Source organism: Equus caballus, chromosome 1 (assembly GCF_041296265.1).
Source record: "Equus caballus isolate H_3958 breed thoroughbred chromosome 1, TB-T2T, whole genome shotgun sequence".
Lineage (NCBI taxonomy): Eukaryota > Metazoa > Chordata > Mammalia > Perissodactyla > Equidae > Equus > Equus caballus.
Window position 1 is genome coordinate 938,724 of NC_091684.1, and position 63,919 is coordinate 1,002,642.

At 44.1% G+C, this 63,919-nt stretch overlaps 1 protein-coding gene and 2 pseudogenes across 1 annotated transcript; all 3 read right to left on the reverse strand.

The window, feature by feature from the left end:
- OR13A29P (olfactory receptor family 13 subfamily A member 29, pseudogene) lies at nt 8,643–9,608 on the reverse strand (annotated as a pseudogene).
- OR13A31 (olfactory receptor family 13 subfamily A member 31) lies at nt 20,664–21,611 on the reverse strand. The gene is given in 1 exon segment (XM_014732969.1): nt 20,664–21,611. A coding segment is annotated over 1 exon segment (948 nt).
- Nucleotides 21,612–37,084: 15,473 nt separating this feature from the next.
- LOC138919108 (olfactory receptor 13A1-like) lies at nt 37,085–39,832 on the reverse strand (annotated as a pseudogene).
- Nucleotides 39,833–63,919: the final 24,087 nt, after the last annotated feature.

The window sequence follows — 63,919 nt, forward strand, 5'->3', positions numbered from 1 at the left end:
AAGGTGTGTAGTAGTCTATACGATCTAAGTTTGTGCAAATATACTCTATGAAATTTGCACAACGATGAAATCACCTAACGATGCATTTCTCGGAACGTATCCTGCCGGTGAGCGATGCAGGACTGTACACGGTCTTTGTGTGGATATATTTTTAGTTCTCTTATGTAATACATAGGAGTGAAGTGGTTAGATCACTTGCTAAGTATATCTTTAACAGTCCATTTTTTTCCAAATTGGTTGTGCCATTTTACATCCCACTGGAAACGTATGGGCGTTCCAGCTGCTCCACATTGTTGCCAACACTTGGCATTGCCAGTCTCTTTAATTTTAGCCTTTCTGGTGGGTGTCTAGTGATATCTCCCTGTGCTTATAATTTGCCTTTCCTTGATGGCTGAGAATGTTGAGCATCTTTTCATGTGCTTGTTGGCCATGCGTATAGACTCTTTTGTGCAGTGCCTACATGTGTTAATTGACCTTTTCTTTTGACACAATTGGAGTTTTTGTCTTCCTGTTACTGAGTTTTAAGAGCTATTTCTACATGATGGGCACATCTTTTGTCAGATATATATGTTACAAATATTTTATCCCAGTTTATGGTTTGCCCTTTCATTTTCTTAACCATTTTTCTAAAAAGGAGAAGTTTTAAATTTTGATGAAGCCTATTTTATAAAGTTTTTTCCTTCTTTCTTCTTTTCAAGGATTGGCACCTGAGCTAACAAGTGTTGCCAATCTTCTTTTTTTTTTCCCTTCTTTTTCTCCCCAAATCCCCGCTCAGTATATAGTTGTCTATTTTAGTTGTGGGTCCTTCTAGTTGTGGCATGTGGGATGCCGCCTCAGCATGGCCTGATGAGCAGTGCCATGTCCACGCCCAGGATCCGAACCAGTGAAACCTGGAGCTGCCAAAGTGGAATGGGTGAACTTAACCACTTGGCCACCGGGCTGGCCTCTAAGTTTTTTCTTTGATGGTTTTCCTTTTTTGATAGTTTGTGCTACCTAAGAAATCTTTGCCCACCCCAAAATTGCAAATATTTTTTCCTTTTTTTCTAGCAGTCTTTAGTTTAGCTTTACTGTTTTGGTCTATGATCCATTCAATGTTTGTGATTTTTGAGGTGGGGTCGAAGGTCATTCTTTAACATACAACATGACCTGTTGTTTCAGCTACATTTTTGAAAAGACTGTCCTTACCCCCACTTAGCAGACTTGGCTCTTTTGTTAAAGAGCAATTGGACATTGATGTGTGGGTTTGTTTATTTCTGGACTCTACACTGAAATCCAGTGATTTAAGCCTTCCAACTCTGTTCTTTTTCAAAATTGTGTGCATATTCTATGATGTTTACATTTCCATATAAATTTTAAAGTCAAATATCAATTTCGACTTAAAAGAGGTTGCATTGAATCTATTGATCAATTTGGGAAGAATTGATATGTTGCCAATATGAATTTCTAATCAATGATCATGGTGTATATCTCTGTTTATTTATGTCTTCCTTACATGATCTCAACACTATTTTGTACTTTTTAGTATATAGGATTTGGATGTATTTTGCTAAATTTATTCCTAAGTATTTCATGTTTTTTGATACTATTATAAACGGTGTTGTTTATTTAACTTCAGTTTCCAATTCTCATTATCAGTATATACAAACACAATTTATTTTCATATATTTTATGGTTTCTTGTGACCTTGCTACAATCACTTCTTAATTTAAGCAGCATTTTCTACAGACATCTGATTATGTTACATTATATGACACAGTTGACCTCAAATAGGGAGATTTCCCTGGTGGGTCTTAGCTAATCACACAAGCTCCTTTAAAAAGCACAGTTCTCTCCTGCTGGGGGTGGAAGAGGAAGTCAGAGAGCTTGGAAGTGCAAGGATTGGACAGCCATTGCTGCTTTGATGATGGCAGGAGGGGGCTGTGTCTGAGGACCGGAGATCCCACGGTGTCAGCCAGCAAGGAAGTGGGGACCTCAGTCCCTCACTGCAGGGAGCTAAGTCCGGCTCCACCTGAATGATCCTGGATGTGGATTCTCCCTAGGGCCACTGGGGACCAGCTGGCTGACATCGTGTCTCCCTGAGCAGAGAGCCGGGTTGAGCCGGCTCTGACTCCCGACCTGCGGAATTGAGAGAGAAACAGGCGCTGCTCCAAGGCACGGAGTTTGCGGTTATTTGTTATGCAGTGGTAGAAAGTTCTTACAGATTAGCGTGATTTCTCCCTTAAATATTTAATAGAATTCACCAGTGAGGCCATCTAGGCCTGTAGTTTTTTTGGGGGGAGATTTCAATCAATTAAATATATTTAATAGATACAGGGTCATACAGATGTTCATGCTTACATTTGTAATCGAAAAACCATAAAAAAGTACAATTCAAGCAGCTCTAACCCTCATGGAACTTTAAAAAGGTGGAGGAGTGTGTACCGGAAATAATTAGTTCAAGATGGAGGCCCGTACTCAGAGGGGACGGTCACGCACTGGCGCCTCAGCGACGGTCAGTCAAGCTCGGCAACCAGGGTGCAGCTGGTGGTCCAGAATTCTGCTTTATTCTTAAGAACCAAAATAGCATTAATACTGATTGATATTTTAAAACTCTGAGATCTGTATTAGCTTTACATGCAAACACATCCAGGCAGCTCCATGCTCTGCTGGCACAAGGAGTTGCAAAGCTGCCCCTTCAAGGAAGCACCTCCCAGTCCTCCAGCTCCCAAAGAGCGGGAGAAAGCCAACCAAGAGCAGCCCTTGTTCTAGTCCAGGGACGCTCTGAGGGGCGGGACTCCGCCATGAAGAAAGGAGATCTAGACAGTGACTACGCACGAAAATTGTACCTATACGTGAAGAAATTAAGGACAACAAGATATGGTTTCTTTTAAACCCAAAGCCAAAACCTACTATCAATAAAAAAAACTGAGCCCTGGCCAAAAGCTAACGTATTTCTTCAAAGTTATCAAATAAGAGACGAGGTGGACAATTTGAGGATGGGGGTGTCAGGGCCGCATGTGGGGACGTGTGTACACCTGCTCACAGGGCTCACCTGACAGAAGGGGGGCCTGCAGAGGGTTTCTTCCGCCAGTGAAAGAGCTTGCACGAAAATATAATCACAACTCAACAAAAATGCCTTTAAAATAGAAATTTCTTTATGTTGGCCTTCTAATAATTTAATAAACAGCTGCTAATATTATTTCATTTTCATGATTAACTAGTCTTCATTTTATGTCTCCTTACTTTTTGAACGATACTTCGTTTATGCGTTTTATATACTAATGATTTGAATTAGAGTGACAAAATATAGCTGAGTTGTATCTTTATAAATCAACATTGGATTTGATGTTATATATTATATTTATAGTTCTTCTGTTTGAGTTGTATTCAGTATTCAGTTTCATTGATTTTTTTAAAATTTTTGTGAAATCAGAACTTAAAATATAACAGTATTAATACTGTCACTTTGATATTACTCAAAATAAATGCCAAGTGCTGGTGTTGTTATCTTGTCTGGGAATTACATTCTTTACAAGAAACAGAGCCCATTAAGGCAGACTTTCAAAAATTAATTCAGATCATAAAATCTCCAGATTTCATATGCACTGATGCTTTTAATCTTCCGAACCAGACAGTGAGAGCCCAGGCCACCAACACACTGGTAGAGAGAACATTGTGCCCCCTTGCCCACATGTGTCCCCAGGCTCAGGGAGCCTTCAGCAGTTTCTCTGGGAGGTTTTGATTGGCTGCAAGGTGAGCAATAAAACCAAGAGCTACTAGCTCTGCTGTCTGTCCAGAGCTGCAAAGAGGAAGGGTTCCCAGGGGACCTTCCAGTTTGTGGTGACAGAAGGGACCATGTGAAGACGAGAGAGAGGGATGTGGCAGGGTCTGGCCTACAGGGGGTGTGCCTAGGCCCACTGAGCTCTGTGTGGGGGACGAGATCCCTCGACCTTCATCCTCCGCCTGGGAGGGGAGTCTTTGGGAAAATAGGGGAAAGAGGCAGTGATTGGTGAGCATAACGGTCAATACCAGTGCAGCAGCTCCAGTACCTTGTTCTGAATCCAGGCAATCGTCTCCCCCACCATTGCACCTTGTTTCTGTATTGGACCCGTCTCACCTGCCTTAGTTTCATCTTGGTCACGTCTGCTTTCCTCCCTCCCTGGGGGTTTCTGCAGCATCATGTGTGGGTCCCAGGTGTGAGCATCATTTCCCTGTTGGCCTTTGCAAGTCTGGTTCAGCTGATGCTTACAGGGGAATCCCCTCAACGTGGCCACGAGGCCTCTCAGGCCCTGCAATCTTCGGTTACTTTTCACCCCCTTCTTAGAAAATGCCAAGTTTTTCTGCTGCTCGTTCTAAACCCGTGGAAAGCCATGCCACAGTCGCCCGTACTGTCGGGCAGAGTGGGTTCCAGGTGGGCTGACTGCGTGGGCTGCCCTCTCTGGGGTAAACCATGGACCTCCCCAACCTCGGGTCCCCAGATGACATGCAGCAAGTGGGGCAGAGGCGCTGCTAAGGGTCCCCCACCTCCCCGTTGGCTCTGTACCCCCTTCTCCAGGGCCAAGGATTCCCTCTTCCCTGGGGCCGAGTCCTCCTGTCTGGGCCCAGCCTCACCTCTGGTTCCCTTGGGCACTTGCCTTTGGCCTCACAAACCTTGAGGCTTTTTGCTGATTTAGTATCAGAACTTTATTTTAAACTCAAAGCTGCATACCAAATCTTTCATATTTTGTTTGTTTGCTTCTTTTGTGATAACTGACCACTGTAGGACTTCCTTACTGTTATCCAAATGGGATTAGGGTCAGAATGACAGTAACTGGGAATGAAAGGTTAGTCTTGCCAGGCTCTTAGAAGGAAGTTTCACTTGCTTGAACATGTTTATCTAAAGGCGAAGGACCCGAAGCTCTTTTCTGTCCCCACCACGGGGGAACAGCACATAAAGCCTGTTGATTGAGACATCAAACCCAGAATGGGGATGGGGATGGGGCTGGAGACCCAGGCATGGGGGACGTGTGTACTGGGAACCAAGCTGCCATCCCCTGATTTTGCATCCACCTGTGTCTGAGTGAGACTTTTCCTGAATAATGTGCTGACTGCCTTCCTGCCCTTGGACGAGGGAGAGATCAAACAGACAGCTGCATTTCGCAAGAGCAAAGTTACGGAGCACCTGCAGGACGCTGGGAGAGCCCTCTGCTCTCCGGGCTGTGGCTACAGATACAATGACATGTCTGTGTGGCTGGCGCCCCCAGCTCCTCAGGGAAGTTCCCATCTCCTCGCTGGGTGGGTCACCATTGGATCCAGAGCTCTGTGAAGGCGGGATCGTGGTCGTCCTCCTCTCTGTGCTCCCGGAGCCCTCAATGGCACCTGTCTCATCCCGGGTCTGAACATTCTAAAATTGTTGAGCGAACAATTAAATGGAGAACCCCCTGTCCGTCAGCAGGCAGCCACATAAACCGGCCGCTAGGTGGGGTCACACCTGTCTGTGGGGACTCAGGTGAGGAGGATGCGGCTCCACCTCCTGACCTCACCTGGCAGGCACCAGCCTGCACCTGACGTCTCTCAGTTGTGGGATTGAACCTGGTCCAGCACTCTTGCCTCTGACCATAACCGGGCACCCACTTGTCAACCTGCCTGCCGCCATTGCCCCACAGCCTGGTGTCCCGCGAAGGGCCCTGGTGCCCCCAGAGCCCTGTGGCATCTCCCACCCTCTGAGAACCCGTGGCCCCCTGGCTAAAGCCTTGTCCGGTCTGGGAGGGGAGCAGGGCTGGTTTCCTCCTGCCTTCCGTCTGATGGGACCTGACTCCAGTTTTGGTATTTGACGACTTTAAGCTCCACCCCTCCCCCTTCCCTCTGCCCCACACCTGAGGAAGCCCAGAAGAAACCCAGGGTCTGCTACTGGGCACCAGCAGGAGACACAAGCCCACAAGCCCACAAGCCCCTGCCTGTGTGCGGGGACCCTCGCAGGCCCACGTCCTGACACAGTGACCCCAGCCAGGCTCCTGCCCCAGCTCCGTCAGGCCTGCTTGGGGGACTGCCCTTCCCCCCAGAGATCGGGACTGTGTGAAGGGTGAACGCTGTCTCAGCTGCTCAGTGTGTGTGGTGTCGTTAGCCTCGACGTCTACTGTGGCCTGAAGTGTGTGTCCTCTACAATTCCTATGCTGAAATCCAAACCCCCACAGTGATGGTGTTAGGAGGTGGGACCTTTGGGATCAGGTCATGAAGGTGGAGCCCTCATGAATGGGATTAGTGTCCTTATAAAGGAGACCCCAGAGAGCTCCCTTGTCCCTTTCACCATGTGAGGACACAGTGAGAAGATGGCCAGAAGTGAGCCCTCAGCAGGCACTGAGTCCACGGCACCTTGATCTTGGCCCTCCAGCCTCGAGAACTGTGAGAAACACGCCGGTCGTGAGTCAGCCGCCAGCCTGTGGTATTCAGTCCCATATGGACCAAGATACTGTCTGAACCAAGTGTGAAGTGGGGTCCTCCTGCCTTTGCAGGGGGGCCGGCACACTCTGAGATCATTCTGAGCTGAACATGTATTTCAGAATGTGGGCTACAGCCAAGATCCAACCCTGACGAGGCCTCAAAGGAGGCGGGAACTACTTTGCTTGCTCAGCTCCAGGTTGCGTGTGATGCTGGCATGAGAGACAGAGCAAAGCATGATTAATGGGCTGAAACAACTCCCACGGCTCACAAGTGTGAGGGGCTGCCAACAGGCTGTTGTAGCAATGTCCATGGGCCGTCTGCCTCCCCTCAGGCCTACCCAGATGCCCTTCCTCCCACAGAGGCTGCAGTGAGCTCCATCTGAGAGGCAGCTGCCAGTGGGAACCATTAGGGGGGTTCCAAGAGAGCTCGGAAGGACCCAGAACAGGCCCCTACCCTGCGCTCCTTCCTTCTGTCTGGATCCCAGGCACACAGATTAGGGCTCACCCTACTCCAGCAAGACCTCGCCATAGCTGACCACATCTGCAGTGACACTATCTCCAAAGAAGGCCACATCCCAAAGCTCCTGGGGTAAGACTTTGACATATCTTTTTGTGGACACAATTCAACCCACAACTGTGGGTAAAGAGCATTTTAAATGGTTCATGAAGAAAGAGGCACACCTGAAACCAAGGACTGTGTTTGTGAGTAATGGAGGGCAAATTCAAACATGGGCTTGGGGGCATTTATGGGGCCTGGAGGAGAGCTGAGCGCTTGGACCATGAGGGGACAGCGGGCATGTTCCCAGACAAGTAAGAAGGCGGACGGCCATTTTAGGACAAGGAACCATGGGTGGAACAGGGCAGGTATGTCCCACATGAGGGGTCTCCCAGCTCACGTTGGGTGAGGGTCCCAAGACACGGAGTTTCGTGCTGACGGTGAGACTGGACAGTGAGTCACCCCTGGCGTGTGAACCTAGGGACGGGGATGCATGAAGGGGAAAAGCCACACTGGGCATGAAAGCACAGGCAGCTCTATGACCGTGGGACCTGAACCAGTCCTCACTCTGGTCTCACGCAGGCACTTAGAAGTGAGACCCCAAGACACCGCCTCCACCCCGGGGACCAGAGGCATTGAGGACACAGCAGATGAGGCCTGTGAGACACTCGCCACTCATGGGGTATGACCCTTGACACAGCGATAATGCCCCACATGCTCCCCAGTATGCTTGTGAGAGGCAAGGGGCAGTAACGGGGATGCATTATTCATTGTGAGCCCAGCGTGAGACAGGGACAGCAAGAACATGACAGGGAGTCAAAGAGTGGATAAAGAGACAAGTCGTTACGTGGATTTGCTGTTCAAAGTAGCACAGGGACAGGTGGTGTGAGGTCCCAGTAGAACAGGGACAGGCCGTGTGAGGTCCAGGTAGAACGGGGATAGGCTTTGTGAGGACCAGGAAGAACAGGGAACAGGCTGTGTGAGGTCCGGGTAGAATGGGGACAGGCTTTGTGAGGACCAGGAAGAATGGGGACTGGCCATGTGAGGTCTCAGTAGCACAAAGACAGGCCATGTGAGGTCCATGAAAAACAGGGACAGCCCATGTGATTTCCAGGTAGCACAGGGGACAGCTGGGTGAAGTCCAGGAGGGATGTGGACAGCCACGTGAGATCAAGATAGAACAGGGACAGGCCATGTGAGGTCCAGGTGGCACAGGGGACCTGTATTGTGAGGTCTAGATAGAATGAGGGACAGGCTGTCTGAGGTGGAGGTGACCACCTGCAGGAGGCAGAGTGAGGGGCTATTTTTGGCTAGAAGATGAAGGAAGGCTTTGTGGGAGGTGGCATGTGAAGAATAGGGTCGACCGTGTACTGAATGAGGAGGCTGTGGGCACAGACCATAGTGGGTGAGTGTGGCTGGGGGACAGGGAGAGGCAGATACAGCTGGTGGCTGATTCAGCGGGAGCAAGGTGGGCATGGAAGGTCATGATAACTGAGGAAGAGCTGCTCTGAGAAAGGCCTTGGGGCAGTTTTCAGGTCAGATTCACAAGGATCACCGCACGTGATGACTTCTTTACTGGGATGCAGGAAGAGCACCTGCTGGGACCCGGGGTGTGGCTCTGCAGCTGAGGCCGCATCCACACCCCAGGGTAGTTGCAGAAAAAGTGTGAGAGCCAGGTCTTGCTCCAAGCCCGGTCTCAGGATGCAGGGGCAGGGAGCCCAGGCTGGAAGAGGGCTTGCACGTCACCATTAATGTCGGGAAAGGGGCACAAGTCTCCTCAGGGCGTGCTTGACCTCCCTGTTCCTCAGAGAGTAGATGATGGGGTTCAGAGAGGGGCTCAGCGTCGTGTACAGCACTCCAGACACTTTGCTTCTCTCGGGGCCGTAGCTGGAGGCCGGGCTGATGTAGGCACAGAAGACGGCCGAGTAGTACACGGAGACCACCAGGAGGTGCGAGGAGCAGGTGGAGAAGGCCCGCCGCCTGCCCGCAGCCGAGCGGATGCGCAGGATGCTGGCGATGATGCAGCCGTAGGACGCCAGGGTGAGCAGGAAGTTGACCACGCCAAAGAAGGCATCAGCCAGGACAGTCATGACGCTGTTCATGAGTGTGGAGCTGCAGGAGAGCAGCAGGAGTGGGGGGATCTCGCAGAAGAAGTGTGTGATGATGTTGGGGCCGCAGAAGGACAGCTGCACCATCAGACCGGTGTGCACTGAAGCATTGAGGGCACAGACAGCCCACACTCCTGTGACCAGTGCCCTGCACAGAAGTGGGCTCATCCTGGAGCTGTAGTGCAGTGGGTGACAGATGGCCACGTAGCGGTCATAGGCCATGACCGTGAGCAGCAGCAGCTCAGAAGACACGGACCAGAGAAGGAAGAAGAGCTGAGCCATGCATCCTGGGAAGGAGATGGTGTTTTCCTCAAAGACCAGGCCCACCAGCACCTTGGGCAGCACAGACGAGGTGCAGACAATGTCCATGGTGGCCAGGTTGCACAGGAAAAAGTACATGGGGCTGCGGAGGTTAACGCTGCAGCTGACCACAGCAATGATCACAGCGTTGCCCCCGAGTGCCACGGCGTAGAGGGAGAGGAAGCAGCTGAAAAGGGGCAGCCGCAGCCTGGGGTGCTCGGAGAAGCCCTGCAGCTTGAACTCTGCCACCAGCGTGTGGTTGGACCTTGTCCCCTGGCCGGAAGGGGTCCCTACGCCCCGCTCCATGTGAGTGCAGTTCTCTGACAAGAGATCACAGGACACTCACATCAGACTCCTTCCCACAGGTGACCATCCTGGAACCCAGCCTGCTCTCGGAAGGGGAGGAGTGACCTTGACTTCTTCACAGGAGCCCGTTTATTCCTGAACCTCCACCCAACGCTCTTCTGAAAGCCACACAGCCTTTATTTACCTTTCCTTTTATTTTCTACCTTGAAAAACTTTGTCCTTTAGATCTTGTTCCTTGGAACACGGGCCTCATCCTAATCTTTCCCACAGGCGAGTCAAGTGCAGCGTCCCTTGCCAGGGAGCTGCTCGTTCTCTCTCCTCACCACCAATGGCTGAGCTCTGCTCCAGTCACCATGGCGACACGACTGCGCTGCTCCTCCACCCACGTGCCCCCTCCTCAGGCTCCATCTCTCTGGTGGACACACTTTGAGATGGCCTCTCAGCTCCTCAGTCACTGGACTCCTTTTCAGTGATCTGGGGGGCTCTCCCTCTCCCCTTCAGTGTGTGTGATTCCTCATGGCCGGTCTTTAGGCATCCTTTCCGGCCCTGTGCTCGCTGCACTGTGTCAATACTCCTGTGGTTGGTTGTGTGTATGAGTGTGCATATGTGCGCGCACGCGTGTGTCAGACTCCAGGGGAACCAACGGAAAGCAACAGCGGAGAAACAGAGAGAAGCAAGCAGAGACTTCAGCTGTAGCTCACCGTAGGGAAGAATGAGTGTGGGTTTCACTGCAGCCGAGTTAGGTATCTGGTAGGATAAAAATCAACATTCCTCAGAGGCAGATATCAGAACCCATAATCTCTACAATTTATCACCCACAGCATCTAGACTACTTTGAAAAACTACTACATACTCAAAGAAAATGTGGCCCATACACAAGTGAAAAGCAATCAGTGTAAACTGACTTCATGATTTTGGAATTATCTGACAAGAACTTTAAAATAGTTTTTATAAATATGTACAACGACTAAACAAAAATCTACCTATGATGAGTAAACAGATAGGTTAACTAAGATGCCAATTTTCTTCCAAGTGATCCATAGGTTTAACACAATCTCAATCATAATCTTGGCAGACTTTCTTTTTGAACAGGAATTGACAAGCTGATTCTAAAATTTATGTGGAATTGCAAAGGGCCTGGAATAACCAAAATCATCTTGCAAAGAACAAATTTGGAGGAGACTTACGCATTCTAACCTCGGGACTTAACAACCTGTTCTAACAAAATGGTTTCATTTTTACAGAAGAATAGACAAATCAATAAACTAAATCTGGAATATATATCCCAAAATAGACCCATACGTATATAGTCAAGTGATGTTTTTCATGAGGGTGCTAAAGAAGCAATGGCAAAAGTCTTTTCAAAATATTACGTTGGAACAATTGGAATTGCAAATGAAAAAAAAAACCTCACCCCTCTCTTACACTACACGTACGAACTAATTGAAAATTAATCATAGACCTAAAAGAAAAAGATAACATTATAAAATTTCTATAAGTAAATCTAAGATAATATTTTGCCCCCTGGGACTAGGCAACACAAAACACTAATAATAAACACAAACACAAAAAACACTAATAATAAACAATTCATTGATAAATTGGACTTCATCAAACACAAAACGCTAATAATAAACACAGCAGCCCCACAGGCACGAGTGGGAAAGTGGTCTCGGCGGGGCTGACTCCCACAGCCGTGAGAGCCGAGACCCAGCCAGAACGTGGCTGCCACATGGCGCCACAGACTGAGACGCTGCAGCAGCCCTGGGCCCCAACATGGAAGCTCAGTGCACGCTGAGCGTATTCTTGGAGGCGCCACCTACAGCCACAGCCTCTTATCACGTGTCCTTGCCCCTCTGTACTTGCTCTCTTGACTTCTGGTCCAACTGGCTTTAAGGTCAAATGGCAATGACACTTTATTTAGGTGATTTCCAATCATCCAAGTGCTGACGCTGCTGAGACGGGGCCTGGCCAGCATGGATACGACTGTCAATATTTTCCCTTAACTGGGAGCTGTCGGTCCCTTTCTTCTCCCGAATGCTGGCCTGTTGAGGCAGAGTTACGGGCTGCGGTCTGTGACGGGTTCTCAGGATTCTCTCTGGAGGCTGTGGCTGAAGGAGAGGACCCTCAAGTCTTGTCTAGTCATGGATTTGGATCTTAGATTCTTCAAAGTTTGTTTATTTCAAAAGTAGTATTATTGGCAAGGTAAGTGAGTGAGAAAACCAGGTTTTCAATAAAGAGTAAAAATAACAGATATGAAAAACTAACTGGTCGTGAAAAAAAGTATATATACTTTTTATATAATAGAACATAAAACCAAAACTTTTCTACCATATCCTTATCTTTGATCAATCACTTCCAAGAAAACTTGAAGAAGTGTTCGTTTACTTAGAATATGGTCCCTTAACTCCACATGGAATTCCAAGACCGGAAACTCTTGTTCTCCTAGCGGCTCAGCGGGCAGAACAGCCATTCTTCACTCACCTCTGTCTGCCCACAGCCGCCTCAGGGCATGTTCTGGAAGGCAGCTCCAGCCGAAGTAGGCACTGCGGTGACCACTGAGGCTCTGCGTCCTGCATGAAGCCAGTCTCCGATGTCCTCCTGACCAGATCTCTGGGCTGAGGTGCAACTGGCCTTCAAGTCAACCTCTGCGTTTCCAGGGCCAGGGGCAGATGTTTGTCCCGGGGACTCTGGGGAGGCAAACTGGAAGAGAACCTTCTGAGGGACAATTAAGTGTGGCTCGAGGGGTTGCGACCAAAGTTTCCTGCCAATTAGGCGTTGAGGAGAGAGTTGGGCAAGTCGAGCCTCCCTGGCTGGGGCAACCCCAGCCTTTCTCTGGAGGCCTCTCACTGTCACCTCCTCCCCTCGCTCGCCCGCTGCGTTGCCATTACAACTTCACTGTCCCTGTGTGGAAGGTTTCCTACGTTCAAACCAGTTCTACTGAGGCTCTTCGGTCTTCATTTTGCATACCAACAATCCATCACGTTAAACTCACACGCGGTAATATGCATATCTCCCTGGAGAATTTTTGTACCCTTTTCTGTGTCTTATTATTTTCCTACATTTAAGCAATTCAATAAACCGTTTAGATTTCCTGTGAAATGCTCCTTTAGCACTTCCACTTTATCTTCTAGTTTCACACTCCATAGACAAAATTTGCAGAGTTTGTCCTTGCTGGATTTTACCCCAAATTCCCTAGTTGATTTCAATATACATGTGTTTTGACCAAATTTGCATATTATTCAGTGTTCTCTTCTGTTTAGTGAGGATTTTAAAATCCCTTTATTGAGGTATAATTAACACCAAAGTTCACAGGTTATAATTGTGATGATTCTATGCACTTGGAACCAGCAGCTCGATCTCGAGAGAGGAGCTCCATCATTCCAGGGTTTGCTTGCCTCCCTGGCACTCGGTCTGACCCCAGGCCCCTGTTCCTGCCCCAGCGCCACTGCATTTGTCCCTAAATTCTTCTAGCAGTTTTGCCTCTTCTGGGATTTCATATAAATGGAATCATGAAGTGTACACTCTTTTATGTCCAGTTTTTAAAAAATAAAACATCTGTGAGATTTATCCATGTTTCTGTAAGTATTAGCAATGTGCTCATTTTTCTTGAAAGTAGCATTTCATTGTATAGACACACCATGATTTTCAAAAAATCCTTTTACCTGTTGGCAGACATTTGGCCTGCTTCCAGTTTTAAACCTTGCACGAATAAAGTTGCTATGAATGTTTTTAGACAGTCTTTTTACTGGTGTTGATATATGTTTTTATTTCGCTTTGATGAATATGGAACGGCTGGGTCATAAGGTAGTGAGCTGTGAGACCTTTTTCCAAACTTATGGTCCCCTTCTAGCATCCTTTGCCTTTCTCTGATGAATGATGAGCACTTTCTTTGCACTTTTAAGTATATATTTTTTTCTATGAAGTGTCTGTTCAAATAATGTTTTCCCATGAGGGCCATTTGCCATATTATCAAGATGTAGAAGGCCTTTATGGATTCAGGAAGGAAGTCCTCTCTAAACTATGGATCGCAAGAACGTGCGATACACTTATGGATACACAACTTGCTTCTCCAAATCTATGCCTTGCCTTTTCATTTCTTAAAAGCTTCTTTTGAAGAGCAGACATTTTTGTATTTGATGAAGTCTAATTTATGTTTTGTCTTTTTTCCTTTTTAATTAGTGCTTTTTGTGCCTTAACAAATCTATGCATACTCAAGGTTGTGAAGATTTTCTCCTAACTTTACTTCCAGAAGTTTTATAAATTTAGAATTTTAGTCCTTGTTTAAGGTCCAAGATCTCTTTTTGAAACAGCATATTGAGGCATAATTCACATCAAATAAATTGTGCATATTCAAGGTGTCAAATTTGATAAGCTTTGACATAAATATTTCTGCATGAAACCGTAGCCCACACAGTGAACATCTCCGTCACCCCAAAGTTTCCTCATGCTCTCTGTGGCTCTGCCTTCTATCCCCCACCACCGAACACCCCTCCCCTCCAGGCAGCCACTGGGCTGCTTTCTATCACTGCAGGTTAGTTTGCTTTCCTATAATTTTATAAAAACGGAATCATACAGCATATACTCTTTTTTGGTCCGACTGTTTCACTCAACATAATTATTTTGGGATTCATGTGTATTTCAGCGTGTATTAGTAGCTCAGTCCTTCTTAATGACAGAAGCGTTACATTGTATGGCGGCAACACAATTTCTTTGTGTGTGCCTCTGTTGGGGAGAGTGGACTAGCTCCACTCTGGGGATCTTACAAACAAAGCTCGCATGAACGTTTGTGCACAAGTCCTTCTCTGGAGATGTGTTTTCATGTCTCTTGTGTAAATACCTGGGGATGGGAAGGTGACATCATACAGTAGTGTATCTGTAACTTTGTAAGAAGCTGCCGAACTATTTCCAAAGTGTTTCTACCATTTGGCATTATGACCAGCAGTGCAGAGAGTTCCCTTTATCTGCATCCTCACTAACACTTGCCGTTGCCAGTGTTTTAAATTTTAGACATTCCAGTAGGTTTAATTTGCAATTTCCTAGTGACTAACGATGTTGCCATTCCATTTAAGTGCTTACTTGCCATCTGAAATTCATCTTTGGCTAAGGGTCCTTTGCTATTTTAAAAATTGGGGAGTTTTATTGTTGAATTTTAAGAATTCTTTATATATTCTGGACACAAGTCTTTTATCAGAAATGCATTTTGCAAATATTTTCTCCCTGTCAAGTTTTCCAGTTCTCTAACCTAGTATATCTCTTCTTTTTTTAAGCTTGTCTTTGATTTCTCTCACCAAAGTTTTAGTTTTCAGCATACAAATTTTGCATATATTTTGTTATACTTATAACTAAGTATTTCCTGCTATTTGGTGCTATTCCAAATGGTACCTTAAAAAATTTTAATTTCTAATGGTTTCATTGTTTGTGTAAAGAGATGCAATTGATTTTTGTATAGTGAACTTATATTTGGTGACCTTGTTAAACTCATTAATAAATTTAGTGGCTTTTTGTGATTCTTTGATTTTTTTTCCTACATAGACAATCATGTTTTTGTGGAGTGAAACTGTTTATTTCTTCCTCACATATCTCTATGCCTATGAAAATAACTCTCTTTGCCTTATCTCAATGGCTAGTATTTCCAATTTGATATTGAATAAGAGCGATGAGAGTGAATATTTTGGCCTTGTTTATGATCTGAGAGGGAAAGAATTCAAGTTTTTACTGTTAAATACAGTGTGAGCTATTTGTTTTTTGTAGATACTCCCTTATCAGTTTGAGGCAGTTTTTCTAAATTCCTGTTTTGCCTAGAATATTTATTATTGATGCACATTAAATTTTTTCAAATATTTTTCCTACATATCATGAGATAATTGTATTTTTTTTAGTCTATTGATGATGTTAAACTATATTGATTGATTTTAAAATACTGAACCAGGCTTGCACTCCTAGGCTAAGCTTCAATTGACGTCATGTTTATCCTTCATATATTATTGGATTCAATTTGCTAATATTTTGTTGAGGGTTTTAATATGTCATTTTCTTTCTTTATAATATCTTTGTTGTCTCTTTTGAGAATCAGGGTAATGCTAGCCTTTTCAAATGTCAGGAATGTGCCAGTCTTTTCTTTCTCCTGGAAGATGTTTTGTAGAATTGGTGTTGCTGCTTCCTTAAACATTTGATAGAAAACACACACACACGCGAGTCACTTTCTTCTGAATCATTTAAGGCTTTGTTGTATACCCTATAGCCCTTTACTTGCCCCAGATGCTTCTGTGCATATGTCCTAAGAATAGGGACCCTCTCTTACATGACCGCAGTGCAGCTGGATATAGGACTCCAGGTTGACATTTTTTCTTTCAGCATTTTAAAGATATCATTTCAATGCCTTCTGGCTTATGTAAGTCTGTCAAGAAAATGCTATAATTTTTATCTTAGTTCCTTTACGTGTAAATATTTCCCCACCTTCAACTTCTGTTATGATTCATTGTCAAAAATTTCATTATGATGAATCTTGTTGTGGTTTTTATGTGTGTTTATGGTGCTTGGAGTGGTTGAGACTCGTGTATCTAGAAAATTTATGAATTTTTTAATCAAATTTTTTTTGTTTCTACCCCTCCCTTTCTGAGAAACCAATTACATGTATGTTAGATTGCTTAATAGTCTCTCAGAGTTCACCCTAGATGTTCATTTTTCAGTCTAATACTTTAGCCTAATTTTAGATAGAGTCTATTGCTAAGTTCTTCAAATTCACTAATCTTTTCTTCCACAGCTTCCAATCTGTTGTTACTCCCATCAGTGAACTTTCCATTTCAGATATAATATTTTTCATCTCTAGAAGTTCTATTTATTTGTTTATTAAATCTTTAATTTTTATCTTCAATTATGTTCATGTTTTTCTTTAGCATATGGAACATATTTACAACAGCTTTTTAAATGTCATTGTTCACTAATTCCATCATCTGGATCATTTCTGAGTCTGTTTCTGTTGACTGATTTTCTCCTGGCTATGTTAAACTTTTTCCCGCTTCCTTCACTTGTCCAATAAATCTTGAATGGATGCTAGACACCCATTTTGATTTTATGGTGATTTTATGTTTGTCATTGCATGCTTTTGTATTATTTCTTTAAGTGTGTTAGACTTTTGTTGGAAGGAAATTAACAGATTTGCTGATTTGTTCATTGCTTTTAAGGTTATTTTAAGTGATTTCAGCATTGTATAGAGTAGCCTTTGTTTTCCAACTAACTCTGTCACACATCTCACATATAGCCGTTCAGGTCTCCCCTGAATATATAGTCTCTGTAAATCATAAAGATGGACAGACATATGTCATAGAAGACGAATGATGGATGAATTCCTAAAAAGAGAGCAAAATTCACTAACATTCAGGGAAGTGTAATTTACATCAACAATGAAATAAAAATGTCACTTTTAGATTGGAAATTTTCGCGAAGGCATGGGGAAATCAATACATTTCTACATTGCTTGCATTTTGTTTTTATGGAGGGACTTGACAGCTTTTATAAATATCCTTTCACCATCAATCCCACTTCCTGGACTGTTTTTCTGCATAAATACCCAGAGTGCGTACATATTTATAAGAATATTCAGTGTAGCATTTTTATAACAGAAAAATGAAATAATCTAAATCTCCATCGATAAATACCTAGGTAAATAAAATTACATTACAAATAAAAAATTGTCACAATCTATAAATGTTGCTACAAGCAGATATCCAATATTTATTTGAGAATGCAGAAAAAAATCTTTTGAAAGAATATAAAAAGGAAACAATTAAGAGGGATTAATCTGGGGATAGAAATGAGGTATGTGTATGAGGGGAGGAGGGCAGATCCAAGGAGGAAGAAGGATCTGGTTGAATTGTTTTTACTCTCTTTATGTGACATTTTGCAATGATAACAAATACATACACACTCTTACATAAAGGAATAATTGGAAAAAATAATTGAGGGCTAATAGTAATCACATTCTTTACTTGCTTGTCCTAAACCATTCAGGTGACACATTCAATTAGATATCTTCATAACTTTATGTGGAAAATTAATTATAATTTGGAAATATTACCAAGAACATGCAAAATTGAGAGATGAATTCTAAGCGGCCAAAGTGGCCCGGGGGACCAATCTACTGAAACCATCTCGATGCTGCTGACTCACAAACTACTGATGCCACGTGACCTATTTTAGCCTGTTCAAATCCTTTTTGGAGTCAGGCAAGGCAAGAATGATAGAATCTCAGACAGCTGGCTGGATAGAGGGAAACATACCTGTGATTAATATTTTGATAGCGTTTAGAAGAAATCTTTCCCCAGCAATATTGTTTTCAGCTTTCAAGGATTGCGTTACATCTGAAGCAGGCTGTGGTTCTCTACAACCTTCCCACAGCTTAAGCATATTTTCAATGATGAGTTCAGGACCCTATCCCAGGGGGACACACGTGCTGTGTGATGTCACTCCCACAGTAGTGAGAAGATAACTTTCATGGAGCCAATGGAAACTGTCCACATCTAAACCACACAGTGGTGAGATGACCCATGGGTGTGAGAAATGCACTCTGCCTACAGACCACTGAGAGTAAATGGGGTGATTTGGGGGAACACAATGTGGCCTGCTTCCCTAAGCAGCTTAGCTACCTACTGAAAAGTGTACCTCTAAAAACTCAGATCATGATGCTGACTTTTCTAAACAGGATCTGCACATTCTATTCTGTTGAGCAAAAATCCAAAACTATCTGCTAAAGAGAGGAATTTAGTTGCGGGAACCTACAGCTTTCTCTGACTTGAAGGAGAACTCAGGCCAGACCCCTGAGGGGGTGTGCAGTGGGAGAGGAGGAAAGTCTTCCTTTTACTCCGGATCAGGGTTCTCAAGCTTCAGTTTACACAAGACTCACCCAGGGAGCCTGTTAAAATGCAGACTCTGATTCATTTGGTGTTGGCGAGCATTCCAGGTGATTCCTTGTTTATTTTTAGCAGTTTTTAATCATGTGAAACTTCAAACATATGCATGTAACTAGCTACTGACATCTTGCCGTTATTTGCTGTATATCTCTGTGTAAGAAATAATACTGTACAGATACAACTCAATTCCACTTTTAATTTCTTTTCCCTCCCCGAATCCACAGAGAAACCACCACTCTGAAGACTGTGTGCATCATTCTCACATGTGTTTGCTTCCATTTATTACAATAAACAATATGACATTATTTCAGTGTTTGTGTAAGAATGACAATGCTCATCACCTAAGCACATCCATTTTCAACTTACTTTTCTTACACGACATTATGGTTTTGTTGTCTGTGCACACTGACATGTGCAAATCCAACATGGTAATCCACGTGTGATGAATCTATGGCTTACTTATTCATTTTCCTACCGACGAGCAGTTAGGTAGTTTCCACTTTTTCTACTGCGCCAAGAGATGCAACAAAAAACTTTGAACCTTGTGGACCTATGCAAGAACACCTAGCAATGAAATTGTTGACTAGTAGAGGATATGTATCTTCATCTTGAACAGATATGAGAAGTGGTATGATACTGTGGATTGTTTTTCATTTATTCATCACCTATTATGTTCTGGGTCCTGTTCTGTCGCTGAGGATACAATGGTAATCAAAATCTACAGCTGCTCCCATCATGAACCCCAGCATGGGAGATGTTGCTCAAATAATCAACTGTGATTAGCTCTGAGGCAAATAAGAAGGCACTAGGAGAGCAGATAACAGAGGGACTCAATTCAGTCTGGTGAACGAAGAATTACTTAGGATTTAACACGCAGCTGGCACGTATAATAAGTGTGAGTTAACCAGGTAAAGAGCGTTCCATGCAGAAGGAATAATGTGTACACAGACTCGAAGAGGGGTCTTGTCTCGGGTCATGAGGTTCCCATCACACCCCTGGATCAGGGATTCCAAGGCAGTCGTTGGATGAGAAGAGAGATGTCTTAGGAATCTCCAGAGAAACAGAAACAATGGGAGATACACACACAGATGTCCTTGTGACAGTTAATATATATACATATATATGATATAATGTACACATGTATACATATATGCATATGTGTCATTACATATATATATACATATATGTATAAAATTACACAATATGATATGCATATATATATGCATATGGAGATTTATTACTAGAACAAGCTGACGCAGTTATGGAGGCTGAAAAGTCCCATAATCTGCCATCTGCAAACTGGAAAATGAAGAGACCTGGTGGTGTAATTCAGTCCAAGTCCCCAAACCTGTGATCTGTGCGTGACAGTTTGAGTATTAGCCTGAGTCTGAAAGCCAAAGTGTAACTTTGCCCTTCCTCCACCTTTTTGTTCTATTCAGGCTCTCAGTGAATTAGATGATGTCCACCCACTCTGGTAAGGTTGACCTTCTTACTTTCAACTGAGAGTAAAGACCCCCGTTGATGAAGGTGGACTTCTTTACCTCAGTGGATTAGATGACGCCCACCTCCATTGGAAAGGTTGGTCTTCTTTACCCTGCTCACCCATTCAGTTGTTAATCTCTTCTAGAGACACCTTCACAGACACATCAAGAAATTATGTTTTACCAGATATCTGGGCATCCATTACCCCAGGCAAGTTGACACATAAAGTTAGCCACCTCAGGAGAGACTTCCTCTGCAATTTGGGGCCAAGATCCATTTGGTCTAAGCAGAAATTTGCACTGCTTTAGAGGAACGCTTTGGATGGAATTGAACTGGCTCTCACTGCATGTTAACAGGATGTAGGTAGAGACTCTGTTCTGATGTGCAGTCCAAGGGATCTGAGAGGTTAAACAATGCACTTGTTTTTTGTGACTACGTCTTATATTCCAGGAACCCCAAACTTTTAGTAAAAGGAGGCTAAAACCATGTCTTATCAAGATTCTATGGGAAATCAGTGGAGGAATGTTTTCTCAACAAAGCTGTATTGAGAGTGTCAGTGGTAGCCTCCATGGGAAGAGGATATTTAAAACAATTGCGACACATCTCAGAAGAGTCAGGGGTCAGGGAGCAACAAAGAACACAAACTTTAGGGACTGTCAATTTACAATTTTTCCACTATGAGCATCAAGACTTTCTTGAGGGCCCCTTTGACATCCTTGTTCCTCAGGGTGTAGATGAGAGGGTTCAAAGCTGGGCTCACAGTGGCATAAAGCACAGCCATAACCTTGCCCATCCCCGGGGAGTAGCCGGAGCCAGGGCTCAGGTAGGTGTAGACGATGGTGGAGTAGTACATGGTCACCACAATGAGGTGGGAGGAGCAGGTGGAGAAGGCTCGCCGTTTCCCCTCAGCCGTGCGAATCTTCAGGATGGTGGAGATGATGAAGCCATAGGACACCATGGTGAGCAGGAAATTCAACACCGCAAAGAATATGTCAGCCACAATTGCCATGATGTCATTAACATATGTGGAGGAACAAGAGAGCAGCAGCAAAGGGGGAATCTCACAGAAGAAGTGATCAACCACGTTGGGCCCACAGAAGGACAACTGTAGCATCAGGCAGGCATTGACTCCAGCACCGAGCACACTCATGCCCCACACAGCTCCAGCCAGCACCGCACACACCCTGGGGTTCATCATGGAGCCATAGTGCAATGGCTGGCAGATGGCCACATAGCGGTCATAGGCCATGGCTGTGAAGAGCAGCACCTCAGCGGCTACTGACCATGACAGGAAGAACATCTGGGCCATGCAGCCCCCATAAGAAATGTTTCTCTTCTCTGCCACCAGAATCTCGAGTAGCTTGGGCACCACAGTGCTTGCACAGATAACATCCAACACAGCCAAGTTGACCAGGAAGAAGTACATGGGGGTATGGAGCCCAGAGTTGAAGGTAATGGCTGCGACGATGAGGGAATTGCCACAAAGCGCCACAGTGTAGAGGCAGAGAAAGAGGATGAGGAAGAGACTCTGGAGCTGTGGCTCTTCTGAGAAGCCTCGCAGAATGAATTCTGTCACCAGTGACTGGTTATTCATGGCCGTTTAAGTCATCTCTCAATGAATTTACATAGGTCAAAATTTCTTTCTTACTCTACGGTTTGACTATAAAGTAAAGGTTTATTACTATTGGTCAGTATAAATGAAAGAATCTCATCACCTTCATTTCATTTTCCATTTTCTCTAGGTATTTATGATCTCTCTGCTTAAGATAATTCTCACTCTAGACCCAATCACCTCTGCCTGGGGCCATAAGGAACAACAGACATTTCTGGAACTTTGTCTTAGCTAATGCTCTATTCTTTGTTATTTTCCTCCCAAATAAAAATAGCTTTAAAACTTTTCTGCATATTTCTTATAACTATATAAAAATGTAAGCAACATAGAATTCTGTAATGTGGAAGTAAAATACCCACCAACCTTCAAGGGCATGAACACACTTTCTGATTTATGTCTATGCTTCTTTGAATACTGGTTATTTTTCTCCCAATGATATTTGGCAGTGATCTCTCCATGTCAGTGATGGAATCAGTCATCCTTTTTAACAGGTGCACAGTATTTCAATAGAAATAGGCAGGAGGTCTTAATTCTGAAGGCATCAGTATTGCAGTTTCTGACCAGTGACCTGGCTCCGTCCTGCCACTGGTTCCTTTTGGGGCTCAGGAGTCTGTTTCCCAGCGGGTCTTCTCTTCATCAGTCCCTCTGCTCCAGCATCGCCTGCATCTTTTCACTTGGGCTCTCTGCTCTGTTAAATCTGCATTGTTCAGTCACGGTCAAAGAGCCAAGCACATTCACCATTCTCTGGGACCCTACATTTATTTTCCTGACACATTTTTCTAAATTTTGTCCAGAGAGACTATAGTCAAGAATATGAAATCAGTTAGCCTGGGCCCATTATAACTCTACATGAATTTCACAAAGAGGTACTCCCCACCCTCCAATGAGTCCAACATCTAACCTGGCCTGGAGTTAGCCTGTTGCAAACTCCTTGTGTCTTTTTGCGCTTGTCCCTTTCTCTTTTCTTTTATTCCTAGAGATAAAATCCTGTAAATTGCATGAGCCTCTTTCCTCATATCATGCACCTTTCCTGGCTTCCCACGTGAAATGATGATATCATCCTTAACATTGTCACTTTAACCTCACTTCCCTGGGAAGCCCTGGACAACACCAAGTTCACGGCTGACATACTTCTTCTATGCTTCACAGGGAGCGTTTCCTTCCATTTATACTTTTGTAGTTATCTCTCCAGTTATTGGTGTTACTGGCAACACCGCAAACTCTATGTAGCTTGACCACGTTCATCATGTTCCCTGAGGACGTTTAGCGCCGTGGGCATCCGCGACCAGCACTACTTTCAGCACCGTGGCCAGCAACACTTTCAGCACCGCATTCAGCACCACGGCCAGCACCACGCCCATTGACTGTTCTGTCAAGGATGGTGGATAAATCTTTACTGACTGACCAGCCCACCTTAACAGAACGATGCCTGTGACATCCTATGACGTCCTTGCTGGTCCTGCTTTTTCAAATCTGTCCAAATTGTCCAACACTCTCTCAAGGGACCGCTTTGGTAACTGAGCAGCGGTTCTCCTGTGGATCTCACTATCAACTCCCTGTCTGCAGCATCTGGGAGCCTCCACGTGAGGCAGCGTTTCTGTTCACTTTGTTAGACATTTCCTCTTCTCCTATGCTAAATTTCTCTAGGCAACAGTTAATCTCCCAGGCTGGGTAGCAATTAGAGCATTTCCCCTCTTATGCAGGCACATCTAAAAAGCAATGAACTGGATTATGCGTACATATTTTGGGATTGATTGACCGTGGGAAGATTTCGTATGACTTTCTCAGTGCCCAGAAGAGGGTTGGCAAAAGTTTTACCTGGACTGAGAAAGACAGATGTTGGGAGGCCTGTGGCAGTGTCCCCACGGAATCAAGGGAACGTGGGGTGTGGCTGCAAAGAGCAGACAAGGAGACAGCAGACTCACTAAGATCAGGGTGGCACTGGACCACTCTGGGAGAACCGATTGTGTCTCCTGCCAGTTAAAACTAGAAACTCAGACTCAAAAGCAGACATCGTTTCTCCTGGCAAGGAAATTTAAGTACAGTTGTGACCAAACAGTATAGTTCAAGAATTGACTTTTTCACCTGAGGAATAGCAAAAAATAACAGCTTTCTCCAACACGTTTTTTCATATTATTAGATATGAATCATTTTACAAAGAAAGGAGAAAGTGTAAACCAGTAATCTCATCAGATATAATTACTTGTATGTGTTAATTTACAAACTATGATACAACTATAAGAGGCACAAAAGAAGTGATTGAGTATCTTCAATTTAGCTATGACAATTAATGAAAGATTATAATGTAATTAATTTGAGATAATATAGAATCGTTCAACCTTACCTTTTTGATATCACAGGCAGATATTTCCAAATTTAACTTTTTGCTCTCCATTATGATTTCTAAGAGGACATTTTTGTCATATCTCAAAGGTTTTAACAACACTATAAGTGGCAAGTTGAGGTGCACTGTGGAGTATTGTACCATGAAATGTACGAGTATAAAAGGAAAATTATGCACCCATTCCAAGCCCATAAAACTCAACTTCATAATGCCAATGCCTAGTAAGATAAAAAAAAAAAGAAGAAAAACCAGGTTAAGAGTTACCACTATGCATCTATAATTGGTTAAGTGAATATGATTTTTTTAGGAATTCATAAACATAATTGCTGCAAATTTCAAATTATATCACTGAAAATGATACAAATATAAAAATTTAAGAATGTAGATCATTTATACTTGCCTTTGTGGTTGGTTAGTTACTCTTAGGGGTAATGAATACGTTTCATTTCTGAAGTTGCAAAATTAGAGACACACAAAACTGGAGCTTGCTAGACAGTTTTCAGAATACTTTAAATGTGACAATATAAAACTGAAGACATCAATAGACTTGTGAATATGAACAAGGCCTTTGAAGAGGTGCTTCAAACGATCCATGAACGTAGAATGGGGAATGGCCACCTTTATCAAGCTTCTTAGTTCAGTGGGAGTTGCCACCAGGGAGAGCCATTCACCCCAGGAGGCTCAAGGAATGTATTACATTAGCACTGCTCAGTTTCCTATGTTACCATGCCCCGCTTGTGCTGCCAGGTTCACATTGACTGTGTCCACTTGGTGTCACACTGTCCTTCCCCAAATGCCTGGGCCATTAACCTTTAAGTCACCACATGTCCCAGAAACACAAGCATTCAAAAGCTGGGAAAATTTACATTCAATGATTATGCTCACTTTTTAAATTGAAATAATGTTTTTTTTCTTAATTGCGTAAGTTTGACTTTTCCTCTATTGCTAAAATTAAGATGACATGAAATATAAAGGAGTAAAAGGAGGAAAAGTGAATTTACCCATAAGTCTAATATTTAGTGTGTTATTGACACTATTTTGTCTGTATTTTATTCCACTATGGTTATTGTTTGTTATTGCTTTTCTTTTTCAAAATGACAGTGGAAGTTACAGTTCCAATAGGAATATGGAGCATCTTAATTTAAAAGGTTCCACTTCTCCTGAAAACCATATATATCAACAAAGAAGAGAAAAAAACAGCAAACTACATCTTTAGCAAAGTTATAAGACAAAGAAAATCCCTAACCCCCAATTTACGTATAAATTACATACTCATCAAAACTGGCAATGGAATCCATAATGATGTCACAGGTGGAAAAGAAATCTATAACAAAATTCATTCTCAAAAATGGAGGGCCCTGTCCTGAGTGGAAACTGCCAAGAGCAAGAGTGAAGGAAAAATAACGCATGGATGGGGTGGTGGGGTAGGGAGGAGGGCGTGAGGGCATCACTCTTGGTGACAGCAGCCAGTTGCAAAAGAAACGAGAACATGAACTGTAGTAGGAGCCCTCCCAGGCTACACAGCCGGGCCATATAGCAGAGAAGTTCTCCGTACGAGCTTAGAAACTGGGGAAATATTCTTACTCCTCCAATAGCCCCTCCAGGAGATATTCATCTGCCATTAGCTGGAACAAAAAAATCCAAATCATTCTAATGTGAGTAATAAGAAGTCTTCAAGATCTATAAAGGTATTCTCTAAGAAGAGGTCTAAATGAAAGAGAAAAGAAATTTCACTGAAAATAAAGGAAAGTCATCAGTAAGAGCTCAGTACAATACAGAGGATACTGTAACCCAACTTTTCACTATTAATTGAAAAAATAAATTTAACAAGGAATTTGTAACTCTGAAGATATACTTAAAGGTAGAATAAAGGAATTCATGATAGAGATGATTAGACAATCCGAGGAAGTAATTGGTAGTGATTAGAAATAAATAGGGGGCTGGCCATGTGGCCAAGTGGTTAAGTTCACGTGCTCTGCTTTGGCGGCTCAGGGTTTCACCGGTTCAGATCCCAGGCGCAGATATCGCATCGCTCATCTGGCGATGCTGAGGCGGCGTCCCGCACAGTACAACCAGAGGTACTCACAACTAGAATATATAACTATGTACTGGGGGCTTTAGGGAGGAGAAGAAGAAGAAAAGAAGAAGAAGATTGGCAACAGATGTTAGCTCAGGTGTCAATCTTAAAAAAAAAAAGCATGCTGACTGTGGTCTCATTTTTTTTAAAAAAAAGAAGAAAAGAAATGAATAGAAAAAGTAAAACGACTTGCTAAATTAAATAAAAATGAATTATCTGAAACACAAGTGATAAAGGACACAAGACACAGCACATCCAGAGACATAAAAGATACAATAAGAAAAGTGAAAAATTTAATAGAAATAAAGATAGAGATAAAAATGGTTAGGGGAAAGTCATAACTATGGAAGAAAGGGACAGAATATCCAGCAGACAATAGACACATCTTTGGAATGCTTAACAAAAAATATCAAAACAATAGACCAAAAAGCACTTTAAAATATAATTTAGGACTTCTGCTTATTGTAGGATGAACTAGCTTGTAGGAGACCAACATTTCTCCTGATAACATTAAGAAAATTCATATAAAATACAAAAATAATTTATTTAAAGACATCAGATTTCCTCTGAAGCAATGAAGCCCAGAAAAGCTAACATTCCAGAGTGGAGAACTTTGAAGACATTAACAGCCAAGAACTTTAAAATAATTATAATAAGTATGTTAAAGAAAATAGAGAAACTATGGGAAAATTAAATGAAAATTATGGGAAATTTCACCAGAGGAAGAGAATCTTAAAAAAAATCAAATGGTGGTGGCCGGCCTCGTGGCTGAATGGTTAAGTTCGCATGCTCTGCTGTGGCGGCCCAGGGTTTCGCCGGTTCAGCTCCAGGGCATGGACTTGGCACCGCTCATCAAGCCATGCTGAGGCAGCATCCCATATGCCACAACTAGAAGGACCCACAACTAAGAATATACAACTATGTACCAGGGGGCTTTGGGAAGAAAAAGGAAAAATAAAATCTTTAAAAAAAATCAAATGGAATTCTAAAGCTGTAAAATACAAACTATCTGAGGTCAAGAACTCAATAGATGAGTCCACTTACAGATTGGACACAGCAGAGCAGAAGATCAGAGAGCTAAAAAGAAGAGCAGTAGATAGAAAATACTCACATGGAAATGTGGAAAGAAAAAAGTAGAAAATGGACTAAAAAGTATATAGGACATAGTGAAAATACCTAATGCATATCCGAATCCCGAAAGGAGAGGAGTGGAGAACAGAAGAAAGAGAGAGAAAGAGAGAGAGAGAAAGAGAGAGAGAGAGAAGCAATAATCAAAGAGATAACCAAGGAAAAGGTCAATTCAAGAAATTGGATTTCCTTTGGGGGTGGGACTTCTGGAATGGTAGTGTGCAAAGCACTTAATTAGAATTGGAAAATTATAAAAACAAACATTTAAAGTCTCTATTAATTGTCTTAAGGGTACATGGCAAATGGAGAAACATTTATTCAAGAAAATCTATTAAATCTTGGTAAGAACAGTGAGAGTCTGTGGCATTGGAGCCAGAACCCTCTCCACTCCCCATCCAGCTCAGTGTGACAGAAGCTCTACTCTGGGTGGGCGTGGTCAAGGAAGTCGGCTCCTTCTCCTGCTACCCCCAGATGACAGTCTACAGCCATGGATTCACCCGTGGAAAGGAAAGCCTTTAACATTTCTCACCACCCTCTAGCTCCATGTCGCAGAGGCTCTATTCCAGGCAGGCACAGCTGAACAGACTGGGGTCCACTTCTGACACCCAGCCCCATTCAAAAGTTGGAAGCTCTAGTCCAGAAATAGCAGGACAGAAGTACTAGTCACCAATTGCTTCTAGACCAGTTCACTCATAGGGCAGATGTTCCCTCAGTGCTAGAGGAGAAAGCCAAGGGGACTACGGGCTACAATCCCCAACCAGTGTCCCACTTGTAGAGAAGGGGTATCACTCCAGGAGAATGGGTCACTGTCCCCACTCCCAGCTCCAGTGCAGAGGCAAAATGAGGAGGCAAGGAATATGTCCCAAGCAAGGGAACAGGACAAAATCCCAGAAAAAGGACTAAATGAAAAAGAAATAAGCAATCTGCCTGATAAAGAGTTCAAACAGAAAGTCATAAGGATGCTCACTGATCTTGGGAGAAGAATGGATGAGCACAGTGAGAACGCCAAAAAAGAAGTGGAAAATATAAAAAATACTGAGTCCGAAATGAAGGATACAATACTGGAAATTGAAAATTCACTAGAGGGACTCAATAGCAGAGTAGATGATACAGAAGAACGGATCAGTGAGCTGGATGAATGACTAGAGGAAATCACCCAAGCTGAACAGATAGAAGAAAAAAGAATTAAAAAGAATGAGAACAGTCTAAGGGAACTCTGGGACAACATCAAGTGTACTAAAATTCATATTATAGGTGTCCTAGAAGAAGAGAAAGACAAGGAGGCAAAGACTCTATTTAAAGAAATAATAGCTGAAAACTTTCCTAACCTAAGGAAGGAAACAGACATCCAAGTACAGGAAGCACAGAGAGCACCAAACACAATAAACCCAAAGGGGCTCACATCAAGACACATCTTAATTAAGCTTTCCAAAATTAAAGATAAAGAGAGATTCCTAAAAGCTGCAAGAGAAAGGCAACAAGTGAAATACAAAGGAAACCCCATGAGGGTATCAGTTGACTTCTCAGCTAAAACTTTACAGGCTAGAAGGGAGTGTGTGATATACTTGAAGTGCTGAAAGGGAAAAAATCTACAGCCAAGAATACTCTATCTAGCAAGGTTATCATTCAGAATGGAATGAGAGAGAGAGAGTTTCCAAGACAAGCAAAAATTAAAGGAATTTATCACCAAGAAACCAGTCTTACAAGAAATGCTAAAGGAACTTATAGAAGTTGGAAAGAGAAGACCACAAATAGGAATAAGAAAATTATCCAAAAAAAGAGGCCATAAAATCACTGGGAAAGGCAAAAATACAGTAAAGGTAGCAGATCAACCACCTATGAAGATAATATGGAGGCCAAAAGACATAAGTACTAAAATTACCTATTTCAATGACAAGAGGGTAATGGATACACACACAAAATAAGAAGTCAGATATGACGTCAAAAACATAAAATGTGGGAAGAGGAGAGCAGAGTAGTAGAGCATTTTGAAAGAGGTCCAATTAAAGAGACCATCAACTCAATATAGATTGCTATATACGTAGATTATTGTATAAGAACCTCATAGTAATCACAAACCAGAAACCTATAATGAATACACAAATAATTAAGAGGAAGGAACCCAAACATAATGCTAAAGAAAACCATCAAACCACAAGGGAGGAGAACAAGAGAAGAAGAAAGGGACAGAGAACTACTAAAACACCCAGAAAAAAGTAACAAAATGGCAATAAGTACATATTTATCAATAGCTACTTTAAATGTCAATGGACTAAATGCTCCAATCAAAAGTCATAGCGTGACCAATTGGATAAAAAACAAGACACATATATATGCTGCCTACAAGAGACACACTTCAGATCTAAAGACCCTCACAAACCGACAGTTAAGGGATGGAAAAAGACACTCCATGCAAATGGTAAAGAAAAGAAAGCAGGGATAGCAATATTTATATCAGAGAAAACAGACTTTCAAACAAAAACTGTAACAAGAAACAAAGAAGAGCATTACACAATGATAAAGGGAACAATCCAACAAGAGGATATAACGTTTGTAAATATATATGCACTCAACGTAAGAGCACCTAAATATGTAAAGCAATTATTAACAGACATAAAAGGAGAAGTGGACAGTAACACAATAATAGTAGGGGACTTTAACACTCCATTTACACCAATGGATAGATCATCCAAACAGAATATCCGTAAGGAACATTGACCTTGAATGACACATTGGACCAGATGGACTTAGTAGATGCATATAGAACATTCCACCCAAAAACCGCAGAATACACATTCTTTTCAAATACAGATGAAACACTCTCTGGGACCAAACACAGATTAGGCCACAAAACAAGTCTCAATAAATTTAAGGAGATTGAAATAATACCAAGCATCTTTTCTGACCACAAAGGTATGAAACTAGAAATCAACTACAGGAAGAAAATCAGAAAAGCCACAAAAATGTGGAGATTAAACAAAATGCTACTGAACAACGATTGGGTCGATGAAGAAATCAAAGGTGAAATCAAAAAATACCTGAAGACAAATGAAAATGAAAATACTACATGCCAAAACCTTTGGGATATAGCAAAAGTGGATCTAAGAGAGAAGTTTATAGCAATTCAGGCCTACCTCAGCAAACAAGAAAAATCCCAAATAAGCAATCTAACAGTGCATCTAAAGGAACTGAAAAAGAAGAACAAACAAAGTCCAAAATCAGCAGAAGGAAGGAAATAATAAAACTCAGAGCAGAAATAAGTGAAATAGAGACTGAAAAAAAAAATAGAAAAAAGTCAATGAAACAAAGAGCTGGTTCTTTGAAAAGATAAACAAAATTGACACACCTTTAGCTAGACTGATCAAGAAAAAAGAGAGAAGGCTCAAATAAATAAACAGAAATGAAAGAGGAGAAACTGAAACGGACACCTCAAAAATACAAAAGATTATAAGCGAATACTATGAAAAGCTATATGCCAACAAATTGGACAATCCAGAAGAAATGCATAAATTCTTAGAATCATGTGACCTTCCAAAACGAATCAAGAATAAATAGAGAATTTGAATAGACCAATCACCAGTAAGGAGATCAAAACAGTAATAAAAAACCTCGCCCCCCAAAAAAAGTCCAGGACCAGACAGCTTCCCTTGTGAATTCTACCAAAAATTCAAAGAACACTTAACCTACATCCTTCTGAAATTCTTCCAAAAAATTGAAGAAGAGGGGAAGCTTCCTAACTCATCCTATGAAGCCAACAGTACCCTGATACCAAAACCAGCAAAGGACATCAGAAAGAAGAAAATTACAGGCCAATATCACTGATGAACATCAATGCAAAAATCCTCAACAAAATACTAGCAAATCTAATAGAACAATACATTAAAAAGATCATATACCATGATCAAGTGGGATTTATTCCAGGGGTGTAGAGATGTTTCAACATCTGCAAATCAATCAATGTGATAACCACATTAAGAACATGAAGAATAAAAATCACATGATCATCTTAATAGATGCAGAGAAAGCATCTTACAAGATACAACATGCATTTATGATAAAAACTCTGAATAAAATGGGTAGAGAAGGAAAGTACCTCAACATAATTAGGGCCATATATGACAAACCCACAGCTAATATCATTCTCAATGGAGAAAAACTGAAAGCTATCCCTCTAAGAATAAGAACCAGACAAGGATGCCCACTTTCACCACTCTTATTTAATCTAGTATTGGAAGTCTCAGCCTGAGCAATCAGGCAAGAAAAAGAAACAAAAGGATCCAAATTGGAAAGGAAGAAGTGAAGCTGTCACTATTTGCAGATGACATGATTTTATATACAGAAAACCATAAAGAATCTACTAAAAAACTTTTAGAAACAATAAATGAATACAGTCAAGTTGCAGGATACAAAATCAGCATACAAAAATCACTTGTGTTTTTATACGCTGACAACGAAGTAGCAGAAAGAGAAATTAAGGATACAATTCCATTTACAATCGCAACAAAAAGAATAAAATACCTAGGAATAAACTTAACCAAAGAGGTGAAAGATCTGTACACCAAAAACTGTAAAACATTGTTGGAAGAAGTTGAATAATTCACAAAGAAATGGAAAGATATTCCATGCTCTTGGATTGGAAGAATTAACATGGTTAAAATGTGCATTCTTCCTAAAGCAATCTACAGATTCAAAGCAATCTCCATCAAAGTTTCAACAACATATTTTACAGAGATAAAACAAAGAATCCTAAAATTTATATGGAACAACGAAAGACCCTGAGTAGCCACAGGATTCCTGAGGAAAAAGAACAAAGCTGGAGGTAGCACATGCCCTGATTTCAAAACATACTACAAAGCTACAGTAATCAAAACAGCATGGTACTGGCACAAAAACAGACACACAGATCAATGGAACAGAATCGAGAGCCCAGAAATAAACCCACACATCTATGGGCAGCTAACTATTGACACAGGAGCCAAGAACATACAATGGAGAAAGGAGAGCTTCTTCAGTAAACGGTGTTGGGAAAACTGGACAGCCACATGCAAAATAATGAAAGCAGAGCATTACCTTACACCATACACAAAAATCAACTCAAAATGGATCAAAGACTTGAAGATGCGTTCCGAAACTATAAAACTTCTGGAAGATAATATCGGTAGTACACTCTTTGACATCGAACTAAAAAGGATCTTTTCAAATGCCATGTCCTCTCTGACAAGGGAAACAAAAGAAAAAATAAACAAGTGGGAATTCATCAGACTAAAGAGAAAAAGAAACTAGTATCAAAACAAAGAGACAACCCACCAATTGGGAGATAATTTTGCAAATCGTTTATCTGACAAGGGGTTAATCTTCATAATATATAAGGACCTCACACAACTGAACAATAAGAAAGCAGACAACTGGATCAAAAAGTGGGCAGAGGAGATGAACAGACATTTTTCCAAAGAAGATACACAGATGGCCAATAAACACATGAAAAGATGTTCGACATCGCTAATCATCACGGAAATGCAAATCAAAACTACACTAAGATACCACCTTACGCCTGTTAAAATGGCTATAATCACTAAGACTAAAAATAACAAATGTTGGAAAGGGTGTGGAGAGAAGGAAACCCTCATACACTGCTGGTGGGAATGCAAACTGGTGCAGCCACTATGGAAAACAGTATGGAGATTCCTCAAAAAACTAAAAATAGAACTACCATATGACCCAGCTCTCCCACTCCTGGGTATCTACCCAAACAACTTGAAATCAACAATCCAAAGTAGCATATGCACCCCTGTGTTCATAGCAGCACTATTGACAATAGCCAAGACATGGAAGCAACCCAAGTGCCCATCGACCAATGATCGGATAAAGAAGATGTGGTGTATATATACAATGGAATACTACTCAGCCAGAAAAAAAAAGACAAATTCATCCCATTTGCAGTAACATGGAAGGAGCTAGAGGGAATTCTGCTAAGCAAAATAAGCCAGTCTGAGAAAGACAAACACCAGATGCTTTCTCTCATATGCGGAATAGAAACAAACACATGGACAGAGAAAGAGTTCAGTGGTTACCAGAGGAAGGGGGCGGGGGGTGGGCACAGAGGGTGAAGGGGAGCACTTATGGGGTGACAGTCAAGACATAATGTGCAACTGAAATCTCACACTGATGTAAACTATTATGAACTCAATAAAAAAAATTGAGAAAAAAAGATTTCAGGACTCTGAAACGCTTCAGACTTTCTCTCTTTCTTAGGAATGGCCTGCAGTTCAGTGAGACTAACAACCTATGAAAACATAAATCTGTCATGAAAACTAAGAAGGAAAAAATTTTAGTGAATCACCTTTTGGTTTTGTGCATAAAACTAAATATGACACTTTGGAAATGTGGAATAAATGATGTTCGACAACATCCTGAGATCCCGTCAGGTCAGGACATATATTTGATAAAATAATTCCATATTCACATCAAAACAAAGATACTGTTCTAATTTTAATTTTTCCTTGACCAAAGGGTAGAAAAAATATTTATTTTTCTATCTGAAGACTATTTAAGTAAAGATGTCATCAACTTCTTTGAAAAGAGAATTTCTTAATCTAAAAAGGGAGTTTGAACTAGATGCCACCACCTTTTCTGGGGTTCCCATTCAAAATTCACTTTCCCTACGGAGAATATTTACCAAGTGCCAATGGTTTCCGTGTATGACAGCAACTAATTCTGAGAGCAGCTCTGTGAGGTAGGCACCATTGTCGTTAAAACTCCACTGTAAAGATAAGGAGGTTACGTCTCAAAGAAGGGAAATGATTTTCCTAAAGTCACACAGCTAGCAAGTGGTAGAAATGAGAGCTGGTTCCTGGTCTCCTGGCTTCAAAACTTGTACTGGAAACACCATCCTATGTTGTCACCCTTTTAAATCTGCCATTTAAACTTCACTGTGATGGAGTAAGGTGTATTGTAATGGAACTGCAGAAGAAGGGGCGAATGGCTGGAGCAGGAAGCCCCGAATTCCTGGGGAAGCATGGGCCTTAGTCCCGAGAATGGAAAAGAAATAGAGAGGATGGCTGGGGACAACGACCATGGCTTTCCTGACTTGAGTTCACCCAGGGAATCTGAAGGCTCTAAGCTCTGAGCACCCAGGGTTGGCTGTAGGGCGCCTGAGCAGGTCACAGGCGGCCTGGGAGGCAAGGCTGGGGTCCAAGAGGGAACCCAGAGTCCCGATGGCAGGCCAAGGGCCAGGAGGTGGGGTGGGGGTAGCAGGACCAGGAAAGGAAGCTGAGGCCAGGAGCTCCCGGAGCAGGAGGACATGGACTGAGGGAGGATGTGTGGACCCCACGGGATAACAGGCCCCTGGAGTTGGGCCCCTCTCAGGGGTCCCTGAGCACCTGCCGAGGTCTGAAGTGGCCAAACACTTCACTGACTCCACTGACGGCTGCCTGTCCCCTTGTATGACGCGCAGATGAAGACTGTATAAGTGAAAGCAGTGGCGAGAGGATGATTGTGGAATTGGAATCCGTGAACCCCTCCCAGCCAGCAGCCTCCCATGCCCACGGGCATGTGCAGTGTGTATGGCCCGGTTGTGGGGACTCTGAACTGGGGTCAGGCTGGCACAGCTGTGGAAATGAAAATCAGCACCTCCTTTCCAGAAGGAAGGTGGGCAACTTGTCAAGAGCCTTCAAATAGCTACACCTTCTGCAGACTTGACTTTATGTAACAGTCTGTAACGTGGTATTTCTTTGCACAAAGAGAATCTTTGCAAAGTTGTTAACAGGATAAATTGATACAAATTAGCCAATTCCACGTCACTGGTATTTATTTATATATTTGTGCATTTATTTTTATAAATTTGGACCATACAGGGAACGTCCCACCCCCACATTTCCTTGGTTGTGTGGTTTGGTTCACAGTTCTTCATTTGGGTGATATCAACCAGGATAATCAGTTTTACAATATCAACCAGGATAACAAATGTTACAATAATTAGGATTTTGAAAAGAGCCTGGACTTTGCAGCAGCCAAAATTCAAATGCCAGCTCTGCTGAGCTCTGTGACCTCAGGCTACGTATGAATTTCTTGAATCTCTGTTTCCTTCTCATGAGTAAAATAGGGCTAAGGACAGCATTTGTCAGAAATGGAGGGAAAACGCTGTGTGTAGACGTGTAACTTATGGAAGACAAGAAAAAAGACTCATTCTGCTTTCTCCCACCTCACCCTTTAAGTAAGGAAATAATTATTATTTGTTAATTGGACTAAGGTAACATTAGATTTAAGACCTGAACTATCAGGTCTGGGTGTGTCTGTGCGTTAGAATTTAAATTCCACATCTGCCTAACGGAATCACACTGTGCAGTCACTGGATTCCTACAGAGCGGCATTTGCAGTTAGCGGGATATGATGACTCTATAGAAAGCAAAGAACGCAGAGCAAAATACGGTGTATATAATACATCCTCAAACATGTAAGAAAAAACAGAACCAAGAAGAAAATATGCTAAAGTATAAAACGTCTCATAATGCTGGAGTTGACATTCTATTTTCTCTTTTTCTGTATTAAAAAAACAAGCCATGTTGGCTTCCAGTTAGGATGGAGTACTGGGAAACAGATTTGCCTCAGAGCTCAAACAACAAAACCAGACAATATGCATGAAAAAAGGTTTTCAAGACTCTGGATGTGAGTCACTGAAGGACAGTGAAACCCGAGAGCCGGGGAGTAAGAGAGGAGCACACAGCTGCTCCAGCTCCAGGGCGGGGCGTTCCAGCTGAAACGTAGCGAGAAGGGATGTCGGCATCTTGAACTGGAGGAGAACGAAAACACAACACATCAAAACTTGCAGAATGCTGATAAAAGAGAGTTTATGAGAAAAGTTATGGCACTAAAGGAGGACATTAGGAAATACAAAGATCTCAAGTGGAGGACCCCAGCTTCTGCCCAAAGAAACTGGTGGAAAAAAGGCAAAGCAAACAGAAGAAAGATAGTTCTAAAAATACCAAAAATACTAAAAGTACTTTAAAAACTAATGAAGGAAAAATAGGATCATCTAAAGAAACACAGGACAGGGTTTGATAGAATTCAGTATCCACGGCCGACACAGACTCAGCAGACCAGGCACATGCGGGAAGCTTCTCGAGCACGTGGAGGGCCTCTGTGAGACCTGACGGGGCATCCCGCCTGGTGGTGGAAAACTGAATGTGTTTCCCTACGATCAAGAAAAGGCCGCACGCCCACTCTCTCCACTTCTGTTCAACATTAAACTGGGCCTCTAGGCAGTAAACCAGGCGAGAAGAAGACACGAAGGAGGGAGTACACCCGTCTTTATTTGCAGATGATGTGATCATTCAGAGAACCTTCTATGGAATCAGCAACAACTAAAAACTACTAGAAGGAATAATTGAGTTTAGCAAAGCTACAGGACACAATAGCATCAAAAATATGAAATAGGGATATTTCTGACAAAAGAGGTGAAAAACGCTAGAACCTACAAAACATTGCTGAAAGGTTTCCTGTAGCCAAATGTACTAAAAGAAGAGAAATCCTGTAAGTTAAAGTGGCCCCTGACCAGGCCTGAGTATGTTTGCAATGACCCAACACATCCAGCCCCTTCTGGCAGCAGCGGGACATGGCAGAAGTCACGTTAGCATCACACGTGACGTGTAGCATTACATATCGACGCTCTACAGGGGGTGGCCACAGGGCACAACACACATCATGCCAGGGCAAGGCACTGGGGCCTCAAAGTGTGTCTCATTGAGTGCCTTGGGAACAAGTGGCCCCAGAAAGAGGCCAGTGACCGTCCTCTGCCTATAGAGCCCTTTGGACAAGGCTCAGGGGGATTTCTCAGGAGGTGTGTCCAGCGAGGCCCGAAAGTTCCCTCACCGGGGGCTCTCCCAGTGCTCTGAGAATCAGACCTGTTTTCTCCTCTTCACAGAGTCATTTAGTGAAAGACAGCGAGAGTATTCTAAGGGATGCTTTGAATTCCCTGTTCCTCAGGGTGTCAGCAAGGGGCTTGAGAGTGGGAGTCACAGTGGTGTACAGAATGGTGACAGCCTTGTCCAGTGGACCCCAGGCTCAGCTGGATGTACGTGTAGACGACGGTGGAGTAGCACAAGGTGACCACCAGGAGGTGCGAGGAGCAGGTGGAGAAGGCCCGCCCCCGGCCTGCAGCCGAGCAGATGCACAGGATGCTGGCGACGACGCAGCCGTAGGACGCCAGGGTGAGCAGGAAGCTCATCCCCGACAGGAACATGTCCATGGTGATGGGCATCACGTCGTTGATGAAGGTTGGGCTGCAGGACAGCAGCAGCACTGGTGGGATCTCGCAGAAGTGTGCGATGAGCTTGGGGCCACAGAAGGACTGCCGCAGGACCAGGCTGGTGAGCACGGAGGCGTTGAGTGTCCCCGTGGGCCACATGAAGGCCACCAGGGTGAAGCAGATGCTCCCACTCATCCAGGTGCCGCAGTGCAGCAGGTGGCAGATGGCCAGGCAGTGGTCATAGGCCAAGGCATGAAGAGCAACATCAGGCTGAGGCAGCCCCTGGAGGAGATGGTGCTGTCAGCGACCAGGTTCTGCAGGACCTTGAGCAGGATGGACGTGGTGCAGAGCGTGTCCAGTACGGCCATGGTGACCAGGAGGAAGTACATCGGGGGTTGAGGCTAGGGCTGTGGCTGATGGCGGCAATGATCAGCCCATTTGCTGGCCAAGGCCACCAGGAACAGGGAGAAGAAGAGGCAGAAGAGGGCGGCCTGGAGCCGGGGGTCCTCAGAGAAACTCTGCAGGAGGAAGAGAGTCAGGGCTGCAAGGTCCCCAAGGCCATGGGCAGCTGAGGGCCCTGCAGCTTACGCTGCTTTCTTGTCAGGAAGGGGTAGGTTTTATTTTTAACTGAGAAAAATAATCAATTACGTTTAACGAGTAAACCCTTCTGGAAAGAAAACAACGACCTTACAGTTTCCATTTACAGTTAAAACATTCTTGGCTCATTAATCAAAGGAAAAGCGACCTCCACACAGTTCTGCACAGCAGCTGCGTCAGTTTACAACCCCACCAACAGTGCACGAGGGTCCCCTCTCTCCACATCCTCTCCAACCCTTGTTATCTCTAGTCCTTTTGAGGACAGCCCTCCTGACAGGTGTGAGGTGATAACTCCTTGTGGTTTTGATCTGCATTTCCCAGATGATTAGTGATGTTGACACCTTTTCATTTTCCTGTTGGACATTTGAATGTCTTCTCTTGAGAAATGTCTATTCAGCTCCTTCAGTCATTTTTCAATTGGATTATTTGTTTTTTTGCTATTGAGTTGTACGAGTTCATTATATATTTTGGACATCAACTGCTTATCAGATGTGTGGATTACAAATACTTTCTTCCATCCCGCAGGTTGCCTGTTCACTCTTGATGGTTTCTCTTGTGGTGCAGAAGCCTCAGTGAGCGGAAGTTATACCCACCCTGCAAAGCACGTACAGAAGCATTTTAGAACACCTGTAACATAGGTGTTTCTAAGAACGCACGTGAGGTTCATTAACTTGGTAACAGGGGCCTTGTGGGATGGCACCCACCTTCAGTGTGGGAGCACCTGGGTCCTCAGTTGTCGTGGGAGATGCACAGCAGGAGCTGGCTACTGTGATTTCAATCTTCACGACTAGAGTGAAAATGACGATTTCCACGCTCATGAGGGAAGCATTCTTTGATAGTTCCCTGGGAGATGCATGCTATAGACCAGAACGTTGTCCTTGTCCTGGCGATTTGGGGGCGTTTGGTACATATTCATGAACTTGCAATAGCCTTCCCCAGATTCACCCCGTCAAACTGGGGACATGCTTGGGGGAGGGGTGTGGAACGAGACATGCCCCTGGAAGATAAATTGACTCCAGAGGCCGTTTCGACTTCCCGACTGCTCCCTCTCTGCGGGAGCTGCTGCTGTCTGTGCAGCTTTCATGCAGCTTATCATTCTGTAGCGCTCTTCTCTCATTTCAAAACATGGAGCAAAGAGTGATGAAAGAAAATCAAATCCTGGCATACAGTGGGCACCTCTTCCAGGAATGGTCTCTTTTCTCGGTTATTCTCCAGCTTCCAAGACGCAGGGGCCTCAGGCCGGTCTCCTCCTGCTCCCGCAGAGGCCGTGCAGACTGCACTTGACAAACAACCAATTTGTCTCACCACAGGGCTCGACTAGGTCACTGGTCAGCGACTGAGTCATTTATCTGGAGCCTCTGAACCCAATGTGTGTCCAGACCAGGGCTGCCACTTAGCAGGCAAAAATACAGAGCACCCAGCTAAATGTGCATTTCAAGCAGACAATGAGTTAACTCTGTCCCAAATACTGGAATGGAAATTCTTGTACTGTACATTATTTTTCATTGATCTGAAATTCAAATTTAACTGGGTGCCCTGTGTTTTTCTGGTCTCCCTCAGAAAGGACCCAAACGCCCCATCTCTGATGCCTTCAGGGCCAGAAGCATCCGGAGAAGCGCCTGGCTCAACGTTAGAGGCAGAAACCCACCAGACCAGGTGGACTTCAGACCAGACCCGGCCAGAAGCCCAGCCTCACACCAGTGCCTCACCTGTAGGCACCTGCCCAGAGGAACCCGACCACCTGCACCTGTACCGTCTGTTCCGGGCGCCTGGCGTCCTCCGCCCACCGCAGCCTCGGGGTCTAACTGGGCAGCAGGTGTGAGCAGCATGAAGCTGCCCTCCTCGGATTCACCAGGGATGCGCAGGGTCCACCCTCACAGCCTCCACGTCTGTCAAGCAGTGAGAGGCAGAGGCAGATACAGGTGCTCAGGAAGAAGGGGATGGAGAGACGCGTCAGACCCCAGGCCTGGGGTGGAGGTCAGCCCCAGAGGAGCAGTGGAAGATGAGCCCTCCCTCCTTCTGCCCTGGAATGCAGGGCTGGGATCCTGGATTACTCCCGAAATCTGTCACTGGTGTTTCTGTGCAATCGTGAGACTCTGCATTAACTCTTATTGAAAGCAAAACATCTCAGAAAAAATCACACAAACATGAATCGCCTCCCTGTGCTGCCCTCTGCATTTGGGGTCGGGCTCCCTGCAGGGATCCTGGAGAGGAACCTGAGGCAGAGGGATGGAGCCCTGTGACCGGGCCCCCCCAACTCCCCGGCCCTGGGCTGCAGATCCTGCTGCATAGCAGGACCACCAAGTCCTGCTCCTCTCCTGTCTCATGCATGTTCTCCCTGTAATATTAGAGCCAATTAAGCCCCTCACTAAGCATCAGAAGTGTTCACAGAAACTCGATGTGTCCTGACAGGAGCAGGTCCCAGGGTCCTGTGGCTTCCACAGACTTGGGGAGGTGAATCTCTGCTTCAACCATTGAAGGTGGAAGCAAGGGTGCGGCACGGTTTTAGAGCAACTGACAGCACAGCTTTTATTAAACTGGTGAGACATCCCAGAGAAGTTCCTAAACAGGCTGGGGGATCACACGCACCCGGGAGGCGGTTGGCCCCAGCAGTGGATGAGCGTCCAGCTTCAGCACAGGGCAGAGGCCTCCCTGGGTCCTCTACACTCCATGCGGGCTCCGGCGTGGCCACGGTCCTGCTGCTCAGGGTACAGGGTGGCTGCTGGCCTCAGGCGACCCAGGTTTAAACAGGGACAGCCTGAACTGTGAGATGTGCGGAAGAAAGGCACAACCACCTTGGGAGTCCGGCTCCAGGCCCCCTCGCTGAAACAGTGTCAACACCTGGCTGTGACCAGTTACCAGGGAGAATGCCACCAAACGTCCACCATGCTGGTGTTTCTACAGAAAGCCGTTCCCAGAGCGGATGCAGGCAGGCTCCCCCAGGGCGGGTGCGAAAGGAGGAGCCAGCTAGTTCAGGCGTTGTGACTGAGGGAGGTGCAGAGAGCTCAGGCCCCCGGGACCCTCCCGACAGGAGAGCCAGGCCAGAAGGGGGAGCCCAACATAGGTGGTTTGTGTTCTGCCGGGACCTCCTTCAGAAGCCCTGGGTCCCGATCATTAGTCTGGGCCACTTTTCCTGAGGCCAAAGCAGAGCTCCCAGGAAATTGGTGAGTCGTGTTTTCTTGAGTGGACTTAACGGATCTGCCAACTTCTGGTCTCACAATTTGTTCCCCACGACAGTAATTTCAGGTTATGCGAACGCTTTTAGCAACACCGAACTGTTGGGAGTGGAAATAAAATAAAGGTGAAAATTGCACTGGTGTCAGAAAGGATTTCTTTTAGTTTTGAGATTTTTGTAGACTTACAGAAAAGTTGAAAAAAATCGTTGAGTTTCCATACCCTTCAGCTAGTTCCCCTTTTGGCTAAGATCTTACACAACCATCTAACAAATTACCAACATTAGGATATGCGCCTTGGTGCCACATTGTTTAACTAAGTCACAGAATTTGCTTGAACTTCCCCAGTTTCACACACTCACACATGACGAAACCCACACATAGACTCTTACACAGCACACACGTTTACACACCCACACATGCTCACACCTCACACAGTTGCACATTCGCACATGTACTTACACAATCTCACACACACCTTGCTACAGGAGAGGCTGGTGGGGCTGTGCTGCGCTCCTCTCTGAATCCAACACCTCCCACATCACTCACAGCTCACATCCCCTGCTCGTCTCTGAGCGAATTATCTTCTCTGCCTCTCATCTCATGGTCCTTCCCTCCTTCTCGTCCTTGTGACGAGTGACTTAGAACTCCAGTTTTTCAAGTCTTTCCCCAGGCCAGCCCACGAAAACCCCAGAACATTCTCAAGGAATAAGCTTTCTTTGCGCCCCATTTCTTGAGGGGTATGGCTATCCTGGGCTGCTCCAGAGTCTAGAACACACTGTCAAGATGGGTTTCCTTGTTCCAGATAACTTAAAGTTAACTACATCAACAGTATCTGAAAGGCTCTTTAATTTGGAACACCATATGTCCACAAAATGTTGATGTGAAGATGACCCACACGATGGAATGTGAATTTTTTCTTTTGCTGAGGAAGATCCGCCCTGAACTAACACCAGCTGCTGATCTTCCTCTTTTTGCATGTGAGCCGCCACCGCGGCATGGCCACTGACAGACGAGTGGTGTAGGTCCATGCCCAGGAACCAAGCCTGGGCCACTGAAGCAGAGTGTGCCAAACTTAACCACCAGGCCACCGGGGCTGGCCCTGGAGTGTGAATTTAAAGAGAGTTTACTGAACTCTAAATGAGCCCAAGTATACTATACACGTGCACGCACACACTAATGCACAGACACAGATGCACACACATGCACACACAGATGCACATGCACACAGACATACACAGATACGCAGATGCACACACAGAGAGTGACATGAGCACACATACAGACACACATGCACACATAGACACACATAGACACAGGTGCACAGATGCACACACAGACAGACACACACACAGATGCATAGACACACACACACACACACACGCACACTAATAATTCCCCCCACAGAACTGGAGGGTGAGAGGCCAGAGTGCAGGGCAGATGAGCCTGAAGTTAGGAGGGACAGCTAAGTCACCGAGAGGGACAGACATCAGGACAACCTAGGGGTACAGTCAGGCCCAGAGTAGGAAGGTGTGACAACTCACAGAAAAGGGCCAGAGGTGATTCAGGCATCCTGGAAGCAGGGAGGAGCTCTCAGGTTGAGGGTCGAGGGCAGCCAGGGAGAAAGCAGAGCAAAGGGGTTTCCCAGAGCACGATGTTGCTGTTTCTGCCCCACTGGATGCCCGGTCCAGGAAATGATGTCTCCAGACCAAGGATGGACGGGAATCAAGGAGCCTGGTGAAGACTGTCAGCCGACTGTGTAGAGGGGACCCTCCCCATGACCTCAGCACAGCCAACTCTGTGCTGGCACTTCAGAAATTAACACAACTGCAGATGTATTTCAAATTTCTTAATCACGTTTGCTGTATGTGAACATAGACACCTAAAAGCATGTCAAGAACGAGCCTGCAGAGGACAAGTGCACAAGCCTCAGGCTCGCTGAGAAGGCCGCACGGCACTGGGGTTTCAGAGAGAGTTGCACAGTCTTCTCTGCAGCCGGCGTCAGGACTGTGCCCACCACAGGCGTATTCCAGACGTCCTCAGACACAGTGGCCCTTTTCAGACAGCCAGCAAATTATTTCCAAGAAAGCAACATAATTGTTGCAGAACAGCCCACAGTATTGTTTCCTATCGAGTGGAAGAGTCCGTTTCTTCCATCCCAAGCCCAGATCAGCCTGAAGGGAAGTCCACTGCGAGCCACAGGCCCCTGGGCCTGTGACGACTGTCGCATCAGCTGTAAGTCAAGCGCTGTTTAAGGACTTCCTGCCACGGTGAGTGTAAGTTGTGTTGTCATTGTTTTAATTCTGACTCTGTAGTCTCACAGCAAAGGTACGAGCCGTCCCCAAGCCCACAGGGGAAACTCAATCTGAAGAAAAATAGTTCTGCCTAAAATATCAGGTGCAGACGGGCCCTCAGCATCTTCATTTACAACTCAGGAGATCTGCACGTCGGGAAGATGCCAGCAAGCGCAGGGCAGCCGCTCACCTTCTGAAACAGTCTCTGGTAAGTGACTTCCTCTGGGCAATGACATGGTATCAATAGGGGCGTTTTTGAGAGTGTTAGTACATGCACCATTCAGGGAATTAGACCTGAATGGAGGCCCCCTCTGCCTCTTCCCATTTCAGGAACGAGAACACTGAGAAGAGTGGGTTATTTCCACTATACTCTCCTCTCCCGGGCAGTGCTGTGAGCACGCAGGGCCAGGCAGGGGCAGCGAGGTCAACTCCTGGGCTTCAGAGGAGAGCAGCGGGGAATGCGTTCATCCTGGGGAAGACCCTACACCCTGCAAAGACACAGAAAGCTCCCACTCCGCTCCCCTCCCTGCCAAGGGGCCGGGGCTGAGCCCAGAATGGACACGCTGTGGTCAGTGGTTGGTTTAAAAACTTGACGAAATGGCAGTTTGTCAGACCCGCGTCTGCCCTCACAGAGCAGAAATCAGAATTCAACACCCTGAAGATGACTCTCCTCTAACATCCAGGACGGGCCCTCACACAGCCTGCATCACAGCCCAGGTGCATGGGCCCAGCCAAGCAGAAATGGGAGAATTTAAGGCCAGTGGGCACATGGAGCATCAGGTCACCACAGGTGTGGTGGCAGGTCCTATCCAGTGACCACATCCCAAGACCTCAGAGAAAGTGCACCGTCCAGAGGGAATGGGGAACCTTCTCAGAGCCAGTCTCTGTTCCGTGTCACTTCCTTAGGGCCCGAAAAGGCGACAAGGGTGAGCATCACCTGCCTCGGAGGCGGGCTGTGCTGCCCGGGGCTTTCCTGGCAGCTGCCCAAGCTGTCCGCTGGGGTCCTGGAGAGGACAGTGAGCGTCAGAGCTGTGCGCAGCCCCATGCCTCCACGCGACTGCCCACCCGGCTGGACCTGCTCTGAGCTGCAGAATTGAGGGACGTGCGCCTCAGGCCACAAAGTCCTAATCCCCCCACCCCTGACTTGCTTCTTTCTGTGAACATTGAAAATACTTAAAACATGCCTCGTAAAAATAAGATCTGCTCAATGACAGCAACTTCTAACCTAGCAAATAAAAAGGGTTCCAAGAGCTATTTTTTCTGACATTAATTTTGTAGAATGAATCTGTCTAACAATAACAAGAGAAAAAGGTCCATGATCAAGAATGAATACGCAGTGTCAGTTTTTAAAATGCTGTACAACTGAAGCTGCTTCTCAAATCCCAGGAAGGTGGCAGATGGACCTTCAACTGCCCTGGGAGTCACCTCGGGCTCCACACAGCCTCACCCTCGGGCAGCACTGCCGGGTCCTCACCCAGCGCCAAGCAGGGCTCAGTGCTCAGGGTCCTCAAAGGCCACAGGAGCAGAGGGCACCTGGTTTTAAACAGGATCAGCTCTGCCATGTGACATAAAAGTGAAACCATCAGCTGGGATCCAGCTCCCAGGCCCGTCACTTAGAAGACCTCAGAAGTCTTGGGGGTCTCGGGACCGCCAGTGGGCCATGGAGTACCCCGGGGGTCAGGTTCTGAAGGAGGTGACCCTGGCTGAGGGCAGCCGCCTCTGCTCCCTCTCCAGGGGTCAGCTCAGCGTCTAGCAGATCCTGTCCCAGGAAAGAGGCAAGAGTTGGTGACGGGAGCTGTCGTTTTCCTCCCAGTTAGGCAGACAAGAAACTTACTTCCCTGGAAGGGGCCATGGTGGGCAGCGCCTCCTGGATGGAGAATCCCAAAGGCACACTCTGAGCCTGGCCCCTTCGTGGACGCAGAGCTGGGAGGCCTCCGGCAGGTGCTGCAGCCACCCTCACACACAGGAGAGAAAACAGCTGCAGACCGAGGAGGGCGTGACCCGCCTCCCAGCCTCTTCCTGCAGGGGGGCTGGAGCCGGTGCTTCTGCTTCTCAGCTCCCAGCTTGGAGGTTGGCCCGGAGGCAGAACAGGGAACTGCGGGTAAGAGGGGCTGAGGGCAGGAGGCTGAGCAGGGCTGGGTTTTGCAGGGCAGGCCAACAACAGCAGCAACCGCAGCAGCCACGTCGGGGGCTGAGCCAGTCTGAGCACTTACTGATGCCAAGGTCTCGCGCTTTTTTACATTGCATTTGTATTCTTCCCTGTTGAGCTGTAACTGACAAGTAAAAATCTGTGTATTCAAGGTGATGACGATACTATTTTCCAACAGCTCTACATTTTGTGTGTGTGGTGAAACCCCATAACATAAAGCCGACTATTTTAGCCATTCAAAGAGCACAGCTCAGTGGCATTAAGTCCATTCCTAACGTTGTGCAGCCATCGCTGCTATCTATTCCAGAGCCTCTTCCACACCCCTAGCAGAACCCGCACCTCTTCAGTAGTCACCCCACACCCCCTCCCATGGCCTCCAGCGGCCACCGGCCAGCCTCACCCTCGGCGGGTTTGCCTGCTGCGGACATTCTAGAAGTGGAATCACACAGCCTCGCATCTGGCTTCTCTCCCTGGGTGTGTTTCGAGGTTCGTCCGTGTTGCAGCGTGTGGCAGCAACAACTAGGCATGCACAAAGTTACTCCTTCATCCTCCGAACAGACTGTCAGGTAGGCGCTGACCTTGCGTGTGGAGCAGAGCTGCTGAGGAGCACGGACGCCACCACGAGCCATCCACTGCCCCAGGGCTCTCGGCGGCACTGGCCCGCTGCTGCCCACCTGCTGTCCTGTTTTCCTCACACCCCGCTCTGGCTGCCCCTCCTCAGGCTCCTTGCAGAGCCGCCCCATCCCTGAGAATAAAGCCTCTGCCCTCCTGACGGCGTGGTCCTGGCCCCATCACACCAGTTCCCCGGGGCCCGTCCACTTGAATCACGGCTGTCTGTCTCCTGACAGATCGTGTCTGCAGCCCAGACTCTGCTCACAACCCCCACAGACAAACTCCCCTTGTCCTGCCTCCTGGATGGACAAAGGATTGTGTCAACTGGGCTTGACCTCCAGGCCGGGAGGTTGAAATTAGTGAATGGCGGGAGAAGGCACATAGAGGTCAGTCCAGATAGGCCAGCAGAGGTCAGCAGACTCAGTCCTATGGGCTGGGAGTTGGGGAGTGGACAGAAGTGACCTTGTCTGAGTCAGGCTGACATGTGTTACTGTGGACATCGGGATGTACGTGATGGTCAGTGTGGACCTCACTGCCTGACAGTGAGAGCGGATATGATGGTCAAAGTGGACATGGAGCAGTGTGGATGTCATGGTCACTGTATGGTCACTGATGTGGACTCTCATGGACATGAGAGTCAGTGTAGAGGTGATGGCCAGTGAGAACATGACAGTGAGAGTGGATATGATGGTCAGAGTGTCCATGGCAGGCAGTGTGGAGGTGATGGTCGGGGTGGCCATGACAGGCAGTGTGGAGGTGATGGTCAGGGTGGCCATGGCAGGCAGTGTGGAGGTGATGGTCAGGGTGGACATAGCAGTCAGTGCGGAGGTGATGGTCAGTGTGGACAGGACGGTTCACCACGTACATAACATATAGCACCCACCTGCAGAGACTCTGGCTGCTGCCCTGCCTGGTGCCCCGTGGTCCTCACATGTTTGCTGACCTCATAGGTAGGTACCTGGCAGAGGACTTGCTATCTGAAAGATCTAACAGGCGTCTCGATCAACAAATTATGAAACTTCGCATGTATTTGTGCCTTCGTTAAAATTACAACTTGGTTCCGGCATTGAGCTAAAACCAATAGCACATTGCAGGGCCTGGCACCATTCCTGGGGTATCACAGGCACTCCACACACAGCCAGTGGGGTTGCCTCCCTCCTGCCTCCCTCCTTTCCTTCCGCAGGGAACTGGGTGGCTGAGCAAGCAGCTCGGGCCCGACAGGAAGGGAGACGAGAACATGGAATTGCTGCAAGGGCGCGGCCTAGAGCTGGCGGCACACCCCCCGGGGCCTAGTGATGCTGGGACCCAAACAGAGGAGGAGGCTTGAGGCCAAAGGTCAGCCAGGTAACCAAGAGCTGTGTGTGCCAGGTGAGGTCCACCAGGTGACTAGGTCCTGTGTGTCAGGTGAGACATCGGGCCGGGACTTCAAAAGCAATGGTGCTGATGAAGGATCCTGAGTGGAGAAAGCTGGGCTTTGAGGAGGATCCCCCGAGGCCAGCACGGGAAACAGACGGGGCTGGGCTGCAGGCTGGGAAACCGGTTCACATCATTGTGTAGAAACACAGGAAAGACATACTTAGAACGAGGCCGGGGAGTGGGGGCCGTGGAAAGGGGATCTGTTTGAGATGTTTGAGGAGGTGGGGGTGGCTCGGTGTCTGGGGGCTGTGGTGGTCCAGGCAGAGGAGGATCCAGGGTGACGGTGGGGTTGCCACACGGAGTCTTGAGAGGTGAGCACAGAACCGCTGCTGTCATCATCCCCCTTCAGCTCCAGTCCAGGCAGAGTCCACAGGCGGGGGCTTTCCGCCCTCATGCTGGAGACAAATAGATGCCTGGGACCATGACAAGAGGTGACGGTGGTGTCCTTGGCAAGTGACTTAGCTGATGGATGCCTGGATCCTCATTCCTATAGTGTGGATAAACTTGCCTCGTGGAACTGTTATAAAGATGAAATTAGAGACAGGTGGAGACCTGCCACAGGCTCTGACACAGAGTTATGTTTGCAGAATGACGAGCATGTGGTTTTGGGAGGCGAGAATGCAGAGCCGGTGAGAGCGCAGGCTTTGGGGGCAGAGAGAGGGCTGCCCAGTCCTCGCTGCATTTCAACCCGGGCTTCCTACACCTGTCAGCCTCCTGGGACGGATGGACGGAGACTCAGGGACCCGCTCAGCCTCTCCATCTGGTTGGATTGTCTCCCTGCTGTGTCTGGGAGACGCTTTGACTTCAGTTTCCCCACCCTCCTGGCCCTGCCCTCCTGCTCTGCCCCAGGTCTCCCTCCCTCCCACGTGCTCAGAGACTTCCCTCCTCCAGTCTGCCCCCTTTCCTGCGTCACGGATTTTCCCTCCCAGCTCCTTCCACACTGTTCACGTTTTAAAATCAAGCAAAAAGGCAAACAATCTTTCCTCAAAGCCACATCTCCTTCACAGCCCAGGGTCTTGAAGGATCCTCTTACGCAGACCTCCACTTTCTCAAGTCACCCGCACCTTACTCTCTTATCTATGCTCCCACTTCCACTGGGATGTTTCTCAGAAAGTCCCCTCCCCCAGCCACTCTCGTCCCCTCCTCTCACTGTCTGTGTGCAGACGGTCGGAGCCATGACCTGCCCAGGCCCAGGGCTGCCCCTCCTTCACTCTCCCGTCTCCCACCTGCTTCTGTGAGGCCCCTTCACCCCAGGCTCCTCCCTTCCAGGCCCCCACTCTTGCTCTGTGTGGAAGGTGCTAGCCCAGCCCTTTGCCTTCTGACACCTGTGAGTCCCCCACCCCAAGCCCCACATTACATGCACCCCTAAAGTCCAGGGTTTTTACGTCAAACGCCTACAAAGCTGTAAGTGCATCACTTTTCTGTGATTCTTTTGGTTGTTGTGTGAAGGCCACCGCCTGCCCAGCAGCAAAATCCCTGGGAAAGGGGTCCACGTAGGCTGTCTGAGAGTCGTCTGTGCAGCGCGTGGTGCTGATCAGGCACGCGGTCCACATCTGCAGAGAGTGGGGGCGGGGAGAGAAGAGGAGCACGGCCTGCGGAAGGATCTGAGGACAGGACACCTGCTCGCACACCAGTCCCGGGGCAGATGAGGAGATGCGTGCAATCCCGGAGCAGCACAGGCTCGGCAGAGAGGGGACACGCGGTTGTCGGTGCTGCTGTTAGGGCACGCCGCAATTTTCCTGATGGGAAACATCCATGCCCAGCTCTTCAGACCCTACAAAGCCACATCATCCCTTGACAAAGATTCAAATACTCTGACTCCCACCCTATCCCAGACCTCTCTGCCCCCGGGGCCATGCCCTCCCTCTTCCTCTCCTGGTGTGAGTCACTGGTTCAGAGACGGCACTGTCAGGCTGACATCCTACGTTATTGCTGTTTTTATCAGTTTAAAGATTTTATTTAAGACTGGAAAGCCCAAGTCATCCAGATTGTGCCTGGTTCTCTCAAAGGCAGATGCCCTTCACTACGACCCTGGCTGAGCCACAAGCTCACTCACATGCTCCTGGGTGACGCTTCCCGTGGAGGCCCCACCTGGCTCCAGCTGCTGCTTCCCTCACACTTGATCGTGACGCTCAGCACAGGGTCTGGGGCAGACTGCAAACTCAGTGCATGTTAGGGAAATTAGTTGTACGGGATGAACATCGAAAACTGAGGTACAGAGAAGTTAAACGCCATGGACCGTGAGCCCAGGCAGAAGCCAGAGCGTTTTCCATGGCCTACACTACTGGCATAGACTCATCAAAAGACTGAGACGTGTCACAGGATCAGAGAAGGCTTCCCCGCCCTCCGTCTCTCCCCCGCATCACTAAGGCCTATTTACAGCAGTTCCCTTTACCCAGTCCCTCATATCCAGCAATCAAAGAGAAATTACAACGCATACCAAAAGGCAAAAAGCACAATCTGAAGACACAGAGCAAGCCTCAGAATCAGACACGGCAGGGAGGTTGGAAGTATCAGACCAGGAATTTAAAACACCGTGATTAATATGCTAAGGGCTCTAAGGGAATAAGACAGCATGCACAGCAGATGGGCATTGTAAGCAGAGGATGGAAATCCTAAGAAAGAACCAAAGGGAAATAAATGCTAACGATAAGAAACACTGTAACAGAAATGGAGAATGCTTTCGATGGGCTTATTTGTAGACTGGACATGGCTGAAGAAAGAATCTCTGAGCTAGAAGATATACCCATGAAATTCACAACAACTGAAAAGCAAAGAGATCAAAGACTAAGAAAAAAAAATAGAACATAATATTCAAGGACTGAGGGAAACTATGAAAGGTAAAACATACATGTAATGGAAATATCAGAAAGAGAGAAAGGAACAGAAGAGACATTGAATCAATAATAATGGAGAATTTCCCCAAATTAATGTCAGACACCAAACCGCAGATCCAGGAAGCTCAGAAAACATAAGCAGGATAAATGCCAAAAAACCAAAAACAAAAGCCCCACACCCAGGCATATCATTTTAAAACAATAGAAAATGAAAGATAAAACACTCTGAAAGAAGCCAGCAGAAAAACCACCTCTGCTACAGAGGAGCAGAGACAAGAGTCATAGACGACTTCTCAGAGACCATGCAGCAAAAAGAGTGCAGTGAAATGTTTAAAGTGTTGAGAGAAACAAAACACCAGCCTGGAATTCTGTACCCTGAGACATTATCCTTCAAAAGTGAAGGAGAAAAAGAGACTTTCTCAGACAAACAAAAATTGAGGGAATTTGTTGCCAGTAGACTTGCCTTGCAATGAATATTAAAAGAAGTTCTTTGGAGAGAAGGAAAATAATATAGATTGGAAACTCAGATCTACCTAAAATAAAGAAAAAGCATTGAAGAAGGAATAAAATAAAAACTCTAATTTTTCTTAATTGAGCTAACAGATATCAGTTAGTTTAAAATAATAATAGTGCCAACAGTGTATTTGATTATGTATGTTGTGTACATATCTTGTGTGTGTGTACTTATATATGCTTACATATAAGTGAGATGAATGACATCAATGACACAAGGGATAGGAGAGAGGAGCTAGGATTATTTCGTTATCACAAGGTATTCACACTACCTGTGAAGTAATATATTGTTATTTGAAAGGGGGCCTTGGGTTAACTGTAAATGTACACTGCAAAGTATAAGGCAACCGGTAAGAAAGTTAAAAAAAAAAAAAAAAGAAGCATAAATGATATGCTAAGAAAGGGAGAAATGGAATCATATAACCATATCATTCTTAATTAAAATTGCAAAAAGCAGAACGAGAGTTGAAGATGAACAAAAAGAAGAAAGAACAAGAGCAACAGACAGAAAACAGAAAAGAATGTGGTGTATATTAATTCAACTAGATCAATAATCACACTGAACATCGATGGTCTGAATGCACCAATTTGAAAAACAGAGATTTTCAGAGTGGATCAGAAGCCAAGACCCAACCATATGTTGTCTACAAGAAACGCACTTTAAACATAAGGATGCAAATATATTAAAAGTATATGGATGGAGAAAAATATACCAGGCTGACACTAATCAATAGAAAGCAAGAGTAGCTATGCTAATTTCAGACATGGCAGAATTCAAAGCAAGGAAATATATCAGAAATAAGAATAAAGACGACAATGTCCTTCTTTATTACACACATATAATAAAGGGGTATGTGATACCCACTCCTCCCGTTATGCCCATTGTCCATGACACACAGCGGCTGCCTGACATTTCATAATGACAAAGGACCAATTCTCCAAGAAGACTTAACAATCCTTAAGATGCATGCACCTAACAACAGAGATTCAAATTAGTTAGGAAAAATAACAGAACTTCAAGAAGAAATAGATTAATCCACTCTCATAGGTGGAGAGTGCAAGACCCCTCTCTTAGAGATGGACAGATCCAGAGGCAAGAATTAGTAAGGGCATAGTTGAACTCAATGGCACCTTCAATCAACAGGATATAATTGAAATCTACAGACTACTTCATCCAACAAAAACAGAATACACATTCTTCTCTAGCTCCCATGGAACATTCACCAAGATAGACCACATTTTCTGGGTCATAAAACAGACATTAACAAATTTAAAAGAATAGAAATCATGCAATATCTTCTCTCAGACCATAATGAAATTAAACTAGATATCAAGAACAGAGAGAGAACTGGAAAATCCCAAAATACTTGGAGATACACAACACGCTTCTAAATAATACATGGAGCAAAGAAGAAATCTCAGGAGAAATTTACAAATACTTTTAACAATTAAAATTAAAATACACTCATCAAAATTTATGGGATGGTGTGAAAACAGTGCTTAGAGGGAAATTTATTGCGTTGTATGCATATATTAAAAAAGAAGAAAGATCTGAAGTTGTTCACTTAAGTTTCCGTTTTAGGAAACTAGAAAAAGAAGAGCAAATTAAATACAAAGTAAGCAGAAGAAAAGCAATAATAAGAATTAGGGCAGAAATCAATGAAAGAGACAACAAAGAATAGAGAAAATCAATGAAACCAAAAGCTCATTCTTTGAAAAGATCAGTGAAATCTATAAGCCCCACCCAGGCTAACTAAGAAAAAAACAGAGGACACAAATTTCTTATATCAGAAATGTACAAATGGGCATCACAACAGATCTTATTAAAAGGATAATAAAGGAATACTATGAACAACTCCATGCCCACAAGTTTGATAACCTGGAGAAAATGAACCAATTCCTTGTAAGACGAAATCTGCCAAAACTCACACAAGAAGAAATAGATGATCTGAATAAGCCTATATTCATTTATAAAAAATGAGTCAATAATTACTAATCTTCCTAAACAGAAAGCACCGGGCCCAGAGGGGTTCACTGGTGAATTCTAACAAACATTTGAGGGAGAAAATATACCAATTTTCTACAATCTCCCTCAGAGGATGTGCACAGAAGAAATACTTCCTAACTGATTCTATGAGCCCAGCACTACCCCAATAACAAAACCAGACAAAGCCATTATGAGAAAACTACAAAACAATCTCTCTCGTGAACATAAATGGAAAGTTCCTCAACAAAATATTAGCAAATTGTATCCAACGATGTATGAGAAGAATTATACATCATGACCAAGTGGGATTTATCCCAGCTGTGAATGCCTGCTTCAACATTTGAAAATCAATTAATGTAACCCATCACATCAAGTGGTTAAAAAGGAAAAGTCAGGGGCTGGCCCCGTGGCTTAGTGGTTAAGTTCGCGTGCTCCACTGCAGCGGCCCAGGATTTCGCTGGTTCAGATCCTGGGCATGGACATGGCACCACTCCTCAGGCCACGTTGAGGTGGTGTCCCATATGCCACAACTATAAGGACCTGCAGCTAAGATATACAACTATGTACCAGGGGGGATTTGGGGAGATAAAGCAGGAAAAAAAAAAAAAAAAAAGATTGGCCACAGTTGTTAGCTCAGGTGCCAATATTAAAAAAAAAAAAAAAAAGGAAAAGTGAAATGATCATATCAATAGATGTGGAAAAGATATTTGACAAAATCCAACATGGATTCATGATAAAAACTCTCAGTAACTAGGAATAGAGGGAAACTCTTTCAACTTGATAAAGAATATCTACAAAAAACTACAGCTAACATAATAGATAATGATGGGAAACTCGAGACTTTCCCACTAAGATCAGGTAGAAGGCAAGGATGGCCCTTCTCATCATTCTTTTTCAACATCATACTGGAAGTTCTTGCTACTGCAGTGAGGCAAGAAAGGGAGATAAAAGGTATACACATTCAGAAGGAAGAAATAAAATTGTCTTTGTTCACAAATGACATGATTATCTATGTAAACAATCTGAAGAATGGACCAAGAAATCCCTGGATCTAATAAGCAATTACAGCAAGGTTGCAGGATATCAGAGTAATATACAAAAGCCAGTCACTTTCCTATATACCAGCAGGGAACAAATGGAATTTGAAATGAAAAACACAATACCATTTACATTAGCACCCAAAATTTGAAATACTTAGGTACAAATCTAATGAAATATATGCAAGATCTATATGAGGAAAAATAGAAAACTCTGACTTTTGTCAGTGGTTACCAGTTGTTGGGGGCGGGGGGGTGGAAGAAGACAATAAATATGTCCACACATACATAACATTCAATTTTTATAAAAGGAATGTATGCAATTCAATGAGGAAAGTAAGTTCTTTTTCATAAATAGTACTGGAGCAAATGGATAATTCTGTCTAAAAAATCTATCTTGATTCCAAGAGATAAACAAAAGCCAGTTTGAGGTTGCTAATAGATGTAAAGGTGGAAGCTAAAAGTTTGCAGATTTTAGAAAAAATATAGACTATTTTATATCTTTGCGGTAGACAAAGATTTATTAGACAAGACATGAAAGGCACCAAAGAGAAAATAAAATTTTATAAAAGTGGTCTGGTTTTTGTTGTAATTTAAAATTCTTGATTTCAATTAAAGAAGTAAAAAGGCAAGTCAATGACTGGGAGAGAATATTCTTGACACATGTCTGTCAAGGGGATCATATCTAAACTACATATATATAATGTGTAATGAGTAAGAGAAACCTCAAACTGGGTCACGAAGGCCTGTAGGGGGAGTTCTCACAGCCTAGCATACATCGTTAACTACTCCAAACAGAAAGAGATGGAGGCTTACATCTCCAACAGGAAGTACAACTACTTTGCTACTGAAGGCCTATTTCTCTCCCCACCTGGAAGCAGCCCAGCCAATCAGAAATGCCGCAGTTCAGCCACTGAGAAATGCCTCAGCCCAGCCAATCAGAAATGCCACAGCCCAGCCAATGAGAAACACTGCAGCCCAGCCAATGAGAAACACCACAGCTCAACCAATGAGAAATGCCACAGCCCAGCCAATGAGAAATGCTGCACCTCTGCCAATAAGAAACACCTCAGCTCAGCCAATGAGGAGCTGTTGTGCCCTGAACTGTTACTCTCCCCCAATGAACTTTCCTTTAGGACAGCCCCTCTGTCTCCCCCTTTTCTCTATAAAAGCAGCTCCCTCCTTAGTTCTCTAGATTTGTCTATGGTTAGCTATCGCATGCACATCCAAAATTATAATTCTTCTGGCTATTCTCAAATAAACTCATTTTGAGGGTAAAATAACAGGTAAATTTACTTTTTAAGTTGACAGTAAAGAGCTACAAATTTATACTAAGACAAACCACCCAATTAAAAGAGAGCAAACAGGAGTGACATCAGCAACATGGTGGAGCGAGCAGTTTTCTTTGTCTCTCCCCCTTTGAACTACAACTAATTGGACATTCCTCGTTCAACAAAGAATATCCACACAGCACCTCAGGACACCTGCGAGACCTATGCTGCTATACATCAGAAGGTGGATGGACGTCCCCCTGGGTGGAGGTGGAGATAGGTGAAAACTCTCTGACCCCCAGACAGCCTAGTACTTGCAAGCAACTCTCTCCCAGCTGACACGCTCATAGCATCACCATGGCACTGAGGGTGTGCGTGCACGCACATTGGTGGTGTGACTGTGGAAACAGGTGACTACAGCCTTGAGCCCCCCAAGATTGCTCCTTAGCCCAGTGGGAAAATCCATGATCCCATGGCAGCTGCAGGGCAAGCCTCTACTAGGCCTTAGTGGAGAGGCCCCACCCAGCAATCACAAAGGCTGGGAGACCCTGGGACAAAAGGGGTTCGGCCAGTTGAGCAACCCACTGGCTGCATTTAGCACACACACACCTGCTGCAGCCCCAAGGGGGCAAGGGAGATCTAGTGGGACCACGCAAGCAGGCAGTGAAAATTTGGAGCCCCGGCATGACTGCTCCTTGGTTCAGGGGGAAAATCCACAGTTCCACAGCAGCTGCAGGGAAAGCCTCTACTCAGCCTTAGCAGAGAGGCCCCGGCCAGCAAACACAAAGGCTGGGAGGCCCTGGGGGCAGAAGTGGCGTGGCTGGGTGAGCTAGATTTGTGTATGGTTAGAGACCCATAGCTCTGCTGAAGCCCATAGTGGACAAGTGAGATCCTGTGGGACCTGACAGTGGCAGAGATGCGAGTCTAGATGAACCTGCTCCTGGCTGCTGTGAAAGCCCATAATACCACTGCAGACCCTAAGGAGGGAGCATGTCTAGGTGGTCTGCGAGAGCAGGCACCAGCAGCCCTAGGCCCCCTTCTGATTGTCCCCACAGCTGAGGGGAGACCCAACAGGGCCACTGCGATCATGAGGAGGGGCCCAGGCTTGGTCAGGAACAGCTGACAGGGATCCTGGTTGGTGCAGATTACAGAGCTGCTGCCTGCTCCCCACCAGTAGAAGCAAGTGGAAGCAGTAACCAAACTCTGTTCTATGCGGAGACACAAATCCATGCCATAAAGCAGTATGAAAAAGTATATTAAATCTCCAGAACAAAAGGAAAATGACAAGTACCCAGAAAACAATCCTGACACGCTGAAATCTATAACCTAAATGACAACGAATTCAAAATAGCTATCATTAAAAAAACTCAATGAATTAAAAGAGAATACAGATATACAACTCAACGAGTTCAGGAGCTATGTCAGAAAAGAACTTGATACTATAAAGAAGAACCAATCAGAAATTTGGAGATTAAGAACACAATGGATGAGATTAAGAAAAATCTGGACTCTCTGAACAGTAGGGTGAATAATATGGAAGACAGAATTAGCAATGTGGAGGATAGGAATATAGAAATGCTTCAGATGAGGAGGAGAGAGAACTGAGACTAAAAAGAAATGAAGAAACTCTCCAAGAAATATCCGACTCACTTAGGAAATGCAACATAAGGATTACAGGTATCCCAGAAGGAGAAGAGCAGGAGAAGGGGACAGAAAGCCTGTTCAAAGAAATAATGGCTGAGAACTTCCCAAACCTGGGGAGAGAGGTGGAACTCCATGTGACAGAAGCTAATATATCTCCAAACTTTATCAATGTAAAAAGACCAACTGCAAGGCATATAGTAGTGAAGCTTGAAAAAGTCAAGGACAAAGAGAAAATATTAAGGGCAGCCAGGCAGAAGAAAATAACCTACAAAGGAACCCCCATCAGGCTGTCAGTAGATTTCTCAGCAGATACCTTACAGGCTAGGAGAGACTGGAATGATATATTCAAAACTCTGAAGGACAAAAGCATGCAGCCAAGAATACTCTATCCAGTGAAATTAGCCTTCAAATATGATGGATAAATAAAAACTTTCCCAGATAAACAAAAGTTAAGGGAGTTCATCACCACAAGACCAGCGCCCCCCCCCCCCCCCACACACACACACAAGAAGAGCTCAGGAAGACCGTCATACCTGAAAAAAAAAAAAAAGGAAAAGGGTTACAAAACCCAGAACAAAGGAGATAAGTAGAAAGACAAAATCAGAAAATTGCAGCTCTCCATCAGAACAGGTTAGCAAATTCTAAGTATAAAATTAAAGATAAAAGGAAGGGAAACACCAAGAATAAATATAATCTTGTCATTTTTAACCACAAACTCACAACACAAGAAGGAAGAAAAAAAGATCTGACAATCACAACCTAGAAGGGGAAGAGGAAAGGGATGGAATGGCTTAATCTAAGGAAATAAGAGGCTATCAGAAAATGGACTATTTCATCTATGAGATGTTTTATACAAACCACATGGTAACCACTAAACAAATAACAAGAATAGAGACACAAATTACAAATAAAAAGAAAGCCAATATAGAAAACTACGTACCTAAATTAGTAGTCCAAAAATCATGGGATGAAAAACAAAGGAAATGCAGGGGAACCAGAAAACAAGTGATAAAATGGCAGCAGTAGCCCCCCACATTTCAATAATCACTCTAAATGTAAATGGATTGAACTCTCCAATCAAAAGACACAGAGTGGCAGGATAGATTAAAGAACAAGACCTATCAATATTCTGCCTCCAGGAAACACACCTCAGCCCCAAAGACAAACACAGACTCAGAGTGAAGGGATGGAAGACAATACTCCAAGCTAATAATGAACATAAGAAAGCAGGTGTCACCTTACTTATATCAGACAAAGTAGACTTTAAAGTAAAACAGGTAAAGAGAGACAAAGAGGGGTAGTTTATAATGATAAAAAGGACACTCCACCAGGAAGACATAACACTTATAAATATATATGCACCCAACACAGGAGCACCAAATTACATAAAGCAACTATTAACAAAACTAAAAGGAGATATCAACAGTAATACAATAATAGTAGGGGACCTCAACACCCCACTAACACCAATGGCTATATCATCCAGACAAAGTCACAAGAAAATTGTAGAATTAAAAGAAAAACTAGGCCAGATGGACTTAATAGATATATGTAGAACACTCCACGCAAAAACAGCAGGTCACACATTCTTCTCAAGTGTGCACGGAACATTCTCAAGGGTAGACCATATGTTGGGAAACAAAGCAAGCCTCAACAAATTCAAGAGGATTGAAAAAATATCAAGCATCTTTTCCAAGCATATTGCTATGAAACTAGAAATCAACTACAAGAATAAAGCTGGGAAAGAAGCAAAACTGTGGAGATTAAACAACATGCTACTGAACAACTAGTGGATCACTGTGGAAATTAAAGGAGAAATCAAATATTATCTGGAGACAAATGAAAATGAAAAGATGCCATATCAACTCATTTGGGACGCAGCAAAAGCAGTCCTAAGAGGGAAATTCATTGCAATACAGGCTCACCTCAACAAACAAGAAAAATCTCAGATAAGCAATCTCAAACGACAGCTAACAGAATTAGAAAAAGAACAACAAACAAAGCCCAAAGTCAGTAGAAGGAGGGAAATAATAAAAATTAGAGCAGAAATAAAAGAAATTGAAACAAAAAATACAGTAGAAAGGATCAATGAAACAAAGAGTTGGTTATTTGAGAAAATAAACAAAATTGACAAACCCTCAGCCCGGCTCACTAAGAAAAAAAAGAGAGAAGATGCAAATAAATAAAATTAGAAATGAAAGAGGAGAAATCAGAACGGATACCACAGAAATACAAAAGATTATAAGAGAATACTATGAAAAACTATATGCCAACAAATTAGACAACCTAGAAGAAATGGATAAATTTTCAGATGCTTACAACCTCCCAAAACTAAATCAGGAAGAAATAGAGAATTTGAATATACCAATCACAAGTAAAGAAATTGAAACAGTAATCAAAAACCTCCCCCAAAATAAAAGTCCAGGACCAGATGGCTTCTCTGGAGAATTCCACCAAACATTCAAAGAAGATTTAATACCTATTCTTCTCAAACTATTCCAGAAAATTGAGGAAGATGGAGCACTTCCTAACACATTCTACAAAGCCAATATCACCCTGATCTCAAAACCAGACACGGGCAACACAAAGAAGGAGCACTACAGGCCAACATCACTGATGAACGTAGATGCAAAAATCCTCAACAAAATTCTGGCAAACCGAATACAGCAATACATTAAAAAGATCATACACCAAGATCAAGTGGGGTTTATACCAGGGACACAGGGATGGTTCAACATCTGCAAATCAATCAATGTGATACACCACATTAACAAAATGAGAAACAAAAACCACATGATCATCTCAATAGACGCAGAGAAAGCATTTGACAAGATCCAACATCCATTTATGATAAAAAAAAAAAACTCTCAGTAAAATTGGTATAGAAGGAAAGTACCTCAACATAATAAAGGCCATATATGACAAACCCACAGCCAACATCACACTCAATGGGCAAAAACTGAAAGCCATCCCTCTGAGAACAGGAACAAGACAAGGGTGTCCACTCTCACCACTCTTATTCAACATAGTACTGGAGTTTTGGCAAGAGAAATTAGGCAGGAAAAAGAAATAAAAGGAATCCAAACAGGCAATGAAGAAGTGAAACTCTCACTGTTTGCAGATGACATGATCTTATACATAGAAAACCCCAAAGAATCCATTGTAAAACTATTAGAAATAATCAAAAACTACAGCAAAGTTTCAGGGTATGAAATCAACTTACATAAATCAGTAGCATTTCTATACTCTAATGATGAGCTAACAGAAAAAGAACACAACACCATTCACAATTGCAACAAAAAGAATAAAATATCTTGGGGTAAATTTAACCAAAGAAGTGAAGGACCTATACAATGAAAACTACAAGACTTTCCTGAAAGAAATTGATGATGACATAAAGAGATGGAGAGACATTCCATGCACGTGGATTGGAAGAATAAACATAGTTAAAATGTCCATACTACCTAAAGCAATGTACAGATTCAGTGCAACGCCAATCAGAATCCCAATGACGTTCTTCATGGAAATAGAACAAAGAATCCTAAAATTCATATGGGGCAACAAAAGACCCCGAATTGCTAAAGCAATCCTGAGAAAAAAGAACAAAGCTTGAGGCATCACAATCCCTGAATTCAAAACATACTACAAAGCTACAGTAATCAAAACAGCATGGTACTGGTACAAAAACAGGTGCACAGATCAATGGAACAGAATTGAAAGCCCGGAAATAAAACCACACATCTGTGGACAGCTAATCTTCGACAAAGGACCTGAGGGCATACAATGGAGAGAAGAAAATCTCTTCAACAAATGGTGCTGGGAAAACTGGACAGCCACATATAAAAGAATGAAAATTGACCATTCTTTTTCACCACACACCAAAATAAACTCAAACTGGATCAAAGACCTAAAGGTAAGACCTGAAACCGTAAGGCTTCTAGAAGAAAATATGGGCAATACACTCTTTGACATCAGTATCAAAAGGATCTTTTCAGACACCATGTCTTCTCAGACAAGGGAAACAATAGAAAGAATAAACAAATGGGACTTCATCAGACTAAAGAGCTTCTTCAAGGCAAGGGAAAACAGGATTGAAACAAAAAAGCCCACCAATTGCGAAAAAATATTTGCAAGTCGTATATCAGACAAAGGGTTAATCTCCATAATATATAAAGAGCTCACACAACTCAAAACAAAAAGTGAAACAACCCGATCAAAAAGTGGGCAGGGGACATGAACAGACATTTCTCCAAAGAAGATATACAGATGGCCAATAGGCACATGAAAAGATGCTCATCATCACTGATCATCAGGGAAATGCAAATCAAAACTACACTAAGATATCACCTTACACCTGTTAGAATGTCAAAAATAACCAAAACAAAAAGTAACAAATGTTGGAGAGGTTGTGGAGAAAAAGGAACCCTCATACACTGCTGATGGGAATGCAAACTGGTGCAGCCACTATGGAAAACAGTATGGAGATTTCTCAAAAAATTAAAAATAGAAATACCATATGACCCAGCCATCCCACTACTGGGTATCTATCCAAAGAACTTGAAATCAGCAATTCCAAAAGTCCCATGCACCCCTATGTTCATTGCAGCATTATTTACAATAGCTAAGATGTGGAAGCAACCTAAGTGCCCATAAGCTGATGATTGGATAAAGAAGATATGGTATATACATACAATGGAATACTACTCAGCCATAAAAAAGGATAAAACCCTCCCATTCACAACAACATGGATGGACCTTGAGGGTATTATATTAAGTGAAATAAGCCAGATAGAGAAAGACAATCTCTGTATGGCTCCACTCATATGTATAAGGTAAACATGTAGACAAAGAGAGCAGATTAGTGGCTACCAGGGGAAAGGGATGTTGGGGGTGAGCACAAAGGGTGAAGTAGTGCGCCTATAACATGACTGACAAACAATAATGTACAACTGAAATTTCACAAGGTTATAAACTATCATGATCTCAATAACAAGTTAAAAAGAGAGATAGCAAACAACAGAAATGGTCAATAAGCACATGAAAAGGTGCTTAACATAGTTAACCATCAAGAAAATGTATATTAAAACCATAAAGAGATACCACTATCTAGACACCAGAATGGCTAAGATTAAAAACAATGACAATACTGAGAGTTGACAAACACGTGGAGCAACTGAAACTCCCATGCCTTGATGATGGATGTACAGCTATGTGTCGCTTAATGATGGGGCCATGTTCTGAGAAACGCTTCATTAGGCAATTTCTTCATTGTAGACGTCACAGAGTGCGCTTACACACACATAGATGGTACAGCCTACTACGCACCTGGGCTATATGGTGCTAATCTTATGGTACTACTGTCGTATTTGCAGTCCGTCATCGATCAAAACATCATTATGCAGCACATGGCTGTATAAAAAAGCACAATCACTTTGAAGAATTGGTGCATCTTATGAAGTCAAATGCCTACTCCTTTACCAGGAAATTCCATTCTTAATTATAAGCCCACGGGAAATGAATGTATATGTCCACAAAAGGACTCAACACAAAGTTTTTCATAGCAACTTTATTCATAATAGTCCCAAACTAGAAACCATTCAAATGTCCATCAATAGGAGAATCAATGTTTTCTTACATTCCAGTAGCTTACTCAAATAATGTATTACCACTCAGCAATTAACAATGAATGAAGTGTTGATTCACATGACAACATGGGTAAGTCTCAGAAACATTACATGTAGCAAAACAAGTCAGGGGCAAACTGTACATACTATATAATTCCATTTATATGTAGTTCAAGAATAGGCAAAAATAAACAATTTTGATAGTAGTCAGAACAGCGCTTTACATCTGGGGTGAGAATGTTATTGACAGAAAAGAAAGCAGAGGGCACTTTTGCGTGATCAAAACGTTCTTTATATTGATGTGGATAGTGGTCATATGAGTAGATATATAAAAGAAGTATTGAGCGCTCTGTATGAGATTTTTTTCATTTTATTGTATGCAAAATATAATTCAATAAAATAATGTAAAAAAAATTGGATACACCTGAAGAGAGAAGTGGTAAACTGAAGTTCAGAGGTTAGTAGCCCAACTGAAAACCAAAAGGTAAAAGGATAGGAATAGAGAAACAAGCACAAAATCAAAAGTGCGGAACATGGGGTGATTGGAACCCCAAGAGGGCGATGCAGGAAAAGTAGTATTTGAAGACACAGGGCTAGAAAATTTCAAAACTTTTCAAAAACACCGACCAAGGGAGCACTCCCAACATCCTAGCAAAACAGCTGAGTACAAAGAGAAAGTTCTAGGATTAGCCACAAGAGAAAAGGTGTATTTCCTTTTAAAGAAATGAAATAATAAAGCATATTTAACCAATCAAAGAAATGAAAGCAAGAAAGGAGATGGAAAGGAATACAGGAATGCACTGTGAAACAGCAGCATAAATACATCCATAATTCTGCAAGTGCAGTAGACTAAACACAAGAGCATCAGTCTTCGTGTTGTTTAGGAAAATCAACCACATGCTGGTTGACTTTAGGGCAAGAAGCACTATGAGAGACAAAGAAAAATTTCATCGTGATATATGGTTTGATCCACCAGGAAAATAAAACCATTTTAAATGTTAATGCACTTGATAACATATCCTCAAAATACATAAAGAAAAGATATAACTAAAAGGAGAAGTAGGCAAATCAACAATAGCAGTGGGATATTTAGCACATATTCTCAGTAACTGGTAAAACAAGCAGGTAAAGAACAGGAGATACAGAGCAGATGTGAACAATAAAAATTTTTAAATGAACATAATTGGCATAAAAAAGCACTACAACCATAAACTACAGATTACACATATTTTCAAGCACATACGGATGATTATCAAAATTAACCATATACTGGGTTACAACAACCCTCAACATATTTAGAAATATTAAAAACATAAAATATAGTCTCTCTGATTACGCTGGAATACAGTTTAGAATTAA